Raw genomic sequence first — 65507 nt, 5'->3', positions numbered from 1 at the left:
ACTTTCTTGGCACCTTTGATGTATTAATATAAAAAATAAATTTTTTAAAAAATATTTTAATATATTTTTACATGAAAAATAATTGTTATTATAATACATAACATGCTTTTTATTTATTAATGAACTGCGATAGATTAGCATATTAGAAAATAACTAGATAGATGACTATTTCATTGTGAACTGAATTTTTTATAATCTAAAAAATAAATAAAATTCATGATTTTACATTATAAAAAGAAAATTGAAAAAAAAATTGATTGTCAATCCCCAAAAATCCAAACATATAAGGATAAAATATGGAAAAAAATTAATTAACAAAAAAAGATTAAAAAAACAAAGAACCAACAAATCTAGGTGAGGTCAAGACTCGTAAACGAGATCATGCCACTAAGATAACCTAAAAGAAGATAAAACGGTGAGTTGACCCGTAACCCACGTGACTCGAGGCTTAAGACGAGTCAGTTTTCAAAAAAAATTTAGGAAGAATTGACTTGATATGAAACGATAAAAAACACGAGTTGACTTATGACCTGGTCAACCTTTGGTAAACCGGGTTAAAACTTGTTGTCTATTTTCCTTTATTTTATTTTTTTCAAAATAATTTTATTTTTATTTTTTTATAAAATAAAAAAAATTGTTTAACTTGAGTTAAATCGAGTTAACCCACCTGACATGTGACATGGTACTTGCCTTGGACCAACTCTTGAAAAATAAGAGGAAAACCTAAAATTTTGAATTGAATGGAAAAATAAAAAAGAAAAATAAAATTAACAAAAGAGTCCAAAACAAAAAAACAAATCAAGAAAATGAAGATCAAAATTAAAAGAAAAAAAAACTAAAATTATGGATCCAATGATGAAATTAAAATATGATAAAATGATTAAAAATCAAAACATTGAGGGCATAACCTTAAATATCATCAAAATTTGAATTGAATAGTAAAATTAAAAAGGAAATTCAAATTTACAAAGCAATCCAAAACAAAAAATCAAAATAAAAAATAAGGACTGAATTTGAAAAAATAAAAACCAAGATTATGAATCCAAGAATGAGATTGAAAACAAATTAAATTTTGATAAAAGAGCTAAGAATCAAGACTTTAAATCAAAATATTAAGGGCCTAACCTTAAAATATTATCAAGCTTTGAATTGAAGCGTAAAATCAAAAAGAAAAATCAAATTCACAATAGAATTCAAATCAAAATAAAAATCAAGAGAATGAGGATCAAACTTGAAGAAATTAAAAATTAAGATCATGGATTCAATGATTAAATTAAAAATAAATTAGAATTTGATAAAAGAGTTAAGAATCAAACTTATAAATCAAAACATTTAGAACCAAATATGAAATGTCATAAAATAAAAGGATAGAATTGATTTTTTTAATGGCTAACACGAAATTCATCTTGGAGGAATGTAATGCCCCCTTTCATACTCTATATGTGATCATATAGGATAAGCAATAATATACTATATAAGTAGTGTGAAAATATTTTTTTAACACAATCTTGGGTGACCCACGCCCACCAAAAACTTTATCTAAAATTGTTCTTAACATTTTCAAATCAACAGCACGAATACATCTTTAAATACAATGCTATAATAAAAAAAAAAATTAAAAGAGTAAAACATCAAAATCTTATGTTAAATAACTATCCATCAATAGTAAAGACCACTTCATCTTAAACAAAATAATAATATGTAACAATTTAATTATTTTGTTTATTAGAGACTCTCGTAAGCTACATAAATAATACAAAAAATAGGAATTTTATAATTAGATAAAATCCATTGAAAAAGTCCCATAACTAAATATAATAATAAGCCATCTAATTTTGAAAAGTATACTATGAACCTTTTAAAAATAAAATACAGTAAGAAATAAAAATAATAGTCAAATTCACATTAATTATTGTTGTTTTTTTAATATATATATATATAAATACACACGTTTCATATAATCCATTACATTCACAACGTAACTTTACCGTGTATACTACCTCCCCCAACACAACGCATAACTTATACGCACACACAAATATACTTTAACAACACGGGAAAAAAGCCCTTCCTCTTCATTCTTCAAGGGAGGAGGGATCTGGACACGGCGTGCAAGTACAGCTCCTTAATTAGTTTATATATATATATATATGTGTATATATATATATCATCACTGTCTAAGGAAGAAGGTGAAAGTATGTAGGACTCGTTTGTTTACTAAAAATTAATTTGTTTTTGAAAAGTAAATTTTAGAAAAGTAAATTATTTCTTAATGTTTGGTAGTGTAATGAAAATTAAATTAGAAAATACTTTCTAGTGTTTGGTTATGTCGTGAAAAATGAACTGAAAAATAACTTATTAATATTTTATTTTTCTCAAGTTTATTAAAATAATGAGAACAAATCTTACAAATTAAAAAGTTGAATGAAAATGAAAATGAAAAAATTATTATTATTATTATTATTTGGACCTCATTAAAATAATGATAAATTTGATTTTTATCTTTAAATTGCAATAGAATTACAATTTTGCTGCCATAATAAAAAAAAATTAAGTCATGTTGAGGGGTATTTTTATCTTTTCAAATAGTTTTTGGTAAATCCTAGGATTATTAAGGGCACTTTTATCTTTTTAGTTTTATTATTTTTTAATGCAAAAACATTGTTGTCGCATGTGGTGTATGCACTAGCACATGAAAGGTGTTCGCATAATTTGAATGGTGCCTTTATTGGCTAAAATTAACTTTCTGTTCAGTTGTTGGATGCTTCACCGTGTCCTTTTCTAGATAGTGCGGTGTGTGTCAATGGAGGTGAAATAGCTTGTCGTCGGTGGAACAATGTAGCTACTGGGGCTTTCTTTCTTTATTTTTCTTTTCTCTTTCCTTCCTTAAAAATTACAAATTAGTCCTTTTTTTTTACTTTTTCAACTCCAGTCTTTATATCTTTTATTTCTAATTTTTATTATTGGTCATTTTATAAAAAATTTATTTGTTTTCAGTTTCATCATTCAATCCCAATTTATTTTATATATATATTTTTCAATATGATCCTTATTCTTTTGATTTATAATAGAGTTTGAAAAATTAGCTGGGATTAACATTTGTTTTTTGGTTTTTTTTTTATTTCATAGGTCAACACTGTTTTTTTTTTAAATTTGGCATTGTGTTTTTTTTTCAATTTCTTTTATATTGGTTTATCCTGACCTCATGACATAGGACGCAAGTTTGATATTTCAACTCAGATTAGGTCTCACTTTAATCCCCATATTACATGTCTATTATGCTAGCTCAGGTTGATTCACATTGGTTTTTTTATCCCCCTTTTACCTTGTTTTGTCTTTTCATATTTAATTGTATGAAAATTGAACAACATCATTTCTATGCTCTTAAATAAATATTTTTTTTCAAGTTATCATGATTATTTTTTTAATCTTTGGATGCTTGCTATAATTGTATAAAACAAGCTTATCTAATTGGTCGGAACTATTACCTAGGTTATTGGGTTTTTTTTTCTTTTATAAAAAAACACGTCTACAACACCTAAACATTTAAAAAAAAAGCGCAGCCCCATCTAATAAACCATACATGTCAATGTATTTATATATTTTTCTTGTATTTATGTTTTTAAAATATTATATTTATTCCATGTTATTTTTAAGAAGCATAATTTGTAGTTTTTCAAAACTCACACCCACAGTTAAAAGTGATTTGCTTTCTCAATCGAACCCTTGTTATTACACCATTTTTTATTTTTTATTTTTAAAAAACTTATTGTGCTTGGGTGAACTAAGTATAATTTAAGATAAAAAACTGAGAGATCCGGATTCGCATGGTTTCTAGATGGTCAATCCAAATTACAAGTGCTCACGTGGAAATGTTAATATTTGGACTTGCTGTTGCATAGCAAACATATAGTTTGTTTTTGTATTTTAAAAATATTTTAAAATTAAAATTAATTTTTTATTAAAATTAATATATTTTTTAATATTTTTAAATCATGTATTAATATCAAAAATAATTTTTTAAAAATAAAAATATTATTTTAATATATTTTTAAATAAAAATTATTTTAAAAAATAACCAGAAATAAATCCTTAAACACACCGGTAAGAAACGGTTTTGCTGGAAAGGAAACCAAGATTGGTTCGCATTTTCCCAACGACCGCCAATAAAAAAGGAACCCACTTGCATGGGCAAATTCGCAACGGTGGATCCAACATCCAACCGTCCGAGGAATTTTAGTATCCAGCTGGACCCACCTGCCCCCTTACATTTTCTTTATTTTATTTTTCTTCATAACATTAAAGTTATAATATTCGGCAGCACGTATTTACATCTTAGAGTATACATCTCATTTCTAACCCGGTTTAAGGTTAGTCACATGAGTTGATAGTAAATTTAAAATAATATTTTTTAATTAAAAAAATTAAAAAAATATTATTTTAATTTTTTTAATAAAATCAAATAAAATTTCACTCATTCTTGTCTGGTTTACCAAATTATAAGTTTACTTACTAAAATATTAGAGTTGAATTTGTTTTTTTGTAAAAATTTTAATTTTTTATTTTGAATTAATTTTTTTAATATTATTTTGATGTATTAATATCAAAAATAAATTTTAAAAATAAAAAATATTATTTTAATATTTTTTAAATAAAAATAAATTTTAAAAATAATATATACCATACTCCAAACACTGAATTAGTACAATCCTCTCTCATCAAAATTATTAAAAAACCTAACCTAGATTAGGTAACAAATGAACAAGTTAGCGAATGGATTCGTCGTGTCAAATCAGGGTTAATGGCATTAGTTGTAAAAATGTTATTATTATTATTATATGATAAATAAAAAGCATACATTTTGTTGTTACCGTCGTCTCCTTTCCACTCTACCAATACATACACGACATTCACAATCGCCAAAAAGAAAAGAAAATAAAAAAGAAGTTTTCTTTTTATTGATGATTTGAGAGAGGGAAATCGAGCTTGGAGATATACGAGTAGATTTTGTTTGTTATAATGCAAGAGGAAGGAAAGCAGCAGAGGAAGGAGGGAACAACAATGGAGGCTGGTCTTTTAGATAGCATAATAAGTCGTTTGTTAGAATCGAGGCAAACAAGGTTAGCCAAACAACCGCAGGTTCAACTTAGCGAAAATGAGATCCGTCAACTCTGTGCTGTTGCCAAAGAAATCTTTCTTCAACAACCCAATCTTCTCGAGCTCGAAGCCCCCATTAAGATCTGTGGTAAACCTCCCTCATCTTTTCCTCTTACTATTATTCACTAAGAAACACTGCGTGGTTTTTTGCTGGATTCATTCCATTCTTTATTACATATAGGTGAAGACTTATACAATCATTTTTCTTTTCTTTTCTTCTTTTTTCTTTGTTTGGATTAAACTGGACGAATCTAGATTGATGGGGAAAAAATCAATATTTGGGAATATTAATTTAATGCTGGCTGGAAGGATTATTGGTTCAAGCAATTTATTTAGGGGATCTATTTTACCCTATTTGTCGTTTGATACAGAAGCCAAAATCTTGGATATGGTAATTGATGTGAAGACTGATAATTGGTGGACGCGGAGCTGTGGAGCGGAAGAAATATCTATTCTAGATCGCTCCATTTTTCTTAAAGTCTTGGTCTTGGTCTGAGACCGAAAGCACCCTTTTTCTTATTTCAGAATTTGGTAGATAAGATTGCTTGGAATTCTCTTCCTAGGCGCTTCAAGACTGAAGAGCAGCAACTAGAAGCATAATCTTTGGTGGACTATAATTGAGCAATGTGTTTCTCCTTTTCTTATCTTGTTCAAGATGTTAGCTTATTGATTATTAGTTCTGGGTATGAAGGACTTGAAGAAAATTATATAAAGAAAGAATAAGGGAGATTGAAGGGTAGGATGGAAGAAATATCTATTCACTTCCGAAAAGAGGAAAACCAAATAACCAGTTCTGTATGAGCTAGTGAAACCAGTTTCACTTGGTTAAGTCGTTTGAAAGTGTGTCCATATGGTTGGGATCTAGGAAGCATTGATCCTTAAAAAATGATCCTGTAGCCATATTGGTCTTCATCATATATCAACCGGATATGGCCTGATACATGTCAGAGATGTGGGTATATGGAGAAAAATAATAAAACAATAAATTCAATTTTGGATACATGGAAGATACTAGGATGTTTTTCTTTATTTCTTGTTAAAATAAGATTTTCGTATGCTACATAAAATATTTAAAAATTTAACATATCCCTCATGAATCATATACTAAATTTTTAAGAATTTTCATATCTCCATATCCATATCATGCCATACTGGTATTCCATATTTGTGTCCATGCTTCATGAGGATGCACTAAAGGGTTCATATTTATTAAGTTTATGTGAAATTGATTTCATAATGAATAAAATCTATCTATGGTTTGGTTGTTTGTATATTGTTATGGTGAACTTGGGTGGTCATGGATTAAGCTGGATGAGCTTGTCTGTTCACAAACAACTTATGCTTTCTTTGGATCAATTGCATTTGAACAGAAAAAGACCCTCCAAGGTTAAAGCATTTGTCTAGACAACCAAGAGGCCTCATGATGCCTGGTGTCCGAGTATTTGCCCAATGCATCATTGTAAAAAGTAGACACATAGTCATGTTTTTTTCATTTGAGAATCCAAAAATAGTAATCTATCCTGAAGTTGTTTGCTGGATATTTCCTTTTTTTGTAATCTGTCATAATTTAATATTTTTATATTTTAATTGTCTCAAAATTGCTAGGACAGTATTAGCTAATTTCATAATATGCATAAGTATTAAGTGTATAGAATGAGACAAGACTTGGTTAGTTTGCTTGATATTCTATGTTTTGTAGCGATGATAGATTTGGGATTTCATGCTTTAGTACCTGTTTGAGAAGCTTTTTTTGGACTGGTCGTATCAAGAGAGTTTGTGCATGGAATGCATAATTTCTTAAACTAGCAGCACCTTAACATCAAATATGTTTTCAACAAAACATAAGCATTCATATGTACCTTACAGCTGTTTTTGGTTCTAGAATTCCATGTCAGGTTTAGCAATTTTTGGCTGAGCTTGTTCTTGTTAAGGTTTGGCCTGTAGAATTCACACTACATGGACATTTATCCTGGATGCTTATCTTGCATCTCTAGATTCAAACCCCTTCCACAATACTTGAATGAAAACCTCTTTTACTCTAAGTGAAAAGTTTTGTTCACTTAAAAATAAGCAATGGTTGGCATTCTATGCTTAGAAACTTAAGTGATACTCTCAATCTTAATTTGACTAGCCGGTCTAAATATTTTGTTGATCCTTACATATAAATAGCACAAGCAATTTTAGTTTGAAGTTTGGACTTCTAGTTGATTAGACCAAGCTGAAAATGGCGGTTTGCAATCTTTCTAAGTAAGCCTCTTAGCATTTATAGGTTGATGTTGCTAGTTGGTTGGCATGTGCTAGTGTAATTGTTGTGTGGACATTAAGGGAGTGTTTCTTTTGCTTAAAATATTTTACAGGAAACTAGTCCATGTAGGATATTTTATAGTCAACTTATAAACTTTATTTATTTTTTGGAAAATAGTTTTAGGTCGTGAAGTTTTGTAAAATATTTTATAGATGATAATTAACTCACAATACTATCGAACTATTTTAACCACCACCACTACATCATTGTTGCTACTGTAGCCAACACTACCAGCCCCAACACCATGCCACCATAGTTGTACCATGTTACCACCACCACCTCCACCACCTCTTTGAAGTTGTTGCTGTCACCACTACCATCATTTATTTCACTACCTCTATATTTTTCACATCATTACTTATTAAACATTGTGAAATTAATTCCATGTTTAAAAATGTCTTAGAAGTTTTTTTTCCTTTTTTAAAATATTTTATGCAAAGCAAACACCCCCTAAAATGGGATATTTCAATGGAGCCTTTGATCAGTCCCTTATTTGCATTTGCATTTTCTTTAAGTGTTTAAAATAGCTTGTGAACAAGATGTAGTATAATATATAGGATTTTCATTAATTTGTTTGCACTTTAATATATATATATATTTTTTTATTTAGGAAGTTTTATAGGATTATTATTATTAGATATTTTGTAAGAATTCTTAGTTCTCAATTGGCTTAGATTAACAGGTTTTGGGTGTCTATGTAAGCACCATGTTCAATGCGTTTTGGGAGCAGACACTTATGATGAATCAAACCTTAAATGGAGAATTGTTTCGTTCATCCAACCCATTACTACTGGGTTTTCTTTTTCTCAGTCCGCTCCTATAGATTCACCCTGTTCTATAGGGTGTTTTTCTTTCTCTTATTCAATTCACCCCTCTCTCCTATAGAGAATTCTTCAATCTTTTATCTTTGTTCTTACCCTTGTCCTACGTCAGTTAAACATGAGAGTTACCAGTTCAAATAAAAACGAACAGTAAATGTGAGGGTTTGAAGTGCCTTGCTGTTACATAACTCACTTCATTTGGCAAGCTATTACTCTAATATATTCAACTAAACTGATAATTGTTAGCCTCAGGTACTTTAATAAGTCACAAAGTGTATGATGAAGAACAGGAAAAGTGATAGAGTAAAGAGACAAACCCTAGAATCCACTAGATTAAACCCTTGAGATTCGTAAAGGATGCACAAATTAAAAAAACCTCCAAATGCTAGGGTTCTGAACTCCACAAGAATAGAAAAGGAGTTGCTTTGCAAAAATTTCATTTGTTGAAACAGCATCTCCATAATGCTAAAATGGCTGTTTATATAAGTGCACCAAAAACTTCCGAATGGTCCTATCAAAATAGGGAGCAAGCTAATAGTATCACTGATAACAAAGAAAATCCCAAATAATCAAAAGATATCAGAAAATCAGACAGTATGGCAAAAATATCTAATTTATCCTTCATTCTATAAAAAGAAGTACATGTTCATGATTCTCTTGCATTTCTATCCTTGTTTCTGGGTTTTGTTAACTGCTGTGCCTTTTCCTCGTTGATTTCCAGGTGACATTCATGGGCAATATTCAGATCTTTTGAGACTTTTTGAATATGGAGGTTTTCCTCCTAGTGCCAATTATTTATTCTTAGGTGATTACGTGGACCGTGGGAAGCAGAGTTTGGAAACAATATGCCTTTTGCTTGCCTACAAAATCAAGTATCCTGAGAACTTCTTCCTTTTAAGAGGAAACCATGAGTCTGCTTCGATTAATCGAATTTATGGATTCTATGATGAATGTAAACGACGGTTCAATGTGAAACTTTGGAAGACATTTACAGATTGTTTTAACTGTCTTCCTGTTGCTGCTCTTATAGATGACAAAATATTGTGCATGCACGGTGGGCTTTCCCCTGAATTAACAAATTTGGATCAAATTAGGAACTTGCCTCGTCCAACTGATGTTCCAGATTCTGGTTTGCTGTGCGATTTACTTTGGTCTGATCCTGACAGGGATATCAAAGGCTGGGGAATGAATGACCGGGGGGTCTCATATACATTTGGCCCTGATAAGGTTGCAGAATTCTTAATGAGGAATGATATGGACCTTGTTTGTCGTGCCCATCAGGTTGGTGAAGTTTGCTTCTTCTATCAATTCTTTTAACTCGAGCAGTTTCGATGATGCGTCTTTTTTCTTTTCTTTTGTCAGGTCGTTGAGGATGGATATGAATTCTTTGCAGAGAGGCAGCTTGTAACAATATTTTCAGCTCCCAACTATTGTGGTGAATTTGATAATGCTGGTGCAATGATGAGTGTTGATGAAACCCTAATGTGCTCTTTCCAAATACTTAAGCCTGCAGAGAAAAGGTTCAGGTTCATGTGAAATGATTGCTCTTTGCTGTCCTATAACCACTTACAATTTCTACGTAAGTTTTATGCTATGAGTTCTCTTTTATGTATTGGTTGTTCCTTTAATGGTAAATTATTTTTGTTATCAAACAAAATTCCATTCTTTGTTTATTTCTGAAAGACAAAAGAGCTTTCTAGGGAAGGGTGTGGGGAAAAAGACATCCTCATAGGTGATTATTTAATTTGTAATATTTGAGGAATCAATATCATTTACTAATCGTATTGCTGCAGTAAATACAAGTTATAGAGCATGCTTCTATAAATTGGACACAATATAATTTTAAACAGAGTTGTAATCTTCTAATTAAACTGATTTGGCTAGATCTTCTGTATGCCAAATACATCTAAAGTTAGTCATTGCTCTCTATGAATTTGATTTTTTTGTTGCAATAATTTTTTTCTCTCACCATCACCATCATGATATAAATTGCTTAGCTACATAATTAGATTAGGTAATATCTAATATACACCAACTATGAGAAGCCCATATAGTGATTCAGCGATGTGGAGGAAATTTTCATATAAAATGTAGTGCGCTTAAATGAAAAATAGAATAAAAAATAAAAGAAAATAAGGGAAGGAGGACTGGTCTAGCAATTCAATGTAGGGGCTACTTTTATTATCAATAATACCGTGTTGATTTATTCTTTAATAAATGAAAGGATAAGGAGTGCAGCCCCCATTTATTTTATGTTGTAGCTCTGCCAATGCTTGCCATGTAGTGGCATAAATGATTCATATTTTAGCCATATAATAGGATTCAGGATTGTCTTATATCTTGTGGGTGTTTGTGACTCGTATATTTGTTGTTGATGGCTGCTTTTTGAGTGGCACTATATCTTTCTGTTGCTATTTTCTTTGCTTGAAGGCTAAGAATAAACTTCACTTTTTAATGGGTAGAAGTTTCAAGAGCAAAGCTGTCAGGGAAAATGAAGTGACTTCTGAATTTTGTTTAGATCTTTTTTGGGTTTCTGATTTTATCAATCGGTTAATTTTCAGTTTCATGAAAGACATTCTATTTCATATAAAGGCTTACATTGAAGAGCAATTCTTTGAAACTGTAGACTTGTATGTCTAATCCCATTTCAATGTATGTGCCAACTAAACTGTTCCATGGAGAGGCGTTGTTGTTCCTTTCTGAACTATGTTTTTTTTTTTTAAATTATTATTATTATTATTTTGTGCTTCCTATCTTTACTTTACATCAGCATACAACTGGTCACCAATCACCGAGTGTCATTTTACAGGAAAGAAAATCTGTTTTTTGTCTCTCTTTATGATGGACAACAAGAGTTTATTTTTCAAAAATAGCAGTGTTGCTGATTAACAAACAAAAGCATGTCCCTCAAGTATCACCACTACTACCACTGGCAAAAGCTATATTAGTTTCATGTTTAAATCTGCCAGCAACTCCTTTAATATCCAAACTGTCAACAAGCTGTGACCTCATATCTTATGATAACCTACACTACCAAAAACATTGATGCATTGCCTTGTAACAGTTTTCACCACCATTGAGAAGCAAATGAGTCTTTATTCGATGTTATTGTCCAATTTACCATAGGTCCTTACTCTCTCATCATTTTCTCAATGCAGCTCCTTTACTCCTCTTCTATTTAGCTGGTCCCTCTACTCTAGAAAATTTCTTACTGTTGTCCCTCTATATAACTTCCTTCCAATTTACCTCTCTAATTCTTGACAACAAGTCAGAAAAAGTGGACACATGTATAGAATTAATGGTAAATTGGATGGGACTGCATTAAGAAATTTTCTAGAGGAGAGGGGCTAACTACATAAAAAAGAGTAGAAAGGCCACAGTAAGAAAATGCAAAGTATAGGGACCAAATATATGATTAATCCATTTACCATATTCAGTAATACCCAGCACTATAAATACCATGACTTTACCTTTCTGCCATCATCACTTTTTTACCACTGCTGCTATTATTTTTTGTCTACTTCATCATCATTACCACCTCCATTATAATTACCTCTGAACTCCTAGTGTGCATTTCATTCCTTGGAGCCAATTCTGAAAGATCAACATCATTATCAATTTTCCATGCTACCATCAATACAGCTGAAAGCAACATCTCCACTTTGCACTTGCCTTCATCAAACATATCCATAACCACCTTGTCCTTCACCACCAGCATTTCCCTGCTATTGTGCCCCATTGCCTCCTTTATAACGCTTATTGGATGTGGAACCACCTTTCTTTGTCATGCTTTCTGGTGTACCACTCATGCTTTTATGACATGGTAGTCCCCTAAATGTACTTTTTTTATTTTTGTACGAAGGCTGAATTTTAAACAAAACAGTTTTGCTGCCTCCAAGAAATATGCATAGTAATAACTGACATGTTTAGATTGTGAGAACTTGAAATATACACAAGTTTTTTAGTTGTTGTATAACTATGCATTAGTTTAGATGTTGACTCTTCCATTAGTTTTTATTGATCATTTAAAGTTTGTTTCTCTATATGACAGTTCAAATTCTTCTCCTTCATTGTTCTTATATTCCTCCTGTACTTGACAGGTTTTGGTATTAATTGCTGACTTTTAATATGTTGATTTTATTCTTTTTACATTCGCTTTCTGTTTTGCTAATCCTTGTGTACCTTTGTTGTAGAACTTATTTTCAAGTGTGTTACAAGGAGAATCATTTGGGTATGAAAATGTTGCCATCAAAGCTGCTTCAACTTTGAGCTGCAGCCAACATGCTCTTACAATGTTTCTCGTGTTGAGGGTACGGGGTTATTTGTTGAAAATGCTATGTTTGCAGGAGCTTTCCAAATTCCAAAATTTGGAGCTAACTGTTGTTCTATAGCAATGGCAAAGGCCAGAAGTTTTTCCTTTTCGAGTTCTAGCGTAAATTATGATGCCCGTGTATATACATTTTATCTGTAAATGACTGCACTGATACAGCAGTGCACGATTGCCTGCCTTTTACCAGAATTTTTCTGATGGTAAGTTCCCAAATGACTGTTGCAAACTAGTGCACTAGGGTTCTGGCCTCTGATTTTCTCGGGCTTTTTTGGGGCTCAAGCATCAGATGAAGTTTGTGAATTAACTGAGCTGCCAGCATCAGTTTTTTGGAATGTTCGAAAGAAGCCTGAACGGATAAAATATCGGTTGGCATGTAAGTTCTTTCTTGTTTTACTATTTGACTCGCTTTGAGCTTGGTGCCGCCAAGAATCAGTCTAAATTCCATCAGAAAGAGTACTGTTACTTTTTTTCTTTTAACACAACTTGATGGTCACAGAACATGTGAAGAATAAAGTGTAGCTCGCTCGTCTTTGTTATGCTTGCTAGGATTGTTTATTTATTCAACTTTATACAAGTTTGGTTTGCTATTTAGGCCTTGTTCGGCATTGTTTTTTTTATTTTTTTAGTTTTAAATTAATTTTTTTGTATTTTTGAATTATTTTAATATGTTGATATTAAAAATAATTTTTTTAATTTTTTTTTAATATATTTCTAAATAAAAAATATTTTAAAAATCTATATTCTAAGTATGTCATCAGCCGAAGGTATCTCCTCTTCATTTGCCTAGAGTATCAGTAGATGCATTATTAAATCCGATTAGATAAGGGCGTTGAAAAAAAATTATGAAGTTTCAATAGCAGGTCCGAAGGTAACCTGTTCAAAAAAATTCACATGCTAAAGATGCCCGGAAGCCGAAAATGGTTCATGTATGATGTATGCATATAATATTATATACATCTAATAAATGCATGTAAGCTGGTGGTGTTCGGACGAGTGGACCTTGAGAAGGTGACGGGGAGTGGTGTTTGGGTTGGTGGACCTCGAAAAGATGGCGTTTGAGATGGTGGGCTTAGATGGAGGAGAATGCCTTTGGAATGTTGTTGTTTCAGAAGGCGAACCTCAAAAGGGTAATAGGTGCCTATAATAATACGGTATTTGGGTGGTGGACCTTGAGAAGGTGGTGTTTGCGATGGAAGACCTCTGAAAGATGGTGAATATCAATAAGATGATAGGGTTTGAGCTGATGGAACTTTAGGTGGTGGTGAGTGCCCATAAAAGGATAGTGTTTGAGTCGGTGGATCTCAAGAAGATGGTGGATGTCTACGAGAAGGTGGAACCCCACCAGGTGGGCTTTGTGATTGTGGTGTTTGTATTGGTGGCTTTGGATAAGGTGATGAATATGCATGAGAAGGGCTTTCTGCCTCATCCTGAGATGTCCAGGTAATCTTAGCTGTCTCTGAAATTCAAAGTCTCTTGAGGAACAATCTCGTTCTCTCTTTTAGTAGAAAAGGACTGAGCAGAGCCACTCTTAGACATAAGTTCTATTCTAATGGCAGGAGGTCTCTGGTCAGTTATTCATGTTTCAAGTTTGAAACGAAAATCTTTTTTAGAAAACATAATTTTCTTGCCATTTCTAAAAGACATTTTAAAGAAGAAAGTTAAGAAAAAAAAAGTGAAATGTATTTAACTAAAAAATGATCCTTTTACAAAACAAAGAGAAACTTAATCTTCTTGTCTAAAGGCTCCTATTACAAAAAGTGTAGAAATTTTTTTAAAAAGTAAAAAATAGGATTAAAATAAAGGTATATATAAGCCATCATTTCTTATTCCCACCGATACATGAAGAACAATTGCCATAATATCATAACCCTAGAAAGGCTAAAAGCCTATTACATTGATTATACGCAGTCAAAATCTTTTCTCAAAAAATTATTTTTCCTCCCCTTGACAACATTTAAAGTCAATAAGAGGAGGCGTCATATTTTTAGGGTTTGTCAAGACAAATCTAATTAATTGTCTCCCAAAAGGCTTTTTAAGTCCTTTTTTCAAACCATTTAAAGATTTAGGAGATAATTGATGAGTTAGTATTTTTGACTCGATATTATCAATTTTTTAATAAAAAGCCTAAAATAATAACAAGGTGATAACCCAAGAGAATCTGGGTCTAACCAGTTATGAGACTCAATGTATTTGGATTTAGCCATGTACCGAATTTAAAGAAACATGGGTCTGGTTAGTTGCCAGACCCATTATAATTGGGCTTAGCCTTATACTAAGCCCAAGGCAACGTGAATTTAGCGACTTGTTAGACCCAACATACTTAGATTTAGTTATGTGCTGAGCCCAACATAACATGAGTCTGGTATATTACCAGACTTGTCTTCCTTATACTTGGCTACACACCAAGTCCAATTGGTCTAAAGGTCGTTAAAGATCCCTATTAGAATCATAATGTTCTGTATTAAGATCATTCAAGTGAACTATTTATGTCAGAAATAATCATCTTCCTATACTTATAGATGTGTAAAAGATCTTTCAAGGACCTACCACATTTTCATCATATTAATGATCTCTAAAGAATATTTGTCCCTCATTAATAAGATGTAAGAGACTTTTCTCTAATTAATTCCATCAGGACCAAATGACTCTTCAGTCCCTTCACTATATTAAAACGAGAAGCTTAAAGATTATAAATACCCCTTAAACCACTTAAGTAAATGGTTCATGATTTCTACTCTCCAAGCATTCATATCTTAACTCTTAGAATATTTATTATACCAAAATAAGAAAAACATTCTTGTTCTTGGAATTTAAATCTTTTTTTCATTTATTATATTTCTCTTCTTAAAAATCACTGATTTCATCATCTGAGGTGTCCCTAAATCCTACCATAAGGACTGTTTTGCAAGTATCGGGACTATTATCACCAAACATATATTTCTTGGACTATGAAGAATGAAATATTGATATGAACACATGATTAACAACTATTTAAATACTAAATAATCTTATTCCTGAGTATATCAGATTTTGAAACATCATCACAATCCTCAAAAGAGCTTCATTTTGCGTACTTGTTATATATGTTCTTTTCTATGGACTATTCATGTGATAGACAATCTCATTCTATACTTGTTTTCAAACTGTTTGATGACGCTGCTGAACAAGGAAAAAGAGATTCATTACCATATTTTGCAACATGTGTATGATGGATATGTCCATATTATGACGACTTTGGTTTATATGTATGCAAAGTTTGGTTGTGTCTTATGCGAGCTGTGTTTTTTTATGAGATACCAGTGAAAAATGTGGTTTCTTAGAGTGCTATGATTGCTTGTTATACGAAAAATGGGGGGGGTGCTTTCGAGGCATTGGAGCTCTTCTGGGAGCTGATGCTTGAGACTCAAGATTTATGTCCTAATTCTGTGACAATGGTTAGTGGACTTCAAGCTTGTGTTGCACTTGCAGCGTTGAAGCAAGAGAGGTTGATGCATGAATATATTCTTAGAAAGGGACTTGACAGTATCTTGCAGTAATTAGTACCCTTGTTACTATGTATGCTAGATGTGGGAAGCTTGAATTGGGGCAACGAGTTTTTGACCAGATGGATAAGAAAGATATTGTTTGCTGGAATTCTCTGATTTGAAGTTATGGGGTTCATGGATTTTGAAAGCAAGCGATCGATATTTTTTTTAGTGTAGAACCTAGCCCCATATCTTTTGTTAGTGTTTTGGGAGCTTGCAGTCATGCATGACTCGTTGACGAGGGGAAGATGTTGTTTGAGTTAATGCGTGGAGAGCATAGGATATGCCCTAGCGTGGAGCATTATGCTTGTATGGTGGATCTTCTTGGGCGTGCCAATAGGTTAGAAGAAGCTGCTAAAATTATAGAGAATATGCGGATTGAGCCAGGGCCTAAGGTTTGGGGTTCTCTTCTTGGATCATGTAGGATTCACTGCAATGTCGAGCTTGCAGAGAGGGCGAGCATAAGGCTTTTCAACCTTGAACCTACAAATGCTGGGAATTATGTGCTCCTTGCCGATGTTTATGTTGAAGCTAGTATGTGGGATGAAGTAAAAAAGAGTTAAAAAGCTCTTAGAAGCTCGGGGACAACAAACGGTTCGCAGTTGGATAGAAGTTAAAACCTACTCTTTTGTCTCTGTTGATGAGGTTAATCCACAAATAGAACAACTCCATGCTTTACTGGTTAAAATGTCAATGAAGATAAAGGAGGAAGGCTACGTGCCACAGACCAAAGTTGTGCTCTATGATCTGGAGGTGGAAATGGAACGGATTGTACTAGTCCATAATGAAAAACTGGCGGTTGTGTGAAGATTGTCACTCCTTTACCAAGTTCGCTAATAACGGGAGGGGGGGGTATTGTGGTGATGATATGCGGTGATGTTTTAAATTTTGATGTGCTGTCAAGTAAGGTTATTTTAATCATGTTCTCTAAACAATATTTTATTCTAAATTGCTCAGGAAGTATATGTTTGGTGATAAAAGTTTTGATACCTGTAAAATAATTCATTTCAATGGAATTTAGGAATTATCTAATAATAAAATCAATGACTTATAAGTACGGAAATGTAATAAATAAAAGAGAATTTTAAATTCCAAGAACAAGAGTATTTATTTTTATTTTAGTGTGATAAATGTTCAAAGAGTTAAGATATGAACTCTTGATTACACGCAGTCAAATTATCTTCTCAAAAAAGATTGTTTTGCCTCCCTTAAACATCATCTAAAATCAATAAGAGGAGGCGTTATATTTCTAGCGTTTGTCAAAACAAATATGATTAATTGTCTTCCTAAAAGCTTTTCAAGTCTTTTTGTTTCAAAACGCATAAAGATTTAAAGGGAAATTGATTAATTGAATCGGATGCAATAAACGATTATGGTAGGTTTAACAAGAAAAGGTCTAGGATGTATTTAGGTGGGGATGCACTTCACATCTTGTAAAGAATGTAAAGATACAAGAGATCAATAAATCATGCTTAAGTTCAGCTCCAGTCCTACAACAATCTAAATAATTTTGACTATGTCTTTGGTAGGTGTTAATCATCAATCAAAAGGCTATCTAGAGCGAGGTTTCTAATAGGTTGACATTTTTAGGATCAGGACTGTTGATTTTGGAAATATATCATATGAGGGTTATTCTGAGAATGAAACATAATGCTTGAGTTCTGTAAACACTATTAGAGAAGCCCCGCATACTCGTTAGTATTATTGACTCGATATTATCAATTCTTTAATAAAAAGCCTAAACCCATAACAAGGTGATAACCAAGGAGAAAGTGGGTCTGGCCAACTGCCATATTCAATGTACTTGGGTTCAGTTATGCGTTGATCCCAAGTTAACATGGGTCCAACAAGTTGCTAGACTATTATACGTGGGTTCAGCCATGTGATAAGTCCAATACAACATGAATTTGGTAAGTTGCTAGACCTAATATACTTAGGCTCAGCTATATGCTACACCCAATGCAACTTGGGTCTAACAACTTGTCACACCCAATATACTTGGGCACAACAATGAGTTGCGTCCAAAACCATGTAAGTCTAGCAAGTTGTCAAACCTAATATATTTAGGCTTAACCATGTGATGAGCTCAATGCCACGTAGGTCTAGCAAATTGTTAGATCCAATATACCTGAGCTCACCATGTGTTATGCCCAAGGACACATGGGCCTGACAACTTGCTAGACGCTATATAATTAAGCTCAACTATATATGGAGCCTATGACAATATGAGTTTGGCGAGTTGTCAAACCCAATATAATTGGGTCCAAGCATGTGTTCAGTTTAAGGCAACATGAGTCTAGCGAGTTGTCAAACTCAACATACTTGAGTTCAGCTATGTGCTAAGTCCAAGACAACATGAGTCTGGTACATTACCAGACTTGTTTTCCTTAGACTTGGCTACACACCAAGTTCAATTGGTTTAAAGGTCGTTAAAGGTCCCTATTAGAACCATAAAATTCTGTATTAAGATTATCAACATAAACTATTCATGTTAGAAATAATCATTTTCCTATACCTATAAATGTGTAAAAAGTTTTCCAGGGGCCTACCACATTTTCATCCCATTAATGATCTGTAAGGAATATTTATCTCCTATTAATAAGGTGTAAGGGATTTATATCCCTCATTATTTCATCAGAATCAAATGACTCTCTAGTCCTTCCAATCCATCAAAACAACAAGCTTAGGGATTATAAATACATATTAAATCACTCAGGTAAAGGGCTTGCGATTTCTACTCTCTAAGTATTCATATCTTAACTCTTAGAACATTTATCATATCATAACAAGAACAAACATCATTGTTCTTGGAATTTAAATCTCTCTTTAAATTATATATATATATATATATATATATATATATATATATATATATATATATTGCCCTACTTAAAAATCACTGATTTTATCGGATGATCCCTAAATCCCACTAAAAATGACTATTTTGCAGGTATCGGGACTTCTACCACCAAACATATATTCCATGGGCTATGGAGAATGAAACATTGATATGAACACATGATTAAATACTATCCAAACTCCAAATAATCTCATTCCTGGACATATCAAATTTTGAAACATCATCACAATCCTCTTTAGAGCTTCATTTTCTTAAATCTTATAGTGGAGCTGAGTTGGACTCAGAATGAACGAAAAACATCCCTTGTAAATTTTCACAAGAGAAACAAGTATCTAAACTCGTATATACATATGGAGACAGTAATAATAAAATTACCCCCCTAATAGTCTGGTTAGTGACCTGGATAACTCAGTCATCAGCCTCAAGCAACAGGACCATAAAGTTCCCTCTTTGTCTAAAGTTAGCTAAGATTACTTGTTCATATAACACCGTGCTTTCTGCCTCATCCTAAGATGTCCTAGGTAATCTTAGTTGTCCCTTAAGATTTGAAGCCTCTTGAGAGACAATCTTGTCCTCTCATTTAGTAGAAGAGGATGAAGCAGAGCTATTTTCAGACATAAGGCCTATTTTAATGGTAGGAGGTCTCTGGTGAGTTATTCCTATTCCAGGTTTGAAACTGAAATCTTTCTCAGAAGACATAATCTTCTTGTCTTTTCTAAAAGACATTTTAAAGAATAAAGTTTGAAAAAACAAATAAGGTGAAATGTGTTTTGTGTTTACCTAAAAGACATCAAAACATAAAGAAACTTGATTTCTAAAGGCTCCTATTACAAAAAGTGTAGAAATTTTGGAAAGAGGAAAAAAAAAGATTAAAGAAAAAGGTTTATATAAGCCATCACTTCTTATCGCTTCTTATTCCCATAAACATATGAAGGATAATTAGCATCACATCATAACCCTAGAAAAGTTAAAGGCTGCATTCCTACTGTGCAATTGAATTCTCTTCTCAAAAAGATTATTTTGCCTCCCCTTGACATCATCATAATCCTCTAGAGAGCTTCATTTTGCGTATTTGTTATACATGTTCTTTTATATGGATTATTCATGTGATGGACAATCTCATTATCCTTTCTACGTATTCAATATTCAAAATTTTTATTGATGTAATAATGCAAATGTAATAAAGTCATTCTTCGGGAATAATATTGCCCTAATATGCATCCACGTTAATATGCTTGTTATAAAAAAAAATTGGAGTTTAGATTGATGTCTTGTAATATTCAAATTATTTTCGAAAAATACAATGCCAACAACAAGGTCAAGGAATTCAAATCTTTTGTTGTCCAGCACCACAAAGCAGATTATCCCCAGCTCGCCATAATTCAGATTGTTTCTCCTGGAAAAGCATTTCCTACTAAGCTAAAGACCGTCTCTTCACCCGATCCCCTCACACCCACCAGGACTTCTCCTTCATTGATTGTGACACCAGGTCGTTGTGTTATCTTCCATTCCTATTTATTTTATAACGAGCTTGATGGTATTGTGGAGCAATAATAGTTTCTGACTTCATACCACAATTGGGAATTTATGTCTTTCCCTTCCCTTTTCCACTATTTGTTCTCACTTGAAATCAGCTTTTAAGTATCCAAATCCAACTTTCGTTTAAGGAAATGAGAAGCATACTTATAAAACCCGACCCGATAGTTGACCGAGTCACGGGTCTTATGGGTCAACCCGGGTCAAGAACAAAGGCACACTAGAAAGATCATTAACTCTCAGAAATCAAAGTTGGCCTCACTGGAAAGGTATTGCAAATGGGATGCTCTATTCTGAAAGACCACAGAAACCAATAAGAAATTTTTTTTTGGCAACAACAGCAATGTAGGTTATAGTAAAGAAAATAGGAACATGAGCTTGTGACATAAATAGCAGGCTGCAATGACAAAATCAGATGCTCACTATTAACCATCACTTAGAAATCTCATGCAATAACAACACCAGATGCATAGCGGCTAAGCATCAATTTCACCATAAATTAATGTATCTATTTAGAGAAAAAAAAAAGTTTTAAAAAGTGGCTTCCATAAGACAAACTATAAAAGAATATTAAAACAGCAAAATAGAAGGAAAATAGAGAAGGATGTAAATCAGTGGCATAATGTTTATCCCAGGTTTAAAAATAAAATCAAGGGACCAAGCCAACTGGTGATTTAGTAAACCAATCACATGGGAAGAGGGCTGCTAATTAAAAAGATGTTGATATCTTTCAAAAAAGTAGTCTCTTCAATCATACATGTCGCATCAGGGAGCTTGTCTCTTTATGACATGAGTAATGGTAGATTATTGCTAGCACAATTAAACCTAAAATAAAACATTGCGAAGCAGAAAAAGGAAGTACCTGGCTTATAACAGTGAAATCCAGCTTCTCTTTCGAACCACTGGTGCAGAGTTCTACAAGATAATGACAAGAAAAAAAATGACAGAAAAGAAATGGTGTGAGTAGTGAAATCGGAGATCCAGTAAGAGGCTAGAAGATTCAAAGAACAAAAAATCTAGCAGAGCTGCAGAAGCAACATGGTTTAATATTTATAATTATTGACAGTAAACAATTGCATGCTCAATATAACATGACAAGTTTGTAGCAGAAAATCAAGAAAAGACGAAGCACCTATAGAAGTAGCACCAATTTCTGGGATGAACTCTCTGTTGGTTGTTATCTATTATGCAAGACATACTAGCAAAAAAAATTCTCTTGATTGTTCAAACTTTAAAGAAAAAAATTAGAGCAACCTTTTGCTTTCCCAAATTCCCCGAGTCAGGTGAGTTAATACACACACACACACACACCAGGTCTCACCCAGGTCAGTCCGGGTCATGCCGGGTTTTTTCTTGTGCCAGTCTTTTATCTTGCCCAGACCGGTCTATTTACCGGGTCCCGGATCCCGGGTCGACCCGTCGGACCAGTCCGGATTTAATAACAGTGATGAGAAGCCTATAGATTTCAGGGTTCAACCTCATAGCATATTGATGTTGTACGACAGAGATGTTACCATTGGGGAAGATTGCCACATCACACTGATGGCAAAAACATTCCAAAAATAGGAGCAAAATCCCATATCAAGTCCAAGTAAATGGTGATAATTATAGTTAATAGAGTAGTATGAAGTATTGTCCTTTTCTTTTCCTTTTTCTCTGTTGGGCGTTTCAAACCTACTAGTAAAATGTAAAACCTAGTCAAAACATATTTCTTTAAATACATGTAATACTTGTTCCTAAAACCAAGCAATGCTTTGCAAGAATTTTAATACAAAGAATGGCCACGAACTGGTAAAAAAGAAACATCTCCAGCAAACTGCTTTCTTTTCACTGCACAATCACGGTGCCATCTTGCTTCATTTTGATGAGGCTGCTCTCGATGTTCCGAAGAACTGGTTTATAGCTGCAATGGGAAATGGATTCAGTGTTTAAGCCTATTGCTAAAAATCTTAAAATACCATTGTGTTTGTGCTGCTCTAAACAGGAAAATTACTATGAAAAACTTACAGGCGTGCAAGACCATTATATGCTTGTGTGGCTTGTTGCAGTTCTGCTGATAGCTGCATGACCTCTGCTGATAATGCTTCTGCTCTGCTCTGTTCTTTTGCAAGGTGGCCCTGCCAATAACAGTCGTTTGAAAAAATAAAAATAAAAATAAAAAAAGACAGGCTACATTAATTTCTGCTTGGAATAGCTGTAACAATTTGTGCTTCATCTTGCAAAAGGGGGAGTTTGGAATGTGCTAGGATAGGCATCAAAACTCCTTAAAAGAAAGCTCCAGTCATTGGGTACCTTGAGTGATAGAATTTCAGTTGCATGTGCTTGTGAGCCAGTCTCAGTTACCCCATCTCTATGCCTTTCTGCTGAGCCTCCCAGGATCTCCCTATCGTTTGACAGTAAATTAGCCTGTTCTGTTCTCAACTTATCAAGCATTACACGAAGCTCTTCATTTTTCTTAAGGCAGTCCTTCAACTGCAGAAGTGGCATGCAAGCCAAATTATTAGTTTCAAGAAACAACATGCCAGAGAAATAATGCAAATGTTGGAAAACATGATAATGTCAACTCCTTGAAAGATTTTAGAAGCATGACACACATGCTCACCAAGGACCATCATGAAAGTGAACCCTTGGGTTAAGCCCGATGATCATTCATCTTTGATGTAGAATCAATTGATTAAACAATAACAAAATCCCAAGAGAACCAATCCTCTGAAAAAACTCAATTTATATGACCAATCAATATTAATAGCATCCTTGAATTTCTAGGTAGGATGCCCATTTATAGGCACCAAACCATATAGAATTACAACAACTGAAGCTATAGGAACACCTAATAAACAGAAAATATAACCAGTATATTAAAAATCTACTTTAATAACTAACTATTCAAAAAAAGGTAGAAAAAATCTAGAAAAAAATACAAACAAAATTAAAATTCTTAGATAATCAAATGCTACTATCCAACAGAATAGTTGTTCTTCATTCCCATCACCCTACCTTAGTGGAAAGGTCTTAAGTTCATACATAAGATTCAGCATTTACCACACTAAAGTGGAGATTTAACAAGTTACCCCTTCTCGTCTAATAACTAACTGTAACAACTTGAAGAAAAACAGAGAGAAAGAAAAGGAAGGGAAAAAAAGGACCTGATGAAAGCATGTAAACAATCTGAAATCATAGCTACTTAATTGAACAAGATTGAGAGCATATGTTGTCTAAATAAGGAATAGTAATATGAAGAATTAAAGAATAGAGAATAGTCTGTCCGAGAACATGTCTGATCTTTCCTAGAACTAAAGAAGAAAGCATAAACTATGCAATCCCCTCATTACTAGTGTAGTTAATAAATGGAAAACTAGAACATATCTTCCATCTCAAAACATTCAGTAGTTGGAAAACAAATTTTGGTTTCCTCTAGTTTATTTCCTCTAATACAATTAATCAATCATACCCCAAATCTCCACTATCAGCTATCACTTAGTTCATGCATCCACCATAGTTTACAAATAATTTTCAGTTACCTCCAGTTTATTCTCTCTAATTCATGTATTCAACCATGCCCCAAACTCCACCATGAACTATTTCTAGACTAAACAATTGGTGATTAATTAATAATTGCACAGGGCATTCAGATTTCATCAATACACAACACCTAAATGAACCAAACCTAATCACTGAAAAGCCCACCTGATTCTCCCACTGTTTTGCTATGCTCGTGGCCTCTTGACAAGAAGATGAGAGGCTGGAGTTTTCCTCAAAAAGTTTCTCTATCTCTGAAGATTGGGAATCAATCTGCCAATGGAAGTTAAGAAACAAAGTCACCTTCATATAGCAAGCGCACATCCAACATCCATTCACATTACTGAACGATAATCAAGTAAGCAAATACTTCACCTCCATTAGAAGTTTCTGTCTACTACTTTCCAATCGCTCAACTGCTAAAGCCATATCATGCAACTGCTTCTCAAGTTTCTCCTTGTCTTCCTACAACACATAATATGAAATCATTCAGGTCCAATAACAGTAAGTGCAAAACACCAGAATTCAGTCTACCATTAACAAATAAATAAATAAAAGAATCAAGAATCACCCAGAACATATTCTGGAAAACAAAAAACAACTAGAGAGAACTTGGACCGAATAGTAATACTATATATATATATATCGCAGATACATCATGGTTATCAGACACATGAGCTCAACATAGTGACAACAGCAACCATAGGCATTGTCTTACCACTGTAAAGGCCTTAGGGACCAGATTTTGTGATGCTTCTTCTGCATTGCACAAAAACAAAGTTGGTGACTAAGAGAAAAGGAGTAGAATATATAAAATCTGTACGTAAATGGCTAGCAAATGAGACTTTTGCAAGCATATGCATCAAATTGACAACAAAAACTTTAGGAAATTTCTGTAGGAGTGCACCTGAGACTGTTCTGGATAGAGCTGCAAGTTTCTCAACCAACTGCTGCTTTTCAGACGTGAGGGCAGAGGTTCGGGATTGCTCCTCTGCTAATCTTTGTTGCTCTTGTTGCCTCAATAATGACACTTGCTGTGAATTTTGAACCGCCATCACAGACTGATAACAAACATAATTGGAAAACAAAGATGATTATACTAACCTGAAATTCAGACTTTAAGCCAGCTAATTCCTTTTCCAATCTTTGCACTTGATCATGTGATACACTCATAGAGCTTATATCACCAGGATGATTACTCATAGCTTGTCGCTGCATTGAGTTTAATTCTGCTCTCAGGACTGCTGCATCTTCCTCAGCCTATTGCAAAAGAATATATTGAGAAGAAAGAACTAAGATGTTTTTCATAAATAATAGCCAAAAGGTGCTTGCATACTCTGTATTGTTCTTCTTCTGCTTCCTTTAGACGTTTCTTAAGTGTGCGAAGCTGGGCTGAAAGGTCCTCCTACACTAAAAAATCATACTTTGTGGGTGGTGTGTGAAGGCAAAGCAACACAAATAGAGCAGACAACAGCAGCAGCAGGTGGTGAAACAAAAATGTGTACCCGTGAAACAACAGCTGCATCTTTCTCCATTGCAACTTCCCTAAGTGCTTTTCTTAGAGATGGTACAGTATTTTGTTCCTGCAATTAAAAAAAAAAAAACAAGCTAAAAGGTATAGTATCCTGCATTGAATAAAAAAATATAAGGTTCTGTTTTGGTATGACTTTTGCAAATTGATTTTTAAGTTGTTTTTTTTAACTTTTGACTCAAAGAAAGTCACAAGTATGTTTAGCTAGAAATGACCTTTTACTTGAATCAAAGGTTTGATTCAGAATTGAGTCAAAATTTTGCTTTAAACAAAAGTTAAAATGTTCAACTTTATAACTCCTGAGTTCTACCATATACTACCTCCCTTCTTCAAATAATTAAAAAAAAAAGTAGTTCTGGATCATTTTTACCGAACATACTTCCAACTTAACTCATTTTTGTCACAAGTTATTTATGAAAAACACATTTTGAATCATGACTCAAAGTGAAAGGTTATTTTTTATGAGTCACGTCAAATGGACTCTAAATCCTGTAATCATACAGCCAAGAAGAGAAGTGTGCTTTTCAAATCCTTGAATTGCACTTCTTATCTACAATGTTGCATCAATAAAAGAGACACCAGATCACAAAGAAGCCTTAGAATTGATGGAAACACTAAAATCCTTAGAGCCCACATTATTGCACAAAACCCAGCAGGAACATTCGTATACCAATGTTATATAGGATACAGATATCTAACATCAGATATGCCTCATCTAATACACCCTCAAGCAAGAGCAACGTTAATAATTTGCTGAACCACGTGATTAAATGAAAAAAAAAAAAGTCCGGTCCTTACCAGATCATTTAAGCGCTTCTGAAGCGTTTCGTTCTCAACATCCTTGGTTTGAAGCTGCAGCGGATCAGAAACAGTTTTTTTTTTGCTTTTTATTGAGAGACTAGCACCGAATACAGAACAAATAATGATCAACATCACGACCATACCTTTAAAGATAAGATGCCGTTGCTTTCCTCCAAGTCTGCATTCCTTTTCTGTAGGTCTTTTAGCTGAGATACTAAACCACCAATATCCGTCTGCACGATTCATTCATTTAAAATGAACAGCAAAATGACTTTTCAATAAATAAAGTACGCAGGTTTTCCTAATCAATTAATAATATGCTTTAATCAGTTTATTTTTCCATTTCCAATAAATTGAAGCAAAAAAAAGACTGAGATCGTACCTCGGAGAGACGATTTCCGCTCTCAGATTTTCTCATTCCAGCATTATCTGCGCAAAAAATATATATGAAATTTTATAAAGAAATTGAAACAAATTAGTGTTGAACGGGGAAATAAAAAGAAAGGAGGAGGTAGAGAGACCATTAGGGGTTGGAATTTTGGTTAGATCTGGACCAGATGAAGCTTTGCTTAATCTCTCAGCTGCTCTCTTTTGTCTTATCTCTTCTAACTGCCAAAACAAACGGAGAGAGAGAAATATTAGATATCAGATTTTGTAACAGCAGATGATCATGGAGAAGGTGATAAAAAGAACAGTACTGTTCGCCGGCCTAGCGATGCGTGAAGCGCTTCCATCGGAAAAGAAAACAAATTCGCAACGTATGATTTCGATTTTTCTGTGCGTCTATCTATTATTACTTTTTATTAAGGGTTCAACTTGTAAAAAAAACATATTTACAAAATAACCAGTTTGGTTTCCTTTTTTAAAATTTATATTATATATAATATTCTCGAAAGCATATCAAGTTGTCTGGGTGGTGTAGTTGGTTATCACGCTAGTCTCACACACTAGAGGTCCCCGGTTCGAACCCGGGCTCAGACATTTTTTCTGATAAGATATCATTTGAAACGACACCGTTAGGATTTAATCATGGTCTTCAGTTCACCTTAACTGGGTCTGCTTCCGAATCTTACATTACCTTTTATGAGATTAATCTAAAACAACGGCGTTAGGTTTGGTGTTAATCGCTTACGTTAATTTAAAGGCAGGCAAAAGCATGTTTTACACTAGTTGATGGCAATGGGCATTGACGCAGGAGGTTGGATGTTTTTATATTTATATCATATTTATTATTTATTAGATAAATAAATTAAATATTTATAAATTATTTATCAGGTTTTAGGTATTTATTATCTATTATTATTTATTTATTAATAAAAAATAAAATAATTAATACATATATATATATATATATTATATTAAAAAATCTAAATATTCTACAAATATATTTATACAATATAAATAATTAAATATATGTCTCGGGTTAGATTTGAATGACTTTCAGGTTAAATTTGATAATATATATATATCGTACTTGTTATTCATCGAATCTAAAAAAAAAAAAATCTCAGCTATTCAGGTTTGATCAAATTAATATTCATCGGGTTTGAATTAAATTATTATTTTTATATACACTCTAGTTTAATACTCTCATCCAAAATAAGAATAAGAATGAATCTGATTAGATCAAATTAGAATGATTTTTTTTATATAAGTTTATTTACATTCATAATTATTATAAGATTTTAATTTACATCAATCAAATTCAACCGATCAAATGAAGTTGGGATGGTTTTTTCTTGGATATTCAATCCAATCCAATCTTGGTTTTTTTTAATCTCTTAAAAGAGTTTTCTCTTTTAAATTTTCTGTGCACATTGTAAAATCATACTTTAAGATATTAGTGCAAATAATCTTACAAATTTGACCGATAATCTTGTTTTCTGAATCATTATTAAAATATTAGAACTATTTATGATTTTAAAATATATAATTATATTGTTAAACATGCCAATGATCTATATTAAATAGAAAATCATTAGTGATTGACATAGTTATACATGTGAATTATCCAATATCTATTTTAAATGTAAAAATTACACATATGGTGTTAAATCATATGTTTATTATTTAATTGTATATCAAGTGTCCTTGTATTATGAACTTCAAAAATTCACCAGATTTACATCATATATTACTTAGTATTTGATAGAAAGATATTATATGTAATATATTAAAGGACGTAATATACTTATTTTATATATTATTAATTAGTCATTATTATCACTATATATACTCACAGTTATATATATTATAAAATTAAAAGTTTTTATTGATTTTTACCAGGTTTGTCATATAATATTATAACAATAACTATATATCAAAGAAGTTTAAAGAAAATAATTTTTGTTGTTTATAAAGTAAATTTAGTTAACAAGCGAGTGGTTAATAATGAAGTAAATTGACAGGATAAAAACCTTATTCCAAACAAATCTTGACTAGGTTGGATGTGTCAAAAAATTATTTAAATCTAATAATTTAAATTATTAAGTGAGATTTCAAGATATAATTTATATTATTCTTTAATATAAATTCTAAAATGAAAGTCATTTGAACTTAAAACTTGCATAAATTTACACTACATTATGTTTAATTTTTATCAAATAAATAAAGATAATAAGATTCAAACTCGTGATCGCTTGACTATTAATACTTTGATACCACATCAATTGAACCAATTCAAGCTAATAATTTAAATTTTTAAATAAAATTTTAAAATATAATTTATATTATTTTTTAATAAATATCTCGTTTGTTAGAAAAAATGTACATCGAATCTCCCTTACATTTCTGAACCGGGTTACTGTTACTTGCACATGAAAATCAATTAGCAGGTGATGGCAGTTACGGTCCTTCATCACCAGCTGGATTCCATATTCGCCGAGATACATATATACCGTAAGCTAATACTTCCTTAACAGGATTAAACTCAATCATTCACGGTTTCCCGACTTTTAAAGGAATATAAACCTTTTTTTCACTTTAATGTTCCTTGGAATAAAGCTTTACAGCTTGGGATTGATTTTCAATCTTCAATCATTAAGCCTGGTAATACAAGGTAAGCTTATTAATTTGGCCATGCAAATAGTTTAGTACTGTGTTAGCTTGCTGGCTTGCAAATATATTTGAGGTGGTAACGGCATGGTGGACCAGCACCAGCAACGAAGGAAGAGAAAAATATGAAAAGAAAAAGTTTTCGCATAATTCCTTGTTTTATGCCAACAATGCTTGTTAACCAAGCAATCATTACAATAATTAAAGACTGTCGAGCCTTTTTATTGTGTGCTTTTATAGAAGAAAGAAATGGGCATTTGGGCAGGAAGGAGATTAATCTGAAGTAAGGCGTCAGTACCCCCTTGGTTCAGCAATGAGGAGCATAACCAGCTGGTGTACTGCCTGCATCCCAGGCCGCAAGCAGAAAGAAATCAAGACTGAAGAGCCAGAGAAATCTTCCCTTAAAACATCTAGCAGTGATGACCAAGCTGAAGGCAGCCATCAAGGAACCACCCACGCTGCCAGTAATGAAACTGGTGGCGCAGCTGTCACGACTGCAGCCCATATGTCTGCCAGTAATGATACTGGTGGCAGTGGTGATGGGAGTCGCGGTGGCCATTAATCAAGGAGTAATTCCCATTTGATTGTGTTGTTTACTATTTTAATCGATGGTGCATGGTCTTACGTTCTGGGTTATGGTTATCATTGCTTCTTTACTTTCATAATTGTTGAAGTTTTTGCTCTAGGAGTGGCTACAGCCTGCTGCGATGCGAGATCGGGGATTTTGGGGTGGAATCTGTAAGAAGTCAAAAGCTAGCTTGCCAGATATCTATTGATCCATTTCATGCGTGGAGTGGAGACTGGAAAGTGTGGTGTTTTGTTTGCGATGGGTTTTTTTTTTTTCCTTTTTAATTTTTGCAACAATTTCTATGATGTTCATGAGTAAGAGAGAGTGTATTCGTGCCTTGTATTCAGAATTTTTCCTGTGTTTATTTTTTGCCCACCTGATTTTATTTTATTTTATTGACTTGGTGCTGCCAATGTAATTGCTATTTCAATTGGTAGTGAAATTCGAAATTCAACTTCCATTATCTAAAAATAAAATGAAAGAACTTTTTTAATTTTAGATCATCTGTGATTTACTGTTCTTGTTTTATTGTTATTTTCTTTTAATACACCAAAGAAGAAGGTCGAGTTCCACGCAATCAAACCTTCAAAAATGAAATTCATTTTGCTTTTCTCTTTTAGTAGTTTTATCCCCTCTCTCCCTGATTCTGGTTTCAATCTTCTAATCATTCATATACTGTGTTGAATTTATTTTTTGTTTGGTGAGTTGCTAGAAATCTTTTGGATGGACAGTAAAGATTATTTTGGGATCACCAAGATAAGTAATTGTTAGGATTTTCTTTATGGATGTTTATGGGGAAAATGGAATTTTGTGTGAAATGGGGTTTTAATTTTCACCCAAGTGATAGAAATTCTGATTATATGCAGTTGAGAAGGGAATTTATTGCACATATTTTCTTAGTCATAATTGTTTTGATTTAGAGTGTTTTATTTGTTTTTATCTAGTTGATTTAAATTTTAAAAAACTTTCATATTTATTTAATTTTTGGGAATTAATTATGTTTTTCAGGTGTTTTATTATTGAATCAGGCTTAAAATAAGATCAAAAGAACAGGCAAACAATGGGCTGAGTTTAGAATTCAAATCTTAGTTGATATGTTCGAGCACAACTTAAGCATTAATTGATTTTTGGATTATAGTTAGAGTTATAGAACTCAATTTCATATGTTGTTTGTCATTTTGAAAAACTAAAACATATGCCTATAATTTCTATAAGGGTTCAAAACCCGATTCTATTGTTTTCAAGCCTAAAAAATGAGTTAAAATACAAAATTTGAATCAATCAAAAGTCTTTACAACCGACATTATTTTAGTGTTCGTCCCATATCTAGGGTTATAGAATTCAAAGGATTGCAAGGCCATACGCATTGAAAAGATGATACGAAGGGATACAATTGTTATGGAAATAGAAAATTCGTAATTCACATGTTTTTTGCTCCAAAACTATCCCGCAATCTAAGACAAAAAAAAGTCAGCAAAATACCTGGTAGATAAAAAAAATAAATTTCTTACCTTTGGAGGATATACTCAAGGAATATAAACTTTATGGGTGCTTGGCAGTGTAGTAGCGGTTGTTTTTCAAATAATTTTTTATGCCGAAATGCATGCCAATGATTTTTTTTTAATTTTTAAAAATTATTTTTGACATCAGCACATCAAAACGATCCAAAACGTACAAATCATATTAAATTTTAGCAAAAAAAATTAAATTTTTTGAGAACGTTGTTTGCATCGCATTCCCAAACATGCTGTTAAAGGTGAAAAAACTCACAAAACAGAAGGGCACGTTAGACAATACAATAAAGAGAAGGAGGCAACATCTTAGAGGAAAGAAAAGGGCAGAACAATTGACACAAGAGACAACTACCTTCCAAAAAGTCAATTTCTTTAACTCTAGAGTGATGTTTATCAATTCATATATGAATTCTTTTAATTTAATTATGGAATTTTTGTTTTTTGGATTTTCAATATAGCCAAACTATGATTATGTGAATATTAATTTAATTGAATTAATTCAGTATTTTATTATGAACTTTATTCTTATGTATGCTTGATAATCAATTGCATGATTTGGAATTTAATTTAAAATTGGGAGGTGATAATTATTTCATCTTTTGTTTGAAATATATATATATATATATATATATATATATATATATAGAGAGAGAGAGAGAGAGAGAGGTTCTACTAATTTAATAATCAATATCTTTTTTGAACATCAATGAATTATTTTAACAAGCAAACTTCCTACTTCCCTAAGAAAATTTTAAATTAGTTAAAATTTCTTAAAAATAATAAAACTTTAAAAATTACACAGGTCCATATACATACATACATACATATGCTATCATAATAGGCTTGATATGAGATAACAACATGATATAGATATTGATAAGAACTTTAAAAAAGTTCAGTCTAAGTATTATAAAAAATTATCAGTTGAGGCATTTTCAGTTTCAAATATCATTTGGCTTGCACTTGTATGGATGTTGAGTCATGCCAACAAGTAGCATAAAATGTAAAAAAGATGATTTTTTGTGTTTTGGTAAATAATCAAAAAGCAACTAGAATGAAAAGAAAAACTCTTCAGTATATTGGAAAAGATGATGAAGATGAAGAGAAAAAAATTAACTCAAAGGAAAGAGAGTTGTAAGTGGGAGTGGAAATACACCAATTACCATGAATCAGTTGTTAAAAAGGGATCTTAGAGAAGAAGCATGTCGATAAATTACAAGATTTTTCTACACTAATGCGATTTTAGTGAAGTTTTGGATGATCTTTCATCTGATGATGAATCAAACTTTGATTTGCTTGGTATTGTTAATGATGCAAGATGAAGAAAAATGAAAAAGAAGAGGAAAATGATGAATAAGAAATTTTTAATGATGCTGAAATGAAGAGTCATGATATTAGAGATGATCTAAGAACTCAAATTGATGTCAACCCAGATTATTTAATGAGTTTTGAGTTAAATAATATTGACAATATCGATATTGGTATTAGTAGTGACACTAATAATTTTTTAGACGGTAAAAATCTTGATAAATGTCTTAGAAATGATAAGTAAGATGATGATAAGTAAAATGAAAGCAATGAGACTAGTTTTAGTCTACATGACACACCAACATATTATTTATTTTAAATTTGTTAATTTTTAATTAATGAAAATCTATAAACATGAATAATTATAATTTATTTTTAAATTATTTGAATTATGTATTTATGTTCGTTTATAACTTAGTCTCCTTATTTACACCTTGTGTTCTTTTTTCTTCTTGCATTTCATAAAAACACACACAAAGGACTACTAAATATTTTCCCATTTTTTTTTATCATCTCACATTAATTTTAATTTTTTCAATACATTCCATTTTTTTTTATTGATTTCACATTCTTCTTCCTATTTTTTATTTTATTGATTACCCAAATTGCCCTATCTGGAGTAAGACCAGAAAAGGAAAATTTATGCGGAATCGGATGATATAGAAATTTGGATAATGGAGCCACGTGTCCCATCTTATATTCTTCGTTACTGTCGTGCTTGTCTGTGTTGTTTATTTCCGTTGAAAAATGAAGAGGATCAAAATCAAATCATGTGATTTTGATATTTTTATTGTATATGACGTGAGATCACGTCGGTGTAGTCAAAGGATCCGCATGTTTCTCAAGCATAGGGGAGGTGTCCCTTTTCCCCTGCCCTCGTTGGCATGTGCACGTGCACGTGCACGCACGAGGGCGGAGACCCAACCCTTCTAATATCATGATTCCGTATTTTTATTATTATAACCCAATCGGAAGGTCTAAATGCACAGCTATTCAGCTTGTTTTTTTTAAAATGTTTTTATTTAAAAATATATTAAAATATTTTTTATTATTAAAATCAATACATTAAAATTATCAGATAATACATAAAAAATAAAATTAATATTTTACCCGGAAAGCTCGGCATAGAAATGGTGGATTGAATTTTACTCTCTGAGTCTAATTTTGCTCTGTCCAATTCTGATTTAAAATATTTAAATTTATTATTTGATTTCATTTTTAATTGGCTGAGGATTTGTTTTTGGGGCATGTATCCATTAACTACTTTGATCTGATTTTTTTTAGTTTTTCTAAATTAATTTTTTAAAAATCAAGTTTAAAAATAAACAATATTTTCATCTATCAATTACAAAATCATAAAGTAAAATATAAACTCCAACTAAAAAAATAAAACCACAACTTTACAATAAAAAATAAAATTAAAAGAAGTAGGTGAGTGTCGGATTGGAACACGAGGGAGATGAGCCTCTCGTCGTATTGGATGTGTGGTTAACTCGTACACACACATCGATATTATTATTATTATTATTATTTTTAAATAAGCTGTCACTTGTGTATATAAATGACTTATTTGCTATATATTTTATACAAGTCATTGTTTGTGTCGGTAAGATTTTACTCTCTGTGTGTGTGTGTGTATTGTTAGTACCGTCCTCTTTTCTTTCACTGTAATTGATTTATTTTAAAAGAAATTAGTAACAACTAAAAACAATTAAAAATTAATTTAACTATTCGTATATGAATAATAAATAAAATTAATATATTCTTTCATCATTTTAAATTAAATTTATGTTTTAGCTTGAGAGACTTACAAGTAATCAGAGATCACATGTTCAGAAAAAAAAAAATTCTTTAAAACAAGCACAAAATAGCTTATTAGATGTGTTTTTTTTTAAAAAACAAGGGGAATAAAAATTAATTTTCAACATAATTTTATCATTTGTTTTCATAACGCATAAATTATTGACATATTATTTTGATATTTTTTTTATTTGTGTTGGCAATCGTAAAATATTTTTTTAATAGAACCAATAATTCCAATTAAAAATATTACTTTGACTAAGATAAATAAAAAGATATTTTAATAACATAAAATCATTAATAAAAAATAAAACTACATGTTTAATAATAAAATCAAACAATTCTCTAATGAATATATTTTTTTAGATTTACAAAAATTTTGGTCCCCAGAGCGCGCGATTCTATAAACTAGTTTATTTATATTAAAGCATTGCTCTTTACATCATCACATATACGATGGAAGACCACTGAATATTAATTATTTTGGATATTAATCATTGACACAAAAGTCAAAGTACAAAATTGATTGGCTGGGGAGTTACATGGATAGAAGGACAGCACCTCACTTACCCCTTCGACCCTTTACCTTTATTGCAAAACGAGTATAATCTCCGTATTATCATTTAAAATTATAAAAAATTATCTTTTTTTAATTACTTATATAAATACATTACCAGATAAAGATGGACTGTTTAATTAATTAATTTAATTTCAGCTGTCGTTAAATCCAACACAAAAAAGAGGGAGCCCAAGAGGAAGAAAAGAAAAGAGATGGGCCAGCGATTATTCTAACTCCGGTGACAGACTGTACTGTACTGTCTCATTAACCCTGCGGCCTCATAAACCTCACTCTCACTGTCACCTCAAATCTTTTTTAAAGTTTTGTAGTGAAAATCAAAGGAACGAGGGATTAAACGAGCTTCTTCACTCTCATGGCTTCCATCATCGAATCTGGCTGGCTGGTACTTCTCTTTCTTTTCTTTTCTTCCCCTCCTTTTGTCCGCCACCAACACCTTGTTTTTTTTTTTTTTTTTTACCGGGAGATTTGATTTCTCTGGATCTGTATGTTTCCTGTTTACTAGCAATGTGAACTCAAACACATACGTATAGTTTTTGAAGCTTTACTACATAAGCTAAGTGAATGTGGAGGAGCTACTTGCATTTTTTTTTCAGATCTTTTCGTGCCTCAATGGAGACGGTTTTTTTTTGAGAAATAGAATAAAATAACATTTTTGTGATGGATTTTACATTGCTCTCTGACCATTGTGAGATTGATATCTCTCTAATTCAATTTTTAACCACTCTAAGCTTTTCTTGCCAATGTTTATCTAGGTCTGGTTATTAATTACATGTGGGGTTTTTAGTTTTTCGGTTGTATTAGTCAGTGGAAGAAACATTTGACTGATTTTAGTATCATATGTAAGCATGAAAATTGCAAACTGTGCCTATCGAACTATTAGTCTTCAACTTCAAAATGAGATGATGGAAATGTGTTTGTTTGGTCGTATACTGTGTTCCTGTAAGCTTATAAGATTAATGGTTTTCTTTTTGATGCAGTATTTGATCACGCACTTCAGTGATTTTCAGTTGGCATGTCTTGGAAGTTTCTTTCTTCATGAAAGCGTCTTCTTCTTGTCTGGACTTCCTTTCATATATCTCGAAAGGGCTGGATGGCTGAAAAAGTACAAAATTCAGGTTGCCCTCTCTCTGCTTCGCTCTTATTGCAATTCTTTTACTTGAATTTGACTAAAAGGATCTGCATGATTGATTCCAATTTGCATTGCCATTGCAATGCCTTTAGTTTCTCATTCTGTTTGGGTGAATTAGTGATATTGCGAGACTTCTTTCACAAGATTTGCTTGTGTCCTTTAATGTCGTTACTGACTACTAGTTGCTGGTCCTATGCAGATGAAAAACAACACCCCTGCAGCTCAGGAGAAATGTATTGTTCGCTTACTCTTGTATCATTTTGGTGTTAATCTACCAGTTATGCTAGCCTCCTATCCTGTCTTCAGACACATGGGCATGCAAAGTAGTCTTCCATTCCCGTCCTGGTATTTTCAGGTTCTTTATATCCTAAAGCTTTTCTTAGCCAGACAAAGTTGCGAAGAGATATATAGCTATCCTTTTATTTATTTTTGGAATAGAGTACATGTCACTGGCTCCTTTGCATACTATTTCCCATTACTTCTGGAGCATAGTTAAAAGATTATGTTTTTTTTTTCCTCCAGGAAAGTAATTCTAATGCAGATAACATTCTACTTCATCCTGGAAGATTTTATATTCTATTGGGGACACCGGTTCTTACATACAAAATGGCTGTACAAGCATGTGCACAGTATCCATCATGAGTATGTAGAGAGACTTAAATATTCTCTCGGGCATAAATTTTTTACCATCTATATCTACAAGGTGCTTTTATGTTGCACTTATGGTTTTTAATGTGCTTGTTATATGTGCAGATATGCTACACCATTTGGATTAACTTCCGAATATGCTCACCCTGCTGAGATACTGTTCCTTGGTTTTGCTACTATTGTTGGTCCTGCCATCACAGGCCCCCATCTGGTAACTTTGTGGTTATGGATGGTACTAAGGGTCCTGGAGACAGTTGAAGCACATTGTGGTTATCATTTCCCCTGGAGCCTCTCCAATTTTTTACCTTTGTATGGAGGGTGAGTGTTTAATACACCTGTATGGTTTATGATCATTTACACCTCATTTATACCATTGGTTCTGACATTTGTTTAAAAAATTTTCCAGTGCTGATTTTCATGACTACCATCACCGCTTGCTGTATACTAAATCTGGAAACTACTCATCTACTTTCACGTACATGGACTGGTGAGTTTGACCCCCTCAAAACATTATTATTTCTGTTATGTCCTTAAAATGTAAGCTATGCTAACATTTTACTTGAGTCATTTGTGGTTGACTCATTAAAGTTCACGTAAAAGGCTAAAAGGCCTACTCTGCTCCTTTTCTGGGTATTCACTCTGCAAACAATCACCTGGCTGGATTTGGTTAGCACCCTGAATCTGCATAGCTGGGTTTCTATGGTTGCTTTGCTTTTACATTATTTTACCAATCCCAGGTTGTCATAAGCTTGTAAAAGGTGCTCTCCATTACAGAGACTTACTCTACTTCACATGAATCCTTGTTAATTGAAATTATTTCAGTCCAACCCATTGTGAACTCACAAATACCATTTGAAATCCATTGAGGTGATCTTTGCTAAGATATAAGCAAACCAGTCATTCATGTGCCCTTCAAAACCTCTTTGTTGATGCACAGGTTTTTCTCCAGCTTTTGCACCATTAAGCGTGGCATTGTGAGTACCTTTTGCAATTATGGTCATAATCTTGTCCTTTATCATGATGTGGATATCAGTGCAGTGTAATGCAAAGACTTGCAGAAGCAGGGGTTTCTCGCTAGTCATGTGTCAAAACAAGTCCCAATTTATAGGGTTGTGGTGCCCTTTTTTTGTTTGCATAATTGCATGAGTGGCTGCATGCATTACCCAGTCTTTGCATGTTATGGCTTTTAGGTCCATAGGGTTTTTGACTATGCTGATTTTAACTTGTTTACTTTAGATGACTTTTTGTGCTTTATAAATGTGAGAAAGTTCAGTCTATAGAAAGGGCAGGGGGGTTGTCTAAGCTGTGATAAACTGTGCCAGGATTTAACCTCAGCCCATCATCAGCAAGTATATTAGTGTGTACTATAAGGTATCCAGTAGTATTTTTTATCAACTGATGTTTGAATGATCCCATAGACTCCCTTTAGCAAAGAATGTTTTGCATAAAATTTGCCTCTCTTTGGCTGTGGGTTACTTCGATGGAATCTTGTTCCTTGTATTGTTCTTGGTCATGCTTGTTGCACCTGCATCAATTGTTCTCCACCAGTTACAATGATGAGAGAATTTGCAGAGCGTGGCATTCATAAACTATGTAGTGTTGGCTCTGTAACAGTGACTTGCTTTCTGAGGATGATCATTTGTTATGATTGTTTGTGATGTAAGTGAGAATCATAACTGGTGTCGTCTTTCGATGCTAGGGTTCGCTGCTCGTTTACAATAGCCAAATGTCCAATTTCATACCCTCTATGGTGTGGGAAACGATAGCATATTTTCTAACTGAACATGATGTAATGGATTTTTCTCTTCTTTTATACTGTCAGGGTATTTGGTACCGATAAAGGTTACAGAAAGCTGCAAGCATTGAAGAATGCTGGAGTGGAAAATGGCGGCAAGCAAACCTAATGTAGAGAAGATTCTTTTATTTTATCTTGACATCAGATATGGGTTCCTGATATGCGGGCATCTTTGACAAGTTGTCCCAGCATTTCTCTTGTGCAAACCACCTTCTGTGTTAAGTCGATGCTCATGTTACAGCATGTTAGTATACTTTGAATCAGTGGAAAGCTTTTTCTAGACATTTTGTGCTCATCTGTTCCCTGCATAAATGGAGTTGCTGTCCCGATTTAAACCTTTTTGTTTCAAATTATTAAGAAGCATCCTTCTTCCTCTCTGGATCCCAATACCCTGTAGGCTATTTTCTAAATGCATTTTTCACCGCCGTGCTTCGCCATGATTTGACTCTTGAATTAAAGCCAGCCAATTTAGTTGACATCATGTCAGTCCACTTTCAACTTAAATGTGCTTTTTGGAGAGAGCCAATGCACGATTCCTTTATTTGTTTATTGCTGTCCTCATTATCTGCGGAATAAATGTAGTGGAGGCTGGTTGACTGGTCGAAGTATACTGGGCATCATGGCTTGGTAGGATCTTACTCATGGATCTGCATCTATATATTCTCAAAAACCTCTGATAGTAAGTGTGATTCTTCCAAATCATACAAGCCTTTCTGGCTTAACCTAATTTAAGTGCAACAGCACTACTCAGCCTGGGCTGTTCTTCTAGTGGTTGACTTTTGGCTACACTTTAGCAGAAAGCGATGTTTGCATGAATATATAGGCACTCCTTGATATCCAGGAAAACTCCTCCCCATCTGCCAAAGCTAACAATTTATTGCCTTTTGAGATGGTTCCCGTGGATGTGTAGTACAGAGATGGAGATGTATCGCGGCGCAAGGTATCTATCATTTTTCCGAGATGGCTGTATTCTTTTCCCTGTTTTCATTTTTGTGGAGACTTTTAGTGATGGTACACTTTTGCTGTCTAAAAGAGTAATCTGTTTTTCCAATTTGCAACTGCACCTAACAGGTATACCTGTATGTCTGTACCATGACTTGGGCCCTAGAGCATAAGATATTGGATGCTTTCATTCTTTTCTTTAGGGTTTCGAAGACCCCTAAAGTGTTCTTGACTTCCATATCCTTCTTGGTCCCATTTCAAGATTTTTTTTATATGAGAATTATGCTCCCTTTCTTCATAGAATCATTGAGTCACCCCATGGCTTTTACATCTTTCTTTGGACGCCACTTCTTCCCACTTCTTCCTGCTATCTGTCAATTTCCCTCCTTACTTTTCTTCCCATAAGCATATCAATGGACTCCTTCCATCTGCTTGCCTCCATGAGAAGAGTTTTTCCCCCTCGTTCCACTCTTTCTCGTATGTCTTCAAGCCATCTGATTTGAGGTTTTTGAATTGAGTATTACACTGTATTTCTTTAAATTTTGAATTTTTTAAAATTTATATATATATATATATATATATTGTTTTAATGTTTTAATATCAAAAATAATTTAAAAAAATAAAAAATATTATAAAGCACGTTAAATGCTAGAATCCCAAACATTGTTTAAACCATTATTACAATTGCTAGAATCCCAAACATTGTTTAAACCATTATTAACAAAATATATGAATTTAGAAAAATAAAAAACAATAGAAAAATTAGACCAAAAAAATCAGGTTTGAGCCTAAAATGAGGCCTAGGTGCTCGATTTAGAGTCTTTTCTGATGCGTATAACATGAATCTTTTTAGATTAGTGTAAAACTTAAATAAGCCAAATTATCAAGGGGCAATTAAAGAAACAATAATGGGAACAGAAAAAAGTCCAATAAATTTTATCTCTACCACTGCTCACTAATGGGTAAATCTCCTGTGTACCATCCTCTCCAGGGGGCAAGTCCATTTCCTTTCCCCGACTTGAAGGTTCATTTTGAGCAGTTCAAGGCCACCGGCGGCTGCTTTGGCCACAAGAAAGAATGATGCTACGAGAAATTCATTCCAAATGCACCAGAGAAAGGAAAGGGATGGTATCCGTACAACCACATAAATATTAAGGACAACATCTGGGACCTCATGGCAAAAGGATTTCATCTGGAATGGGAAAAAAAAAAATACAGCTGATGTCCTGATTTTTTTTTTTTAATCAGTTGCTGTGTTTCTACTCCCATTTTCCTCCTCACGAAGGAAATATCCTGAAAAACCCACCCACAATTTTTTTTTTGTTTATTAAAAAAGCTAACCTTATCGGGACCTTATCACCCAGCCCTCTAAAAAATGAGAGAGGAGAATCAGAAGAGGAGATGATAAGATCCGTGTAATAGGTTGCTTTGCTACGTGTCTTTCCTTAAATTCACCACGACAACGCTTACATTGTCTGTACTATGCCTGGCCAGCGCCATCTTCGTCAGCAACATTGATGCCTCAGAGCACGCCTTGTCCGACATTTCCCCACTTCCGCTGCTGCCGGCGGGTATCCCCACAGCCTCATTGTTCTCCACCAGTCTAGGAGAACACGGAGCCGGCGCGTGCCCTTTCCCTCTCAAACACGTACGCGCCACCACACATGCTGTCTCGTTGGAGACCACGTCCCAGAGACCATCGCTTGCTATTATCAAGCAATCATCCTCGGCCGTTCGATCCATTATTGTTACCTCTGGCTCGCAACTAACGTACGGCTTTAGATAGTTATCACCTGTGGTTCGATCGGAAAATGGTAATGTCAGATCAGTTCATGGTTTCAGCTTTTAACTGAGCAATCGGGTCTTGCTAATATATTTACCTATGGCTCTTGACATGGCCAGAACTCCAAGAACCCTTGGGCCGTCCCAGTAGATGACCCGGCCGCCAGCGTTTTCGATCCGGTTCAGCTCGTCTGGACGGTCAGGCTGTTGGCACGAATAACGAGGAGATCAAGTGAGTTTTTAAGCTGGAAAGTTACCAGAAATAACACGAAATGTGACTGATGTGGATATTAATCGCAAACCTTGTGATCGGAAGACAAAGGGAGTGGTTTCCCATTACGACACAAGACAGCTCTTGAATCCCCACAATTAGCGACAACGATTTTGTCAGGAGATACAACTGCAACAACAGCAGCGGATCCAACAGCATCACATTCTGGAGTTTGCATCTCACACTTGCAATTCGCCCGAACCTCCACCCCTTGATTCCACGCTATTACTTCCTTGTCCATCCGCCTAAAGCTTCTTTCCATTGCGCTTTTCCACCCCTCCTTGATCCCCCCAAACTCCTCTTTCACCAGCTCATGCAATCTCTCCTTACACTTTACTGCCACCTACACAAAGACACAGAGAGACAGAAACTAAAATGAGTTCACATTTCATTTGATTGTCCCAAAAAAAGAAAACCAAATTAAACAAAATCTAGTAGCTGTTTGATTTTTGGAAACCGTACATGAGAACAACCGTGGCCATCGTAGACACCAAAGAAGTGCAACTCAGTTGTGGTTTCCTGGTCTTTCCGACAGAATGAAGGGTGAATCGCTACCGCATCTTCCATGTCTCTTCTCCTTCCACAAACCGAAGCCACCCCGAATTTTGGAAACAACTGATCTGGATCGATTAAAGATGTTGATAAAATTGAGGGACTTGAAGTTAGATTCAAAGAGTATTGCCTCGAAATTATGTTCTCTGATGATTTACCTTTCTCAAACGGTTTATTTTCATCTGGGTGTTCAGCACCACAGTTCTCCACTGCGTTCTGACAGTCACGAGAACACGGGCTAATATTACTACCACTACGAGTACTACTGTAAACTTGCAGTTTCTGCCTTTTATGGGTACCCATGTCATCAGCTTCTGTCTCTGTTGAGGCCACTCCTGCCACGAATCTGAGCCGTCTAATCTCCATTCTTCTCCGTCTAGCTATTCTTGAACTTGGCTCACATGACGTTGACGATGCCTCGTTCTCACTCACTACTCCACGGTAAATCTCGGCCATTGATATAACACTAAATTATCACTCCTACCACAAAATCTTCAGCACTAATCTAATTGAACTTCATTCCATACCTCCTCTTCGTTAATTAGTTTTCTATTTGTTTTCTTTATGTGGGGTTACGGGATTGAAATTGGGAAAGAGAAATACTGCAGAGATAGATGAGAGCGTTCGCGCGCTTGAGCGAGAGCTTTAAAAGCACAAAGGCATGTCTTGGGCAGCTCTGAGCATGGTTGCCACGGGTAGCCTGCCTATCACCGTCACGGGCAAAGCAGTAAGTATTTGTGGCGTGGCGTAGATGTGGACTGTTTGGAAATGCGCCAGATTTTTTTAAGAGAAAGATATATTAAAATAGTATTTTTATATTTTATAAAATTATTTTTATATTTTTACATGAAAATAATATAAAAATTAAAAAATCTTAAAAATACAATTAAACTGCAATACAAAACATCACATCAAACACATATCCACCGTTTGATCTAACCTCCTCGTCAACAATCAAAAAAGTCTAGCTATGTGGCCCAATGATGTCTGAACACGACCGTAATAGGTACTAGCTTTCCTGACACGCATGTGGTCCTGGGAAAATACCTTTTCGGTATTTTCAACTTTAAATTCTCAAATGTTGAAAAATTTGGATGAGAAGTTGGAAACACGTGTCTACATCGTAGAATACGAGATTGAAGCCAGTGCCTTTAAAATCCCGACTTTATTCCTTCCTGCTCTTCTGGCCCTATCAAAATGCGTTACGTTAACAGCTGTTGACGTTGACGTCTTGGACCCACATGTCCCAGTCGTTGATGCTTGATAGAATATCAGAACATCTATCAAAGTCACTGATCCTGGACACGTGTCAAAGATTGAAATCCTTCAAGGACCCCATTCTCTTCAAAGTTACAGTAAAGTTGATCGAAGGTGCTTACCCATCACGCTCGTCCAGCAGGAGATTTTTCCCATCAAGTTTCGTTACTGCTAGATACATGACCCGCGCAATTGCTGGTTAATTTTTTTTACATAAATAAAATAAAATAAATATTAATATTTGTTAGGTTTTTCTGTAAAATTATATTCAAAAGTTTTGGGTTTAACTGCAACGTCTAATTCAAAAGTAATATTTATAATAACATTAAATTTGTATAATCTAAGTTTAAGTGAGTTTATCTGCAATATCAGATCTAATAGTCTTGGATGTGGGTCTGGCCGCAAGGTTTTGTCATAAAAGTGTGATAATTAAATAGATTAATGAAAAGAAAAAAAAAACTAACAGGAAGAAAAAAAACTAACGAAGAAAAAGAAAAAAATCTGAATTAACTGGGTTCACCCTTCAACCCAGGTTAACTCGTCAAATCTGGGATTTGCGTCATGAAAGTTTGATAACTAAATAGAAAAAAAAAATTAACGGGTTAACTGGGTTAAACCGTCAAACCAGGTTAACCCGTCAAGCCCGAGATACGTGTCATGAAAGTTTGATAATTAAATAGAAAGAAATTTAACATTAACAAACTAAACTAAATGAAAAAAAATTAATTAAAAAGAAAAAAATAAAATAAAATTCAGGATTAACCCGTCAAACTCGGGATCCGTGTCATGAAAATCTGATAACTGAATAAAAAAAATTTAACATTAACAAACTAAATTAAAAAAAATATTAAAAGAAAAAAACACCAGACCTAATAGCCTTAGATGTGGATCTGGCTGCAAGGTCGTGTCATAAAAGTATGATAATTAAATAGATTAATGAAAAATAAAAAAGCAAAGAAAAAAAATCAACATGAAGAAAAAGAAAAAAATCGAATTAACTGGGTTAACTCTTTAACTCAGGTTAACCCGTCAAACCTGGGATCCGTGCCATGAAAGTTTGATAACTAAATAGAAAAAAAAAATTGACGGGTTAACTGGGTTAAACCGTCAAACCAGGTTAACCCGTTAAGTCCGGGATATGTGTCATGAAAGTCTGATAATTAAATAAAAATAAATTTAACATTAACAAATTAAACTAAATGAAAAAAATTAATTAAAAAAAAAGTAAAAAAAAAATTCCGGGTTAACCCGTCAAACTCGGGATATGTGTCATGAAAATATGATAACTAAATAAAAAAAATTATTAAAAGAAAAAAAACATAAAAAAAAGCAAAAAAAAAATTAAATAAAAACAGAAAAAAATAAATAAAAACAGAAAAAAACAAAAAAAAATTAAAAACGAAAAAGAAAAAAAAAGACAGCTAGTATTTTAGTATATGTTATTATTATTATAAGTATAATTATAATATATAAGTTATATTATAATAATATATAAGTACAGGCGTGGGGAAACGCGTTTTAGAATATTACTTAATTTCTTCGGAGAAAACCCAATATATATCTTGTTGATGGCATGGAATCATTCTAAAGCATGGTTTTGGTTAATCGTCTGTTGGGTTTTTGTATTTAAAAAAAATAATATTTTTTTTTCTTTAAATTAATTTTTTCACATTGTTTTTTGATTTTATAAATAGATTTTAAAAAATAATATATATATTTATAAAAAAAAATATATTTTTTAAAAATTATCATGTAACACCAAACAGGTTCTAAAACTGGTTGCGAAAGATGCAAATTTTCATCTATTTACTTTGTACCTTTTGTTTGCTTTGCGAGGAAAAGTATTGATAAGATTAAATGAAAAATTAACTTCCATAGATGAAAATATTTCCAAAGCTAATAAATAGATTAAAATGTTAAATGTATTGCCGCACTTGAAAAAATTTAAGTCAGCAATGTGGTGGAAGAAAATAGACTTTAGGAGTGTGAAGAACTTTTAATATTGTATATTTGATATTGTGGTGTGAAATGTTTTTTAAAATTAATTTTTGTTTGAAAATATATTTTTTTAATTTTTTAATATTAATATATCAAAATCATAAAAAAAATACTAAAAAATAAATTAATACCTTTTCAAATGAAACTCATCTTAAAATAAAAGCTATCACATAGCTCAAACACTCTTTTAAATTAACATTGTGGTGAAAGAAAAGAGATTTAAAGATTGTCTTGGCGTGTGTTTTATACGTGAAGAGATGATGCCTTTTTTTGGTTAAAGAGGAGTTAAGTCTTTATATCCAGGTAATGGAGTTTCTTTTTGAAATTTAACATAATAATATTTTTGATAAAATATCATAGTTTATAAAATATTTAGAAAAATAACACATTTTAGCAAGTTTAAGATAATATACACATTTTAGCAAGTTTCAGATAATATATGTGACTCGCGAGTTGGTAGTGTTAATAGTGGCTCTATCAAATTGTAAAATGACATGGCGGAATTTACAATAAATAAAAAAGGAGAGAGATAGAGAAAATAGGCTAAAAATACACTAAAACTCTAATGACGCATTACTGGTATCGTCAAAAAGATATCAACAAGGTAAATCTAATGATACTGAGAAACCAACAATACATAGAGTGAGCCACACAAGTCGTCCAAATCTAGGGGTCACTAAACTTAGGATAGTTCGCGTGCTTACCTCAATCATTGTTAGTGACCTTATTTGGTGTCAATGAATTTCTATCATCGAGATCTTTTTTATAGTATTGGTGGTGTTGTTATTGGTGTGCCTCCTAGTCTTATTCTTTTTTCTCTTTCTCTATTTTCTTTCTCTCCTATGTCCTCCCTGTAATTTGTGAAGAGAGAGGAGAGAGAAAAAAGTAAGAAAAAAAATAAAAAGATCGTGAAGACACATTAAAACTCCGATAAGAACATTACCAATACCATCATAAATATCTCAACAAGATAAATTCCAATACACAAAAAAAGGTCATTGACGATGACAAAGTGAGCCACATGAGCCACCCGAAAGTTGAAATGCTCACTTGTCTTTGGGTAGCTTGTGTAGCCTACTCCGCTCACCATTGATGATTTTTCTTATTGTCGCTAGATTCCTCTCATCAAGATCTTTTTTATGATACACGTGTTGTCCTCATTGGAGTTTCGGTGTGTCTCAAAGATCTATTTTTTATCTTTATTTTTTGTCTCTCTTATTTCTTTATTGTAATTTCTTGGAAGCCATTTTACACCTTTTTTTTTTAGTTTAACGTGGGTGTTCGGATCAGCTTGCGCGCACCTCGACTAATCCCACGGGCCCTGAAGTTAACGACCATGTAAGCCTCCAGTGGCCATCATATGAGCAACCACAGGGCTCGAACCTGAGACCACAGAGGGAGCAAACCTCTTGATCCCAAGTTCTTACCACTGGGCCACCACCTAGATGGTTAGCCATTTTACACTTTGAGAGGGTTGCTTATGACACTTGCAACTCGCAAGTTCCATATGTCATCTGTGTTCAACCCCTTCTCTTCACAAAAGGATAAGATTCATAGGTTATAAATACATCATGAATCCTTCAAACTCTAAATTCACAACCTCTTCATTCTTAATTTTTTTTACATACATATTTTCAGAGTATATCTTTTTAAAATATCATTTTATATTTTTCTATGTAAAGTTATTGACTTAACCATCTGAGAGTTTTCACACTCATAGCATATATGTTTTTAAAATCTATCTTTTTAATATATCATTTTACGTTTTCTCTTTACAAAGTTATTGACTTAAGCATTTAAAAGTTCAAATAATCATCAAATAAATTTTTTTGAAAATATCAGATATCAATCATATTAGTTCAGAAAACATTACTAACTAACAACAACCAATCACTTAAACTTTTCATATTAAACTACATAACTGAATAAATAAATAAATTATTTAAAATAAAAATTTAATCAATTATCTAATATATCATCTCTATTTCTAAAGGTAAACGTAAACGGAGTTTCAAAATCAGAACACGTCAGAGCAGAACACGTGGGACCAAACTATGGATGGTGTAAAAAAGTGGTGTTTGCTGTGGCAGGGAAAGGGAAGGGGGTTGCAAGAGAGGGAAAGCAGCAATGACGGACACGTTTCGGGAAGAGCAGAAACTCGTGGAAGGTTTGGTGAAACACTGAGGTTTGAAAGCAGGGGAAGCTGGTTACGTGGTGGTAAGCACTTGGGTTTAATGAAGGGTGGATTTATTGCATGTTTTACAAGTTGCTAGCTGGTTTTCTGCATGGGAGATGAGGAGCGCGTAGTTTTCCAGTAGCTTGTCTGCATAACATTTGGCGCAGTGATGGAATCCGTAAGCATGCGAATGATAAAGCAAAAGGATTGGTATGAGCTGAGGGAGAATCAGAGGCTGACACCTCCACTGGTTCCAAAGTTGTATCTGGCAGCACGGCAGCCCAAGGATCTAATGAAGCTTTCATGACTCTGTGTGTTTTCCCTGTACGAGCGTCAGTGCTGGCATGCTAACAGCTTGCTTGATTTCCCCTCATGAACACGAAGGTCAAGGAGTCCATTTATTTATTCCTCAAGTGATGTATATACGCGAGGATTGAGGGAGTGATGTATAACCTGCAATTTAAACGATTAATAATGCCCTTCGTTTTATTTCAATTCGGATCATTTAGTCGGTGAACTACGCGAAAATCCAGTTGCCAAAGCTTTTTGCGGCCAAGTAATGAATCTATAGTTTGTTAGGAATATTTAGAATGGAAATAATTATAAAATTTGTATGGAGACTTGAAAATATTATTTTTAAGATGTTTATTTATTCCACACAGAGCCAACACTTCTAGAATACAACTAAATCCTCTAAACCTCTAAAAAAATAAAAAGATAAAACCAAGAAAAAAAATATTTTTATTGTGTTTTTTTCTGTATAGTAACATGTTTTTATAAACTTAAAACATAACGATAAAATAATATGATTATTCATTAAACAATATGATTGTTGATGAAATACTATGACTGTTTATCAAACAATATGATTGTTAATGAAATAATATGATTGTTTATCAAACAATATAGCTGTTCATGAATCAATATAACTATTCTTATTAAGTTTCAAGTTCTAAATACTATCTTTTGATATTATAAATATCAATATAATAATATATTAGACATTCAAATAGAAAAGTTTATCTATTATGACTTAATTTACTATATAATTGAAATCCTTACTTAAAAACTTTAGAAAGATATTTTTTTATAATATAAAATAAATATATATATTTTTTATTCGTTTACAAATTACACCAATCCAATTCCCCGGTTACCCGTTTGTGCATGGGTGACTGGGTGTTCATGTTTTCCAAGACGCAGGCAGGAATGCTCCATGTGCACCAGACATGCATGATCTCGGTCACGGTCACCGCTATTATCTACAAAATTAACCTGTGTGGGTTTCCTAATCTTCGACACGCGCGGACGGACGCTTTAACCTTTGACTGAAGAGGGTGTTTTCTTTTTTCTTTTTTTAGAATTTTAGACAATTAATTGAATTTCTTTTTTTTTTCTTTTTTTCAATTTAACCAGTTGATTTGATCATCTATCTACTTTATGTGGCAGCGAACGTACTACGTAGCGTCCTGCTCATTCTAATTTTTAGAGGAAACCTTGATTCTGAAATATTAAGATTCTTCGTATCCTTGTATTTGGAAGATCTATTTAAAAGCTTCCAAAATCAAGAATTTGTTCATACATCATTTTTCATTTTAGATTTGGCTTCAATTCTTCTTCATTTATTTTTTTTTTTCAAAATGATAGGAGGTGCATTCAATAATAAGAGTTTCACTGTGCTAAATATAATAAGTGAGTTTATTTTTGTGTTTTCGTTATTTTTTAAATGCTGATATAAAAAATAAAAAAAATATTTTAATATATTTTTAAATTAAAAATATTTTTAAAAATATTCTACGTCACAATATCAAAAACATACATTTTCATTAATAAAACTTAAGATTTTTACAGGTAATTCTCGAACCTTACAATTATTTATTTATTTATTTATTAAATACATATGGATTTAACAGTTCTAACATTTTATAACACTAAAAAATTAAGATTAATTTCTTAACAGCTAAACCAACTCTTTAAAATACTATATAATTGAAATACATTAAAACAAAAGTTAAAAGAGCTAGTACTTTCACTTTACATAAGCTCATATTTTGTTGTAGATTCATGTAATAAAATAATTATTCTTATATAAAATCACTTAACTTGATGGTGGGGTAAAATATTTTTTTATGGGATTTATTTGTCATTATCATATTAATTAGGAGATAACTTGATTTTTTTTATATATATTATGTACATGATTAAATAACTTAAATATTCTTAAAATAAAAAAAATAAAAATTAGGAAAAAAGGCTTTCTGGTCTTTTAATGCTTTGCTTGCACAATAAAATAATTACATTACCCTTAAAAACAAAAAAAGTAAAACTGACGTCCAATTTCATTTTCATTGTTTCATCATGTTTTTTATTATTTATCATCAATTTTAATAAGGAGTAATTTAATCTTTCAACAACTATGAATATAATTAGAAAATTTAAAGTGGATGGCGCATGCATAGTAAATGGGAGACGCTAGCGCTTTTTGGGCAACAACTCCTGGCTATCAAACATCGCCTTTGACAAAAATCTTGAAAGTGTTGCGTCGTTCTCTTTCTTATGGTCAGACATGTGTGAATGGCAAAGTAGTGACTCTTGTGATTTTTTTTCTTTTCCTCCATCTTTTCTCTCTTACCGTCTTAAATTTCACGTCAGCCTTTTAAGAAATCAAATATGTCCTATCATTTTGTATTTTTATCAATTTTGATCTATTGTTTTTTTATTCCTATTTGTTTTGATTTTAAGGCTGTTTGAAGATGATTTTTTTATTTTGTCTTTTAGCATTTTATTTCATTTAAATTTTGTATCCAATTTGATCATTATTATTTTGATTATCATTTTTTCAATACCTTTCTTGATTTATTTCTGTATTTTATTTTATTTAATCTTTGTATCCAATTTAATCCTCATTCTTATTTTTTTTTTGTTATTAGTTCTTTTTTTTTTTTCAACTTCACTCCTCAATATTTCATCTCTTTTAATTTTTGTATCCAAATCTGGTCTTCATTCTTAGAATTTTTTTTGGATAATTAGAAATTTTGCTTCGTGATTTTTTTATGTTTTCTTTATAAGGGGTAATTCTAGTCTCGCGACTAGGTCACGAGCTTTAAAGATTAGCCCATTTTTTTTTAACGGATTTTTTTCAATTTCATTTGTCAATATTAGGTTATTGGACCTTGAGCTTCATGATCTTTTTTTTTTATTATTTTCTTTATGTGGAGTTATCCTAATTTTATATCCTATGTGACAAAATAGTTGAGTTGATCCAAGATAATTTTCTTTAAATTGATTGATTTTCCAGTTTTGCCTTTCATCATATAGTTTGTTTGAGAGTTGATCTCTATTGTTTTATTCAATTATTTCTATGCCGACTTATCCTGGTCTCTTAATAAGACGTGAATTCAATATACCGACTCGAGTTATATTTTTTTTTAAAAAAAATTAAATTTTTTAAGTTCATCTTTCAATGTTGCTTTAGTTCTCAATTTCTTTCATTTTGTTCATCTTGTATGATGAAGGATCTATTTGGAAGTGTGGTTACAGTTGCTTTTCATGCCGAAATGCATCAAAATGATATATTTTTATTTTTTAAAAATTATTTTTAAGATCAGCACATCAAAACAATCCAAAACATAAAAAAATTAATTTTTAACAAAAAAAAAATTAAAACTTTTTAGAAACGGGTTGACATCCAACATTTTTATTTATTTACTTGTTTACATCGATGCATGAATTTGTAGGCCAGTGAGTGTGGTAGCGCGCTAACATTTGTTCAAATACTGGGTCGATGGGACAAACACTCTTTCTTGCGTCAGCAATAGAAGATAAATCAAATTAATATTTTTTAATTATTTTAATATATAAATATTAAAAATAAATTAAAATAGTAATTATATAAAAAAATTAATATATTTTTAATTAAAAAATTTTATGCATCCCATTACTAACCACACCACGCTTGTTTGGCATTGCGGCTGCTGTTGTGGTTGTGGTTTGAAAAAGTTGTTTTATAAAAAGTACTTTTAGTTGAGGTTGGTTTGGAAAAATATATGTTTGGTTAAAACTGTGGTTAAAATTGAGGTTGACCAAAAAGTAATTTAATGTGTTTGGTTAAGAATGCTTTTGAAATTGAGGTTATAAAATAATTTTAAAAAATATATATTAATATTGATGGTTTTTAATTTAAATATTATAGATTTAACTATTACTATTATATCATGAAATAAATAATACTTTATATAAAATATTTTTTTTTTGTTCCATTAAACTATCTACAATTTCATCACGTATGAAATGCATCCTACAAGAACTATATTTTTCACAAATTTCTTAAGAGTGCAACAACATCAGGTAAAATATAATCAGAAATAAAATTAGGATTGCGATCAAATTTTGCAAATGTTACATCATCAAGTGATCTTCGTCTAATTTATATAGTGTCATTAAATAATGTTTAACACTAGTTTTTTTAATAAAACACAATTAAAAATATATTTTTTTATTTTGTTGGGTCGGACCCGGTTCAATAGCTTCGAACCGGACCGGTCCAACCGGAACAGTGGAGCCATGCTCCATTGTTAATGGAATAAAAAGGAATAAAACCCATGAACAGTGGAGCATGCTCCACTGTTCATACGTTTTATTCCTTACAAGAAGTAGCTCCTGGCTGCTTCTTGGAAACTTGTGGCACACCACAGTTACAAGTGGGTCCCACAAAGAAAAAACTGATTTTCTTACCTTACCAAACATTAATAAATAGTTGTGGCTGCGGGTGAACTTCACCCGCAGCCACAACACCAAACACCCGCTTAATAAAAGTGAAAGGAATTGTACTTCTATGCTTTGAAAACAATTAAGACTTTTGTTTAACCAATATTTTTTTAATTAAAAAAAGATACATTTCATTAATTTAAACATCAATCACAACATCATATATGATGAATCAAATTCTCGAAAAAAATGATGGGCTAAACCTAATAAGAGGATAAAAAACCAAATACGTACTTATCGATAGATTTCTAACTCATTGTTAGTTGCCTGCTAGCTGCAGATACCAAGAAATTCTTCGCAGGATATTTGCCAATTTTAATAAATTCTTCACAGGATGGTAGTAGAAATCATTGATTTACAGAGGCTTGTTAAGGGAACCAAGAGATTTTCCATGACATCATATTTGCATCGATGGAGCACCAGATCGAGCAGAGCTGGAAAAAAACTGACTTCTTCTTTATTTCTCAAGACCCAAATACAACCAGTATAAGAGACTTAAATACATGCATATGGTAATAGCAAGGAAATACGATGGACCGTACATCGTCCAAATCCCTCACGAAATGGTTCTAATTCAAGTTTTACACAGTGAGACCATTCACAGTAAATCCTCCATCAACACAAATGACTTGTCCTGTTATATAAGAGGCTGCAGGCATGCATAGAAATGCCACCAAAGAAGACACTTCCTTCGGCTCTCCAAGTCGTCCCATTGGAGTGCGAGCCTCAACAGCCTTCAAAAACAATTCATTCTCCAGATCCTGAAACACGAAACACGTTAAAGAATCACTCAATCCCCAAAACTTAAACTGCCAGGTGATAATCTATATTTAACAGCATTGATTTTAATTCAAATCATAAAAGTCATATTAATTAACAACAAAAGGCACATGGGTGTGTTTCAGCAATGTTCATGCTCGCTAGCTAGCTGACAAAGAGCACAGCACAATTACACAAGCATGTATAAAACATTCTTACACGCTCAACAAGTGGAGTTCTGATTAACCATGGCGCAACGGAGTTGGCCCTTATATTGTCTTTTGCCCACTCGCATGCCAAGTTCTTTGTAAGTTGGTTTATTGCTCCTGCAAGTAAGCACACAAAACTCACAACCTTCAAATATCTACTCTTCATTTCTGAGCGGATGGCTAGCTAGGTTGAAACAAAAGTCAATCAGATTAAGAAAACATTGAACTCGGTACCTTTAGTTGCTCCATATAGGCTAACACTCACTGATACCACACCAGAAACAGAAGACATAAAGACGATGTTTCCTGCTCCTGAGTTTTTCAAAAGAGGATGTGCAAGTTGGCACAGATGGTAGGCAGATTCGAAGTTGGTACTCAGGTAAAGTGAGATATCTTCGGGAGTGACGTCAATGGTCCTCTGAAAATATAGTATCCCAACATTGTTGACCTAGAGAAACAGGATTTGGTAAATTATTAGCTCGAATTAATTTTCAAGAAACAATATAAAATTGAATCGGTACAAGAACAGCATTTTATATTGAGCTCTTAAGCAAGGCAAAATTAAAATACTATTAAATGCTAATGAACCAGGGGGGGTCAGAATTGAACCCAAAATCTCCAAGAACTGAAAGTATAGATCTTAATTGCTCTTTAACACTAATAAACTAGCTTATACTCGCGATGCTTTTGCAAGAGATGTCAATAAAGGGTGACTTACAAGGATATTAAGTTTCCCATCGAACTGAGAGGAGACCGTGCTCATTAACTTCTCTCGTTCAGTTCTAGAGGAAACATCGCAAACCGAACCCGTGACTTTGAAACCCTTCATCTTCCATTCCTGTAAGCATTCATTGAGCACAGACTCAGTCCTCGCACATGTATGGATGGTGGCACCTAGCCCTGCCAATTCCTCCACAATAGCATGCCTGACCATATAAAACAAATTCAGCAAATAGTTAGCCAGCACAAGGGAAAGTCGGACAAAGGAGGCTAAATGAAGTCTCAACGAGGAAACAGGACGAATCGTAAGATCATATATTTGCGAACAGACATTAAGTGACTGGCTTTTTGGAGAAATTTAACATCAAATTACACTGAGCTGAACTGAACTGTAAGGTTTCGATGAACAGGGACGAGTGAAGAGCAAGGAAAAGAAGGAAGAGAGATATTTACCCGAGTCCCTTACTTCCACCGGTGACAAGAGCTGTCATTCCGTGGAGTAGCCATCTATTGTCCCTGCTGGAATTGCAATCTGCTTGGGCCATCTTCTCTGATTCCTCTCCAACTTCCTTATCCTTTCGAACTTAGATATGGCATAGCCAAGTTATAGATCCAATCGAATTAGACGTGGAGAAAAGTTACAAATTTACAATCGAAGACTTGGGTCTGCATACGACTTCAACACTTTGCGATGGATTAGTTGGCTGTTGGCATTCGAGAGGTGGGGCTCCAAGCGCACCTTGACTTAAAAATGAAGGAAATTAAGATGGTGCTAAGAGAAGTGGTTGTTTTTTTCATTGTATAAAAACCTACGCAACATATAAAAACAAATCATAGTACCTTTATTACGCACACATTCTTTGGAGTATATTTAAATAATTGTATTTTTAATTAAAAATATACTAAAATAATATTTTTTATTTTTTAAATTTATTTTTAATATTACCGTATCAAAGCAATATAAAAATATTAAAAGATAATTGAAAACAAAAAAAAACAAGTGCACCGATAGGCGCATGGGCCCCGTTACCCATGTGAAAAGGAAAAAAATCCGACCGAGGAAGGTTCTATGCCGAAATAGTCAAAAGCAGCCCCGTTACACCAAAGTCACTCTACAGTTATTGCTCTTCGAAATAAGCATTCGAGGAACCCTATTTGCACTGCTTCGAGACCGTCTGTGCAAAAGGCAGGGTGGGTTAATTATGAATCATGCATGACCTCCTAAATCGAACACGAAATCGCCTATGCCTTTTGTTTTTCGTGATTTTATTTCGGATTGTGATCTTGAAAAAATATCGAGTTCCAGTCTGAGAAATATATAAAATATTCTATCTATATATCCTTTTATTTATATATAGCAAAACGAAAAGGAGATAAAATCCAACCTCGATGGAAAACATATTATCCAAACTAGGAAAATACACAAAGTACTTTGATAACAAATGACCTCCCTTCGTTAAAATGGTAATGGAGGGATCACTGTTAATTTCAGGGCGGGCGCCTGGTCAAGAAAGGGGTGCCACTGCTACGTATAATCCAAATTCTACTAAACTTTTCAAGTTCGTAGAATGTAGGTATTTCTTTTCTTTTGGTGGTCGTTTCAAACATTGTAATTTCCGTGTAGCTTAAGATGTTTTGGGTCCAATTTTCCTGTTGACCACACGGAAAAGCTTGGAGTGTATTTTGTATCTGGCTATTTTTTTTTTGTTGTAATTAAAAAAATAGGTTTATAAAAATTAATTTTAAACATGGTTGGTTTGATTAAATTATGTATTTGATGAAAAATATAGTTGGAATTGTGGTTGGATAAAAATAGTTTAAAAATATCTGGTTAAAACTGCGATTGAAAATAATATTACTAGTAAAATGACTAATAAATAGAATTTGATCAAAACCGCGGTTGAAAATGCGGTTACTAGTAAAATGATTAAAAAAAACATGTATTAATTTCTTAGTTTGCAATTACATTAATGTGCATTGGACTACTAATACATCATAAATACAATAATACGACATTATGGTCTTATTTTTATTATCACATTAAACTAGTTGCAATCCTATCATAAGCACAATCTCATTCGAGAAGGCCTTTGTTACCCATGACTATAAGAATGTGGAAAAATATCGGTTAAAAAATTAACGGGAACAAAATTGAAATGTCAATCAAATTCAAGCCGTCACCAAAAGGAAACAAAATGAAAATCAAGACAATTTCATTATTTATACACTTGAGTTTAGTTCAGTAACAACTTATCATTTAAGCATCATAATTTTTTTAGACACTAACACTAATTTTTTAATTTAAGTCAGACAATGGCACCAACAAGAAACTTATCGTTTAACCTTTCCTTCTCATCACCAACTTCTTTAAACTCACAACTCATAAAAAAACTAGAGCAATTCATATTATCAAAGTCAACTCCAGACAGAAAACTAGATAGATATATATAAATTGATAAATTGTTTCCAGAAACATCTATCTTCCTATCAAAATCAACAACATTAAATCCCAACAAAAAATTTTATTTGTGTGCATAAATTGATCTTTTTTTGTGAATTATCTAAAAAACTTGAAATCATTACTTTAATATACTCTTCAATCTTATTTTCTTAAAAGATTTTTTTTTACCATCGACATCTCCAACATCAAAAGTTCTAATGAGATTTGGCTCTCATAAATAATAAATATTAATACGTTTCATGCTTTTATTTTTTTAATTTCTTTTGCTAGATTAAAGATAAAAAAAAAATAACTTGGATCCAAATGGTTCAAATTTTTCTATGGTTTGCAATTGCAAATTAAAAGGCTCATTCTTTGCAGAATTATCATGTTATATCTCTAGGTTTTTTTTTTTGTTTTTCCTCAATCACCATTGATCTTTCTTACTATTTGCTTTCCTATTAATCTCAACCGCTATCAAAATTCTTTCTAGGAATTTCATGTTATTTCTCGTATCTAAGACAAATCTAAAACAAGAAAACAAAAACCATAAATTTTCGAAGTTGTAAGCACAGATCCAAGCTAGCAAGAAGACAAATCCAAACTAAAAGGCAACAAAAACAAGAGAATACAGGTCACACATGAAAATCAATAAGAAATTAATTAAAACTCACAAAATAATCCAAAGTATGATCTATAAATCTTCAAGAGGTTGCTTTTTAAAGCTGTTCAATTCCAAATCCAGGAGATGATTTGTAGATCTACAATAGATTTAGCTTGAGTGTTCTCGTTTGTGTAACAACTGCAAGGAGGAAGAAGGTTATTTTGGTCTCTTAAGGTTTCAATAGTAAAAAGAAAGAAAGATGAGAAATCTATCGCATGAACCTCGTAGGAAAAATCTAGTATACAATGTTTATTGTGAACCACATGTTGTAACTCATTTATTGGTGGGTCCCATAAATTTTATCACTTTTTTTTTGTAACAAAACACTAAATAATTGTGGTACATCCAAAATACTAAAGCTACCATAAAACAGGCACACACACAGATTAAAGACCGATGCATTTAGCAAGGAAGATACATGATGTCACATACGCCTTAAGAACAATTGTACTAGCAAGGCAATGTCGTTTGTATGCTAGACCAACTCCTAGATTGTTCATGTATTGGATCAACAAAAGCCCAAAACCATGACTATAGGCCTTAAAGAGTGTTAGAGGCCTTTATGTCTTCTGATTTGGTTATTAGGTTTATATTATGTAAGGTCTGGTATGGGCTTAGTCTATTTATTTATGTTTGAATATGTCTATTTTAGTGGTCCTAGTCTTTTGACAATATTGTTAGTGGTCAAAGTTTGTTGGCATAATTAGGAGATATGTTGAATGAGTCGGTTGTTAGTTGTTAAAATTGAATCCGTGCTGAAATAGTGAGTTGTTAGTTACATAAAGTTAGTTGTTGTAATGTCTATTTATATTCTTATTTTTAATATAAAGCAATAAAGCATTTCCCCAGATTTTATATGTTGGAGGATTTAGCCCACTTAAAATGACTGGTTATCTACTTCATCTAATCAAGCACCTTATAAGGAGACCCATTAGAGGGAAATTTTATACAATGCAAACCAAGAATGACAGTCCAACTCCTTAGATGCCTTAGACCTATTTAGCTATAGTGGATTGATTTGAGAAATCCAAGCTTGAAACTTGATTATGGCCAAGTTTTTAATTAAATTTAATAAGATATTGAACAAGTTAACCTAATTAAATTTGATCAATTATCTAAAAAACTAATCCCCTAGCGATATTGGGACACAAAATCATTATTCATTACTATAGTGTAATTACTGTATTGTCCCTTGGTCATTTTGTCATAATAACCATATTCCACGATCTCTATACACTCTTGTGAACCAAGAAATGCTTTCATTCTGATACACCAATTATCATAATTATTTTTGGTCAGCTTCGAGATGAGTGTTTGTGCATTTTCTATAGTCATATTATTCTTTGAATGACTTTATCACATTCTGGGAGTTGAATTTGACAAAACAAACACTACAGATGAATCCAAAATGGTTAAGATAGTAGAGATCCGGTCTGACTCGATCAAAATGAGTCAAAAATAGGTTGAATTGGTCAAAAACTCAACTATGGATGTTAGTCGTTTCGTTAGGGTTGAACCAGGAATATTCTCTAGCCGATGGCCTGATGGATCGGTTTAATGTAACTCACGTCTCACTAAATAGCTTGTAGGCTTGGTTGATGGCACGCCTTAGATGGCTCGGCTCGACTCAAATATGGCATATGTGCAAATAAGTTGTCTTCTTCCTCTAGCAGCAAAAAATATGTTTTTAACAACTTTGAAAATTCAGACATATCAAAAAAATCTCATGTTTTTTACGAACAAGACTCTGATACCGATTATTGGTTAGAGAGACCATTGGTAGTGGTTTTGAAACACCTAAGGGGGACAAAACAATCTACTTTATTTCATAAACAACAAGCTTACATAAATTACAAACTCTCTTTCTCCTTTTATTTCTCACATTCAATAACATAAATTTATCTGCCTATTTATACACAAAATAAAAGTATGAAAAATCAATGTTCCATGTGCGAAAGATAATGGTAGGTAACATTATGAAAGTGGCTGGTGGCTATCGATCAATGGTTGGTGGTTGTTATCCTTGGCCTTCTAGATTGAGTTTACTATAATAGATATGCCATGAATGACATTTTCTTTTTAAACCAAGAGAGGCTTAGGAGCAGAATCATTTACTGTGGGAGGAGTTCAGGTGGACGAAGGAGCAAACAGATGTCTGATACCTTAATTTCTTAAGGTTATTTTCCTTAATGATTGTATTTTAATAGTCAAATGTATCTATAAAAAAAGAACTGGTTTATGAGAATAAAATGGAAGGGTTACGTGTTATGGATGAATTAAGAAAGTAAATATTTTAACAGTTGGAGGAAGGGTTTTAGTTAGTCGTCGGGAGATCAAGACTAAGTTTATGGATTTTACTTAGTCGTTGGCAGATCGGGACCGAGATTATGGATTTTACTTGGTCGTTGAAAGATCAGGATTGGAGTTATGAATTTTACTTAGTCGTCGGGAGAACATGACTAAGGTTATGAATTGTTTTTTAGTCGGCTAAATTAGATGGTCAAAGTGAGTACTTTGGGATTAGAATGAGACGACTTGATAAAAAGTCCTGTGAACGTAATTATACAAAATTCATTTATATGAATAGTTTTCGATTTTAATTAACAATGTAAGTGAAAAATCATTGAATTTACATTTTGAGAAATTATAACAAGGTTTGTGAGTTAAATTTTAGTGTGATGAAGAATTGGCATAAACGTTATGGTAAATATGTTGATTTCTTCTTCTTTGTGAACAATATAAACTTATATTATGATTAACTAATAAATCTTACAAATATTATATTTATGCAAGTCCATCGCATATTGCTGGACAACGTTGATTCAATTGTATTATTGTATAGTTGTTAGGTATATAAATTATATGGTTATAATCGTATTGTTCAAAACTTCATTTTGTTATGTATTAAACATGCAATAACTTTCTTAATATTTTGTGCATAAATATCCTTAGTCATGTGTGTGTAATAAATTTGTGTAGGAGGAAAATTGGAAATGATACCAAACAATAATGAATTGTGATATGAAAGGACTTATAGGTTAATAAATGAACCGGTAGGATCACTAAGGCTATTGTATAAAAATAATGATGTGTTTATATGCAGGTTATAACAGGATAAAATTTGGATAGAACTCCATATAAAAAAAACTTTACTGAAATTTTATTAAATTAAAAAAGATTATAAAAATTATGATAAATAGATAACTAGTTCATAAATTATGAAAAGTTTAATACATGACATTTAAGAAAGAGAAACTGTGGCAAAAAATAATCTGAAAGCATAAATGGACATGGATAACGTGGATAAGGGTAGTTATGTAATGCTATATATATAATCTTATTGCGTATGAAACACGGGGTGTCACAAGTAGCCGTGAGAGTTGGCAATTCGTGAGCTGTGTGGTCCTCGGTTGGTTTCAGTCAGCCATTACTGCATTGTTTATCTAGAAGCAGAAGTTTGGCAGATGAGTCCCATCAGCACAGAAATGGAAAAGATACTCTAGAAATAAGAAAAACAGATATTTTTAAGCATTGATGTCACAGCGAGTAATTCCCTATCCATATTAATGAGTATGACGAAAAAACTTTGATGATCAATACCCTATCATATTAATGAGCATGAAGGAAAAAAAAACTAATGATCCATATAAAATGAATGAATGCTAATCTTCTGTTATTACAAAAATATTAGAAATTAATCTTTAACGTATTAGAAATTATCCGTAAACTGCAAGGTATCCTCAATGGTATAACCGAAAAGCCCATAAAGCACTATTTAGCTGATCAATCGAGCCCTTCAAGTTCAAGGAGGGATACATGAGGTAGCATGACTAAGAAATGTTCAAGAAGATGAGGAACATAGCTAATGAACATGAGAAGGGCGGAGAAATCTCCTTTTGCTGACAAGTCTCCGCAGGAGCTACCCAAAACAAACAAGCTCACCGTCTCGAAAAAGTAAAAGGTGAATTGGGCACCTCTAACCATGACTTGGGAAGAAACCATTCACCGACATCCCTCCATCAATGCAAATAATCTGACCAGTAATGTAAGATGATGCAGGTAAACAAAGGAATGCCACCAGAGCTGAAACCTCTGTAGCTTCTCCAAGACGCCGAAGAGGAGTTCTATCATATACTTCTTCTAAATAACTTTTGTTGCTGAGGACCTAGAGTGAAGACAACAGAATACATATAAAGAATCATTATTCAGAACAAATTCTGTATAACTAAGTCCACTCCACGGCTACACAGTACATGGCAGGTTACACGCGCACATGCTATAGTGAGAGGAAAGCAGCACCAAATACTAAATAAATAAAGGGAAAGGAAGGAAAAAAACATAAATAACAGAAAAGAGAACTACTTGTTCCACCATTGAGGTTTTGATGTACCAAGGTGCCACAGCATTACTTCTTATGTTGTCTTTTGCCCATTCGCAAGCCAAATTTTTTGTTAGTTGATTGATTGCTCCTGGGACAAACATTACGCATCCAGTCATAAACACTTACAATCAACAATCATAAAGCAAGATTCATGTCATATGGGTTAATCACCTTTAGTCACTCCATGCACAGACATTGATTTCAGTGAGACAAAGCCAGAGACAGAGGATGTGAATACAACACTTCCCTCTCCTGATGCCTTTAAAAGTGGATAAGCAAGTTGGGAAATATGAAAAGCAGATTCAAAATTGGTTGCCATGAGAGTAGAAAACTCTTCCGGTGTAAACTCTACCATTGGTTTTCGAATGTTTGTCCCAACATTATTAACCTACAAATTCAAAATAACAGGTAACGCCCTTTGCTTTGAGAATATGAAATTCGAGGAAAACAATTTCAGTCGTTAAGAGAGTATTTAATTATCTCTCCCACTTATTTGTTGAGGCGAAACTGATCCAATTGATTTTGTCAAGTTATGATGAAAGCAGTCAATAAATGTAACTTTTGTGCATATATGGCGCGGTTGATCTCATCATTCATCACCGCGAGGTAGCAATGCTAGAATACACTAGGCTATAATCACTACAACCAATTGATTCAATTCAAGATATCTTAAAATGAAATTATTTTTTAAAAGTAATTTTGTTCAACTTCCAAGCATTGTAGTAACTAAACCACTTAGCATATGAAAGACCATTACTGAGTTGTGGTCTGCCCGGACCAGGATGCTAGAAATGTTCTCTTACTCTTCAGCATTTCTTTGTCTAGTATCAATTTCTTCATTAAAAGTAGCAGCTCTCAAGACATAAAGATTTTACACTTGCACTTAACTCTAACTCGCTTCCCTTAGTGACATTACTGAAATAACATTACCCCTAACAATGATTTTTCATTCCCAAATGAAAATTCAAAATGTACAAAACTAGAGCTACAGAAAACACTTCCCTTTCACTGATAAAAGACTAGTAGTACTCGCACAAAATTACATGTATAACATTCCATGTAAGAAAAACGAGGAAATGATGAACGAGCTTACTAGGATATTGAGCTTGCCATCAAAATTTGAAGAAACAGTCTCCATAAGCTCCTGCCTTTGAGCTCCAACAGAGACATCACAGACTGACCCACTAATCATCCCACCAGAACATACATCATTCCAATCCTCTAAGCACTTATCAAGCTCACTTCCATTCCTACAACACGTGTGCACTCTTGCTCCAAAACCCACCAATTCCTCCACAATTGCTCGCCTAAGAAAAAAAAAAAAAAAACAATCGTATCCAAATTCACGTTATAGTTTTTTTAAAAATAAAATCAAATGTAGATGGATAAGTACCCAATTCCGCGAGTTCCGCCGGTGACAAGAGCTGTTTTTCCGTGAAGGGTCCATCTGTTTTGTCTTGTGCTGCTGCTGCTGCAGCTTGTATTGTCTAACATGTTTTGGGGCGAAGTGAATCTTTTCGTAGAATAAAGTGGAGACTTGTTAGAGATATTTGTATGGGCAGCCCTTGATTTTTGGGGCTTGAAAGAAAGGGTTGAATGGGGAGCGGCGTAGGTTTTTAAAGAGAAAGGAGAAGAAAAGGAGGGGGAGGAGACTAACAGTGGAGTTGATTTCAGTGTGCGAGACATTGCATTGCTTTTGAGTTTTGATGCCAGTTAAACAAGAACACCCTTTTTATTACTTCTGTAACTTGCAAGCGAAAGGAGACCAATTGGCCTTTGGACCGGTAAGGGGTTACCAAAGTTACCCTATAATGTAAGGGTTTTATTTTAGTTAAATCATTTTGGAATTTAGTTGATGTTGTTTTTTTATTTAAAAATGTATTTGTGATATTTCATCTCGGAAACAGTGTTTAAAGTCAGGATTTTATTAGTGGTGCTGGTCGCTGACCTGTTATATGTATTTTATGACGTTAGATTTACAAGTGGGCTCGCGTCACCATGAACAAAACCGTGAGGGCAGTAAGGTCCAAATCAGACAATATGCAGTAGGTTGGGCAGGGCTATTACATTTGGTATCAAAGCCGAAGACGACTCGTCTTAAGGTGGGGAGATTGTGATATCCCACATCGGAAGTGAGCGTCCAGAGCCAGAGTCTTATTAGTAATGCTGGTCGTTAACCTGTTGTACGCGTTTTGGAACATCAGGCTCAGAAGTGGGCTCGCGTCACTAAAAATAAAACCGTGAGGGCAGTAAAACCCAAAACGGACAATATACAGCAGGTTGGGCCGGGCTATTACAATATTAAAATAATATATTTTTATATTAGTATATTAAAATGATAAAAATATTAATTCAAATTTTTTTAAAAAAATTGAATTTATCTTAATAAAGTTTAACCTTTAAATTAATCAAAACAAAACAAAACATATTTTGCTGACTGTTTAATTCTAGAACATACAACAATATGAAAAAAGAAACATGCAGACACACATGACAACACAAAAATGTGTACTCAGAGATGGGGTATCAAATTAATATAATACATGAATAATTTCGACTTTGATTTTATGCATTTTCTTTAATATCTTTATCTTAACCATAATCGATAAACTTTACTCGGTATTAATTTAATATAAATCTTGTATCATAAATTAAATAGTTTAATATGTATCAATTAAAAAATATATTTTTAAAAATTTAAATTAAATATTAATTAAATTAATCAAATCAAATCAGGTTCATCCAAGTTACTACAAAAGAGCTTGGGACCAAGAGGTTTGCTCTCTTTATGGTTTTAGGTTCGAGTTTTGTGGTTGCTCATATGATGATCACTGGAGGCTTACATGATCGTTAACTTCAGGGCCCATGGGATTAGTCGAGATGCACATAAACTGACCCGGATACCCACGTTAAACTTAAAAAAAAAAAAAGTACAAAAGTTAAGAAATCTTTCTAAAACCTTCAACAAAATGCCATGTAAGCGCAGAATAACGAAGAAAGTTTGCTTGGAAGGTTGGACAAATGGAGGGATAATAAACGAAGTAATATATAAACCTAAGGATGAAATAAAATTAGTAATACAGAAGGAGATTATTTGACAACTTCCAAACCTTGAGGGTGTTTTGTAATTAAAAAAACTAAGAAATTTGTTGGATGTTTGTTTTGATATATATATAGTTTTGAAACCCAGCCCGGTGGGTCGATCCAGGACCCGGCCAACCCAAAGCTAGAATTAGGCCAGGTTGAAGAAAAAATAGGAAAATTCATGACTCAGTGTGACCCAGCGGGTTGACCCGGCAAAACCCGGTTGCAACCTGTTGAATTTTTTTTCTTTTTTACTAAAATGATATCGTTTTGATTTTTTAAAAATAGAAATTAACCCGGTGACCCGGTCAAAACCCGAAACCCGAGCTTTTATGATATATATATATAAACACACACACGATGAAGACTTTCTACATGTCAAAATGAATCTTAAAAGACACACTTGTGGAGACCAATTTAACATGTAAGATCACTTTTGTCTTTTGTAGTAATGTCTCAAAACATTTTTTTTATCTAGAAGGAAGGAGTCCTTGTAACCCCCCTCAACGCAAAGACTACATACAGTACTACACAGAAAACAGCCAGTTCATGAACAAGAAGAAGGTGCACCCCAAGCAAGATTATTGCTCGATAATGGATACTGATGATCAACTCATCCAAGAAAATCTCCATCAAGGAAACCCAGATCATGAACAAGAAGAAGGTGCACGCCAAGCAAGGTCCTATGAGTGCATCTTTTGCAAGAGAGGTTTCTCTAATGCACA

The 65507-nt window shown here is 33.0% G+C and overlaps 7 protein-coding genes, 1 non-coding gene and 1 pseudogene across 9 annotated transcripts; 5 read left to right on the top strand and 4 right to left on the bottom strand.

Moving 5' to 3' along the window:
* The first annotated feature begins 4856 nt into the window (after positions 1-4856).
* On the top strand, positions 4857-13200 carry LOC7465083 (serine/threonine-protein phosphatase PP1 isozyme 2). Its single transcript, XM_002298299.4, has 4 exons — positions 4857-5245; positions 9005-9564; positions 9646-9862; positions 12477-13200. Exons 1-3 carry the CDS (start codon positions 5020-5022, stop codon positions 9817-9819), a joined length of 960 nt encoding a protein of 319 aa, XP_002298335.1. The 5' UTR covers positions 4857-5019; the 3' UTR covers positions 9820-9862; positions 12477-13200.
* Positions 13201-13686: 486 nt separating this feature from the next.
* LOC112329137 (pentatricopeptide repeat-containing protein At3g46790, chloroplastic-like) lies at positions 13687-16944 on the top strand (annotated as a pseudogene).
* Positions 16945-22087: 5143 nt separating this feature from the next.
* LOC7485681 (peroxisomal and mitochondrial division factor 2) lies at positions 22088-27201 on the bottom strand. Its single transcript, XM_024598314.2, has 15 exons — positions 27083-27201; positions 26906-26993; positions 26767-26813; positions 26528-26617; positions 26382-26435; positions 25558-25635; positions 25389-25457; positions 25157-25312; positions 24960-25086; positions 24771-24811; positions 24428-24517; positions 24221-24325; positions 22826-23005; positions 22541-22650; positions 22088-22436 (listed from the first exon to the last, which is right to left on the bottom strand). Exons 1-15 carry the CDS (start codon positions 27116-27118, stop codon positions 22361-22363), a joined length of 1347 nt encoding a protein of 448 aa, XP_024454082.1. The 5' UTR covers positions 27119-27201; the 3' UTR covers positions 22088-22360.
* Positions 27202-27291: 90 nt separating this feature from the next.
* TRNAV-CAC (transfer RNA valine (anticodon CAC)) lies at positions 27292-27365 on the top strand. Its single transcript has one exon. It is a non-coding gene; the product is annotated as a tRNA-Val (tRNA).
* A 2299-nt stretch (positions 27366-29664) lies between these two features.
* LOC18095049 (uncharacterized) lies at positions 29665-30504 on the top strand. Its single transcript, XM_024609132.2, has one exon. The coding sequence runs from the start codon at positions 29752-29754 to the stop codon at positions 29998-30000; it is 249 nt and encodes an 82-aa protein (XP_024464900.1). The 5' UTR covers positions 29665-29751; the 3' UTR covers positions 30001-30504.
* A 4855-nt stretch (positions 30505-35359) lies between these two features.
* LOC7485682 (methylsterol monooxygenase 2-2) lies at positions 35360-39167 on the top strand. The gene is made up of 7 exons (XM_002298301.4): positions 35360-35590; positions 36186-36323; positions 36537-36682; positions 36860-36979; positions 37091-37303; positions 37392-37472; positions 38808-39167. The coding sequence occupies exons 1-7, from the start codon at positions 35561-35563 to the stop codon at positions 38887-38889; spliced, it is 810 nt and encodes a 269-aa protein (XP_002298337.1). The 5' UTR covers positions 35360-35560; the 3' UTR covers positions 38890-39167.
* A 1668-nt stretch (positions 39168-40835) lies between these two features.
* LOC7485683 (probable protein phosphatase 2C 24) lies at positions 40836-43058 on the bottom strand. Of its 2 annotated transcripts, XM_006369483.3 has the most exons (5): positions 42486-43057; positions 42238-42395; positions 41807-42118; positions 41603-41708; positions 40836-41515 (listed from the first exon to the last, which is right to left on the bottom strand). In XM_006369483.3, the coding sequence occupies exons 1-5, from the start codon at positions 42781-42783 to the stop codon at positions 41154-41156; spliced, it is 1236 nt and encodes a 411-aa protein (XP_006369545.1). In that variant the 5' UTR covers positions 42784-43057; the 3' UTR covers positions 40836-41153. The 2 variants fall into 2 exon arrangements, with proteins under 2 accessions (XP_006369545.1, XP_024449742.1); XM_024593974.2 differs by having other exon boundaries at positions 42238-43058.
* Positions 43059-52960: 9902 nt separating this feature from the next.
* Positions 52961-54995, bottom strand: LOC7485684 (tropinone reductase homolog At1g07440). The gene is made up of 5 exons (XM_002299811.4): positions 54667-54995; positions 54212-54419; positions 53728-53941; positions 53504-53610; positions 52961-53286 (listed from the first exon to the last, which is right to left on the bottom strand). Exons 1-5 carry the CDS (start codon positions 54756-54758, stop codon positions 53107-53109), a joined length of 801 nt encoding a protein of 266 aa, XP_002299847.1. The 5' UTR covers positions 54759-54995; the 3' UTR covers positions 52961-53106.
* Positions 54996-60969: 5974 nt separating this feature from the next.
* On the bottom strand, positions 60970-63462 carry LOC7465086 (tropinone reductase homolog At5g06060). Its single transcript, XM_002299812.4, has 5 exons — positions 63092-63462; positions 62792-63005; positions 61870-62086; positions 61680-61786; positions 60970-61482 (listed from the first exon to the last, which is right to left on the bottom strand). The coding sequence occupies exons 1-5, from the start codon at positions 63382-63384 to the stop codon at positions 61294-61296; spliced, it is 1020 nt and encodes a 339-aa protein (XP_002299848.3). The 5' UTR covers positions 63385-63462; the 3' UTR covers positions 60970-61293.
* Positions 63463-65507: the final 2045 nt, after the last annotated feature.

Source organism: Populus trichocarpa, chromosome 1 (genome assembly GCF_000002775.5).
Source record: "Populus trichocarpa isolate Nisqually-1 chromosome 1, P.trichocarpa_v4.1, whole genome shotgun sequence".
NCBI classification, from domain to species: Eukaryota; Viridiplantae; Streptophyta; class Magnoliopsida; order Malpighiales; family Salicaceae; genus Populus; species Populus trichocarpa.
This window is presented reverse-complemented; position numbering and strand designations above follow the sequence as displayed.

Excerpts from the sequence above, each read along its gene's own strand:
- LOC7465083 (XM_002298299.4), top strand. The coding sequence starts at position 5,020 with ATGCAAGAGGAAGGAAAGCAGCAGAGGAAGGAGGGAACAACAATGGAG. Across the intron at positions 5,246-9,004 it reads AGCCCCCATTAAGATCTGTG|GTGACATTCATGGGCAATAT; the intron begins GTAAACCTCCCT and ends GTTGATTTCCAG. Across the intron at positions 9,565-9,645 it reads TTGTTTGTCGTGCCCATCAG|GTCGTTGAGGATGGATATGA; the intron begins GTTGGTGAAGTT and ends TTCTTTTGTCAG.
- LOC7485682 (XM_002298301.4), top strand. The coding sequence starts at position 35,561 with ATGGCTTCCATCATCGAATCTGGCTGGCTG. Across the intron at positions 35,591-36,185 it reads TCATCGAATCTGGCTGGCTG|TATTTGATCACGCACTTCAG; the intron begins GTACTTCTCTTT and ends TTTTTGATGCAG. Across the intron at positions 36,980-37,090 it reads GTGCACAGTATCCATCATGA|ATATGCTACACCATTTGGAT; the intron begins GTATGTAGAGAG and ends TTATATGTGCAG.
- LOC7485681 (XM_024598314.2), bottom strand. The coding sequence starts at position 27,118 with ATGGAAGCGCTTCACGCATCGCTAGGCCGGCGAACA. Across the intron at positions 24,326-24,427 it reads GACAGAAACTTCTAATGGAG|ATTGATTCCCAATCTTCAGA; the intron begins GTGAAGTATTTG and ends TTCCATTGGCAG. Across the intron at positions 22,437-22,540 it reads TATAATGGTCTTGCACGCCT|CTATAAACCAGTTCTTCGGA; the intron begins GTAAGTTTTTCA and ends TTCCCATTGCAG.
- LOC7485683 (XM_024593974.2), bottom strand. The coding sequence starts at position 42,783 with ATGGCCGAGATTTACCGTGGAGTAGTGAGTGAGAACGAGGCATCGTCA. Across the intron at positions 41,709-41,806 it reads CTTTGTCTTCCGATCACAAG|CCTGACCGTCCAGACGAGCT; the intron begins GTTTGCGATTAA and ends TCGTGCCAACAG. Across the intron at positions 41,516-41,602 it reads GGCCATGTCAAGAGCCATAG|GTGATAACTATCTAAAGCCG; the intron begins GTAAATATATTA and ends ATCGAACCACAG.
- LOC18095049 (XM_024609132.2), top strand. The coding sequence starts at position 29,752 with ATGAGGAGCATAACCAGCTGGTGTACTGCCTGCATCCCAGGCCGCAAG.
- LOC7465086 (XM_002299812.4), bottom strand. The coding sequence starts at position 63,384 with ATGTCTCGCACACTGAAATCAACTCCACTGTTAGTCTCCTCCCCCTCC. Across the intron at positions 63,006-63,091 it reads GGCGGAACTCGCGGAATTGG|GCGAGCAATTGTGGAGGAAT; the intron begins GTACTTATCCAT and ends TTTTTTTCTTAG. Across the intron at positions 61,483-61,679 it reads AAACCTCAATGGTGGAACAA|GTCCTCAGCAACAAAAGTTA; the intron begins GTAGTTCTCTTT and ends TCTTCACTCTAG.
- LOC7485684 (XM_002299811.4), bottom strand. The coding sequence starts at position 54,758 with ATGGCCCAAGCAGATTGCAATTCCAGCAGGGACAATAGATGGCTACTC. Across the intron at positions 54,420-54,666 it reads GGTGGAAGTAAGGGACTCGG|GCATGCTATTGTGGAGGAAT; the intron begins GTAAATATCTCT and ends TTATATGGTCAG. Across the intron at positions 53,942-54,211 it reads ATGGGAAACTTAATATCCTT|GTCAACAATGTTGGGATACT; the intron begins GTAAGTCACCCT and ends CTGTTTCTCTAG.